General features: G+C 36.9%; 2 protein-coding genes across 3 annotated transcripts; one reads left to right on the top strand and one right to left on the bottom strand.

Annotated features, from left to right (window-relative positions):
* Positions 1 to 37,164: 37,164 nt before the first annotated feature.
* Positions 37,165 to 50,764, top strand: LOC141724269 (uncharacterized). 2 transcript variants are annotated; one of them, XM_074526340.1, is made up of 10 exons: positions 37,167 to 37,403; positions 38,020 to 38,407; positions 39,125 to 39,325; positions 41,041 to 41,268; positions 41,494 to 41,560; positions 41,649 to 41,771; positions 41,868 to 41,959; positions 42,769 to 42,951; positions 43,057 to 43,193; positions 50,265 to 50,764. In XM_074526340.1, the coding sequence occupies exons 1-10, from the start codon at positions 37,285 to 37,287 to the stop codon at positions 50,500 to 50,502; spliced, it is 1,776 nt and encodes a 591-aa protein (XP_074382441.1). In that variant the 5' UTR covers positions 37,167 to 37,284; the 3' UTR covers positions 50,503 to 50,764. The 2 variants fall into 2 exon arrangements, with proteins under 2 accessions (XP_074382442.1, XP_074382441.1); XM_074526341.1 differs by lacking the exon at positions 43,057 to 43,193 and having other exon boundaries at positions 37,165 to 37,403; positions 50,265 to 50,559.
* Positions 50,765 to 52,157: 1,393 nt separating this feature from the next.
* Positions 52,158 to 53,383, bottom strand: LOC141725023 (uric acid degradation bifunctional protein TTL-like). The gene is made up of 5 exons (XM_074527383.1): positions 53,210 to 53,383; positions 52,985 to 53,082; positions 52,777 to 52,834; positions 52,524 to 52,625; positions 52,158 to 52,328 (listed from the first exon to the last, which is right to left on the bottom strand). Exons 1-5 carry the CDS (start codon positions 53,342 to 53,344, stop codon positions 52,221 to 52,223), a joined length of 501 nt encoding a protein of 166 aa, XP_074383484.1. The 5' UTR covers positions 53,345 to 53,383; the 3' UTR covers positions 52,158 to 52,220.
* Positions 53,384 to 72,089: the final 18,706 nt, after the last annotated feature.

The raw sequence follows: 72,089 nt of genomic DNA, 5'->3' as shown, positions 1-72,089 counted from the left end.
AATGAAAATATTCATATTGTTGAATGAGAAGCTGCATTTTGTTTTCTCTAACTTGCTCAGTGCCTTCACAGATGAGCTGCATAGTATCCCAAATTTCCTTAGCAGTTTGGCTATTGATGACATTGTCAAACATATCTTGATCCAGGCCATTAAACAAAATGTTCATGGCTTTCTTGTCCTTGTGGACCTCTTCAATATCTTCAACAATCCATTCTGCCTTTGGCTTGGGAATAGACTGTCCAACAGCAACTGTAGCAGTAGCAGCTGTGGCCACCTTGTGTGGGATGTGAGGACCATTCTCAATGCAGTTGATGTAGCTTTCATCTTGAGAGAGAAGATGTAAATGCATCTTCACCTTCCAGTGATGATAGTTATCTCTTTCCAGGATTGGAATCTTTACACCAATATCCTTCTTACTTATGATGTTAGCAGAATAGATCTTTAAACTCTTTGTATGTTAAGAGCTTGCTCTGATACCAATTGTTATTCCCAGTGGACTAACAATGAGATTTACAGAAGGGGGGTTGAATGTAAATCTCAAAACTTGAAAAAGTTTTGAGCAGTTTGTAAGACTAAGTGTTTGGGTGATCAAATGTGTGTGAATTGCTTGGAGCTGATGCAGACAGATATATATTCAAACACAAATGTAATGAACACAAAGAACTTAAAAACTTTTCTGGTGGATTTGTTGTTCCACCAGAGATGTGTTATTTCAGAAAATCTGTGATTCAAAACTAAATCACAGCTGCTTCCTAGTACAAACTAGATGATTTTCTCTCTTGATATTTCTAAACAGCTCAGGGAAAATTCTAATCTAATTACTAGCTACTACTTGGTTTATATATCACCAAGTTTACAAGTGAAGACAAAGATAAAGTACAATAAGACAATAGTTCTCCACTTGTTTCTGTTCCATTTTTACCCAGTGTAATATGGAATTATCTGTTGACTTTCCATTATGAACCAGACTAAAAACGGCTACTTTTTCTGCTGTTCCTGAAATAGGCTACCACATCTCTGTCAATCCATGTGCCTCTGTCAGCTTTGTTAACTGTCACTATCAACTGCTATGAGACTGAGCATCCGTTGAAGCTTTCATCCGTTGATGGCTTTATCCGTTGATGCTCTAGCAGTGCATCCATTGAAGCTTTCATCCGTTGATGGCTTTATCCGTTGATGCTCAAGCAGTTGAAGCTTTATCCGTTGAAGCACTTATCCGTTGATGGATATTATCCGTTGAAGCATTAGAGACATCCGTTGAAGCTTAGTTTCTTATTCGTTGAAGTTCTTCAATATCCGTTGACACTTCTTCACTTATACAAAATTACAAGGCATGAAATATTTACAGTAGCCCTCCTATTTGTACATCCATTAGTAGTCAACATGACTGATTATCTCCTAACAACATCTAAGAATTACAGCTTGAAATCAGAGAGTGAGATGTGCTACAATACCAAGCTTATTGCTAAGTAAGGCTACTCCTTCAACGGATAGCCAAGATGGTCTTATCCGTTGAGGCTACAAACACTAGATTTCTACTTAAGTGTTTTGCTGAACTTATCATCAAACTAATACACATATTCCTAACAGTGTTAGTATGGGGTCACAGCATGAGGTTATTTATTAATTATTAAGTTAAGTGATATTGTGGAAAGAAAGACCGTGACGACCCGGATCCCCGACCCCGGATCTGGGGGTGTTACAGAAATGGTATCAGAGCTAAGCGTTATAAACCTCAGAGATGATGCGACGATATAATAATAAACTCACAAAGATAATAAGAACTCTTGCCAAGTTCATAGTCGGACTACTTAAAGTAGCACTAACAGTTAAAACCCTTACGGGAACCCTTATAAGTATCATGATAGTAACTTAGCCCATTTAATATGTAGGCATATGAGATAGAGGACCCAGAGATGTTCGAGCGTGAGCATGATGAGGTACTGCTAGATGTGGAGGATCAGGAGGAGCCTGAGATGGAGGAGGAGGAGTACCCCTCAGAGGAGTCAGAGATGGAGGTTAATGCGAGTTCAGATGAGGAGGACCCGGATGAGGTCCTAGTGGCTGAGGAGCATGTCGGAGCTATGGTAGAGTACACTGGTACCCCTTTACCCTCACTCCCGGTGGTCAGAGCTATTACCCCTGCACCACTATCTTGGAGACCCTATGACGACAGCTCTGAGACCCATACTCCCAAGCCTAGGCAAACCGAAGAGGCACCCCCAGCGGCTCCGGATTCACCACTTCTCGACCCTGCCGATAGGCAGTCTTTGTTAGCTCACGGCTATGTTCAGGATGTACTGAGGACTCGAGTGGCTATTGTTGAGGCCCGACTGGATGAGGTCAAGAGGGAGTTGGAGGTGGAGAGGGTTGGTCGACGTGCCCGATCTTATGAGGCTAGAGCTACCATACCCCGATTCCTGAGAAGGGAGCTGAATGGGATAGAGCTCACAGCCCGTGCAAGACTCCGATCACTCCAGGGGGACATGCATGGCAGGATCTCTAGGAGGCAGGCTGACTACATCTTCCGTCGTGCGATGGAAAGGGTGTGGGAGCTGACCCGCTCTGGTGTGTGATTCAGGACCAATGATGGGGTAGTCTAGTCGTCTAGTTAGTCGAGGCCATAGTAGGAGCCAATTTTCCGGGATAGTTGACTTGTGTATAGCATCCCTTTCTCTGACTAGACAAATAGACTCTTGTGTATCACTTTTGGGCAGATGGCTGTAGAACTGTTGTACTTTTGACCAGATCAAACTATGTATTTCTCGCATTATGTATATATTTGTTTCCTTTCAGTTCAGTTCCTTAGTGACGAGATCACTGTTTTTATTATTATTATTACTGCACTTCTTATTAGAACTGTCATTATATAATAGAATTGCGAGATACATTCTCCCCATTATAGAACTGTGCAAGGCACAATTTTGTGTATGAATGTGACCTAACATTGAATTTCCTAAAAATTTATCAGTATCATGCCGCCATGAAAGATTGGAACTAGGGCGAACCCTGGATCTGAGGACCAGGGAAGCCATAACCAGGACGGTAGGAACCAAGAACACAGTGAAGAGGAAGACGGGGATTATGTTGAACAGGATGACTCCCTGTATGAAGAGGAGGAAACATATGATGTTGAAGGATTTGAGATAGAGGCTGAAGAAGGAGAAACTGAGGTTGAGCAACCAGTACCAAACCCAGGCATGGATCCCATGGGACAGTTCATGCAACTACTAAGGCAGAACTTGGAACGTCAACCCAACCCACCCCATCAAGGAAATAACAATGTTGTGGCAAACTCTTTCAGGGCTTTCAAGTCCCTTAAGCCCCCTGAGTTCCACGGATCAGCCGACCCAGTTGAGGCAAGGGCGTGGCTAAAGGAAATGGAGAAATCCTTTGAGATTCTGAGTACTGATGAGGCACAAAAGACTGTATTTGCTACCTACCTTCTGAAAGGAGAGGCCAACTACTGGTGGGAGGCCAAGAAAAACATGGAGACAGATGCTATTATAACCTGGGAGAGATTCAGTCAGTTGTTTTTGGGAAAATATTTCCCGAGGTTTATGGAGAACCAGATGGAGCTCAAGTTCTTGGAGCTAAAGTAGTATAACTTATTTGTAGCAAAGTAAGAAGCAAAATTTACTGAGTTATCAAGGTTTGTGCCGCAGTTTGTGAGTACCGAGGAAAAGAAAGCTAGGAGGTTTTTAGCAGGGACTGAAACCGTGGATTCAGAATAGGGTGACAATCCTTGAGCTTACTAATTATGCCACTTTGGTGCAAAAGGCAACAATTGCAAAAGCCGGAAGTGAATAGATGCAGAAGGAAAGAGAGAAGAAGGGAATAAATAGGAAAAATATGAGCATGGGTGGAGGTTCCGTAGGAGGGAGCTTCCCAACTAGATTTAATCGAGGAGCAGTGTCCCTACCGGGAAAGAGCACTGGGTTTAAGCGGCCAATGAGTGTGAATGTGAGCCAGAGCGGCCAGAAGTTAAGAATGTCCTATTCCAACCAGTCTCGACCCCCATTGCCAGCATGTAACACTTGTGGAAGGATGCATTTTGGGGAGTATAAGGGAAAACCAGTAACCTGCTTTAAGTGTGGTCAAGTGGGCCACTATTCCCACAAATGCCCTTCGTCATCCCCTGCCGTCATTCCAACCACCACTTGTCATCAGTGTGGACGCCCGGGTCATTGGAAGAGGGAATGCCCAATGAACAAACCAGCAGCTTTAGGAGCAAGCAGAGCTGCTTCTAATAAGCCACCTACTGCGAGGACTTTCAACATGATAATGCAAGATGCTATAAAAGACTCAGATGTGATAGCAGGTACCCTTTCTCTAAATTCAGCCAGTGCAAATATTTTATTTGATTCTGGAGCAACTAAATCTTTTATATCAAAGGACTTTGCACATAAATTAAGACTTAAGGCTGAACCTTTGATAGAACCCTTACAAGTAGAAATAGCCAACCATGAAATTATTCCTGTTAACCAGATTCACCCCGCCTGTGAGTTAGGCATAGGGGAACAATCTTTTAGTGTTGATCTGATTCATTTTAAATTAGGGGAGTTTGATGTAATTTTGAGAATGGACTGGCTATCTAGCAATGATGCTCAGATAGACTATAAGGGGAAGAAAGTTAAGTTGAATATCCCAGGGAAGAAAGAAGTCATATTTAGAGGAAAGAGGCAGACACAGAAATTTTTGACCATGGCCCAGGCCAATAAGATGCTACGAAAAGGAAATGAGGCTTACCTAGCCTATGTGGTGGACACGCAGAAGGAGGTGCCCAACTTGCAAGATATTTCGGTAGTCAACGAATTTGAAGATGTCTTCCCATAAGACCTTCCGGGATTACCACCCGATAGAGTGATTAAATTTGCTATTGAGTTGGCCCTAGGGACGGCGCCAGTTTCAAAGGCACCTTACCGGTTAGCCCTATTAGAAATGAAGGAATTAGCTACCCAATTGCAGGAACTTTTAGATAAGGGTATGATAAGACCCAGTGTGTCTCCGTGGGGAGCACCAGTGTTATTTGTTAAGAAGAAATATGGGAGCATGAGGCTGTGCATCGACTACTGAGAGTTGAACAAGCTAACCATAAAGAACAGGTACCCGTTACCTAGAATAGACGATCTATTCGACCAGCTAAAGGATGCTGTTTATTTTTCCAAGATTGACCTAAGAACGGGATATCACCAACTAAAGATTAAACCCGAAGATATTTCCAAGACCGCATTCCGTACCAGGTATGGGCTGAGCTCTTGGTAATGTCCTTTGGATTAACCAACGCCCCAGCGGCTTTCATGGATTTAATGAACAGAGTATTCAAGAAGTACTTGGACAAGTGTGTGATAGTTTTTATCGATGATTTTTTAATCTACTCAAGGACCGAGGCAGAACATGCAGAGCATTTGAGGATAGCTCTAGGAATACTCAGAGAGGAACAGTTATTTGCCAAATTCTTGAAGTGTGAATTCTGGCGGAATGAAGTACAGTTTTTAGGACATGTAATCAATAAAGAAGGAGTATTGGTTGACCCCTCAAAGATAGAGGCAGTCTCAAATTGGGAAAGGCCAACCATACCCACAGAGGTAAGGAGTTTCATAGGATTGGCTGGCTACTATCGTAGATTTGTACAGGACTTTGCGAAGATCGCAGCCCCTTTGACACGACTTACTCGTAAGACAGAGAAGTTTGAATGGACGGAAAAATGCGAGAACAGTTTTCAAAAATTAAAGAAAAGGTTGGTAACGGCCCCGGTGTTGGCATTGCCAGACGGAAAAGGAGATTTTGTGATATATAGTGACGCGTCGCACAAAGGATTAGGGTGTGTGCTTATGCAGCACGGTAAGGTGATTGCGTATGCGTCAAGACAACTGAAGGAATACGAGATTAGATATCCTACTCATGACCTTGAGCTCGCGGCAATAGTTTTTGCCTTAAAAATTTGGAGGCACTACTTGTATGGAGAGAAGTGCGAGATTTTCACAGACCATAAGAGCCTCAAGTACATTTTTACGCAGAAAGAGCTCAACATGCGCCAGAGGAGATGGTTAGAACTAATCAAGGACTATGATTGTGAGATTCTCTATCATCCAGGGAAAGCCAATGTGGTGGCTGACGCCCTTTGCAGGAAGGAAAAGCTCAAAATGATAATGACTTCGGAAGAATTGATAAGGGATTTCGAGAGAGTGGAAATAGAAGTAAAGGTAACCAGAGCCGGAACTGAAAAGCTGTTTGAGATCTCGATGCAGCCACAGTTATTGGAAAAGATTAGATTGTGCCAAGAAAAAGTAATGAATGAAGGCAAAAAGTCAATGACTGGAGAAGAGATCTATACCGAGAGAGATGATAAGGGGATAATGAGGTATTCCTACAGGATTTGGGTTCTGAATGTTCAAGAACTTAAAGACGAGATTTTGGATGAAAGCCATAGTTCAAGGTATTCCATTCACCCAGGAAGCACCAAGATGTATAGGGATTTGAAGGAGTATTACTGGTGGCCCAACATGAAGAGGGACGTAGCAGAATGGGTAAGCAAATGTTTGACTTGCCAAAGAGTAAAGGCAGGGCACCAGAGACCCAGTGGACTTTTACGACCCCTGGAGATTCCCGAATGGAAATGAGAATAGATAGCCATGGATTTTGTTGTCGGCTTACCAAGGACGAAAGCCAATCATGATGCCATATGGGTTATTATAGACCGACTGACAAAGTCAGCTCATTTCATTCCTATCAATGAGAGATACATGGTCGATAGACTGGTGGACATTTACCTTAAGGAAATAGTGACGCGACATGGAGTCCCAGCATCCATTGTCTCAGACCGAGACCCCAGGTTCAACTCCAGATTTTGGAGGAGCTTTCAGGAATGTGCGGGGACCAAATTAAATATGAGTACCGCATACCATCCCCAAACGGATGGGCAGAGTGAAAGGACCATCCAGACACTAGAGGATATGTTGAGAGTCTGTGCAATAGACTTTAAAGGAAGTTGGGATGATCACTTGCCGTTGATCGAGTTTTCTTACAACAATAGCTTTCATGCCAGCTTCGGAATGCCGCCTTATGAGGCCCTGTACGGAAGAAGGTGTCGATCTCCCTTATACTGGGATGAAGTAGGAGAGCGGAAGATGCTCGGACCCGAAGTGGTCCAAAGGACCAAAGACATAGTGGATCTCATCAGAGGACGGCTGATAGCAGCCCAAGACAGACAGAAGAAATATGCAGACCTAGCCCGAAAGGACAAGGAGTATGAAATAGGGGACTTAATACTGCTAAAAGTATCCCCTTGGAAGGGATTAATGAGGTTCGGAAAGAAAGGGAAACTAAGCCCAAGATACATTGGACCTTTTGAGATACTAAGACGGATTGGGAAGTTGGCTTACGAGCTAGCCTTACCCCCGAACCTACAATAAGTTCATAATGTGTTCCATGTGTCAATGCTAAGGAAGTATCATCGGGATGCCAAACACATAGTGGAGTACGAGCAGGTAGATATGCAACCAGATCTGACTTACGTGGAGAAACCAGTAAAGATTATGGATAAGAAGGAGCGGGTGCTTCGGAACAAAGTGATCAAGCTAGTCAGAGTGCTTTGGCAAAATCATAATGTGGAAGAATCAACTTGGGAACGCGAGAGCGCAATGCTAGAAAAGTACCCCCATTTGTTTTCTATCTGAATCCGGGACGGAATCCTTTTAAGGAGGGGAGACTGTAATAACCCCTAAATTTTGAACTTTTTGTAACCCTTATGAATAGTGTTTTTGCTGATTATGCTGAATAAGAAAACTTTTCATGCCACACTTTGTAGGGGTTCTATTATTGTTATTCTGAGATCTTATTAGTACTCTATATGGTATATGAGTATATGTAAAGATCGTCAAAATCCAAATTCGAACACTTTGATTTTTTCCCGAAAATCCACCAGATACAGAAAGAACTGAGTATAAGGTAACAGGATAAAAAGGATTTAAATTCAAGGAGTATAAGAGAGGATCATAAAAGGATTATAATGTATTGATAAAGGTTAAGGAAACCCAAGTAATAAGATCCCGGGTATGATCCCTCAAACGATAAATGAGAACGAAAGTTAAGCGAACCGTATAATAGATCAGCGATCATTAGCCAAGTAATTAGGAACTAATCAAAGAGATTAGTGATGATGATGTCATCACACCAACAAGAAGAGGACAAGTGTGGGAAGATGACATAAGCATGATCAAAGGGAAGGAAGTGTTGGTTGATTATAAACCACACAAAATTTACCATGGTTAAAAGGTAATTAAGCAAAACAAAAGGCAAAACAACCAAGCAAAACAATTCATAACACAAAACACACAAATTGACTTCACCTTTTCAAGAAGAAGCTCTCGGCTTCATCTCCATTTCAAAGAAAGAAAAACTCAAATTCAAGTTCCAAGCCTTGTTAATTAGTGAGGTAATTATCTAAGGTTCCTTGTACATAGATATAGATATCCTATGAATCTAAGCTTCAAATTCCTTCACGATCTCTTCCTATAATTCATGTAAGAAGAGAGTGAATAGTGTTTTTCAAGAACTTGAAATTTTGATCGTGTGTTTTTGTTTAGATAAAGCTTTAGTAAGGATTTTCCAAGGTTGTTTCAAGCTCATTAGTTACTCCTACTCACAAGGAAGGTATAATCTCTTAACCTAGCATAATTATTGAATGTTAAGAATCTTGTTATGAGTAGTATAGTTCATAAGAAGCATGGTTATTGAATATTTAGAGATTGGTTGGTTTTGTAATGTTTTTGGAGTAGTAAATCTTGATTATTAGTTAATGAACTTAAGTAAGCTCTTAGTTCATGATTGAGAAGTAGTATAAATTAGAAATATTGAGTTATTGGGGCTGTTGTAATAAAGAATGGATGAGGTTTGGTTGTAGTGGTGATTGTGGGTTGAATTGTGAATTGATTGGAATGGTTTAAATTTGGTAATCGCGTAAACATAGTCGTCGTAATGCCCGATTTACTTTAGACTGTTTTTGTTCTTAACATCAGGACCCGAGAACTCACTGTTAGGTTTTGACCATTGCCATTATTATATATTTCATGTTACGAGCTTCGTTTTGATATATGGTTCGCTTGAATCTGATGTACGGTTTAGGAGAAACGACCATTTTAAGTAACGGCGTTTCGCGACCGAACCCTTACCCCTCGCCTTACTTTGAAATCTTGGTTAAGACCCTTAAATGACTAATTGGAGTATGAAACAATTATGTAAAGTGGGTTAGGCAGTTGGTAGGGTACTCGCAAAAGAATCGCCTTAAAACTCTTAATGGTTAAATTATTAAAAATGGTGGAGCCGAGGGTACTCAAGTGACTTAAGTGAATCGTTAAACATAAAAGCGAACGTTTGGGGTCTAATTGGTTAAAGTATAGATTCATAAGCGACTTTGGTTTAATTCCAACTTATATGTTGTTTATAGGTTACCAGACTCGTCCCAAGCCTTTTATCACCCCCAGTCGCTCAGGCAAGTTTTCTACCCGATATACTGTTGTTGTGATGTATATATGTATATGCATTATCTTGTGATAGATGCCTGATTGTTATTAGCAAACCCTGCGATATATTGGAGCATGCTGATATGGTATATATGCATGTATGTTTCATAATCTTGTTATCTAATTGTTGATTCAAATGCTTATAAGTTGCATAATACCTATGCTAGAGATAAGTAGTAGTTGCGTATACCCTTAGTATAGGGGACCCAAAGATGAACATTTTCTAAAACCGGGAGTCGATGTTCCCGAGTATATTATATATATTCATATATATATATAGATATAGTTTTCAAAACTATTAATCAAATAAGGTTTATTCGATAACTTTATTTTAATTAATGAATATTATTTTGAATATTCATTCGAGGATTTATGACTCCGTTTATTCTATTTAATGAATATTATTTTGAATATTCATTCGAGGACTTATGACCCCGCTTATTTACTAAATAATATTCTTTATTTTATTAAAGAATAAGATTTCAAAAATCAAACTTATTTTTGATTATACAAATAAAGATCGTACTTTCTTATAAGTATATCTTTTGTTATTTATTATTCGTTTCAAGTATAAGTTTTAAAACTTCTACTTCAATTATTTTTATAAAGATTATCCTTTATGGGAATATTATTTAGATAATAATATTCAGATATTTTCTAATATATCGGGACTGATTTATTTCATTAAATCAGCATTACTCCAAACATTCTTAAAAATGTTTTCGAGTCTTCAAAATGATTTTAAAAGTTAGGGCGGATCCCAAAACTCATTTTTATATTTAAGATCCTCCTTTCGAAGGGGATTTAAATACTCGCTCAAAACCTGAGGGATCCGGCTCTGTGGTGTATTTTTAAATTCGCAACAAGGTTGCTGTTTTGATAAAAGAGTTTTTGATTACTTACCCAACACTCGGGAAGTAAAATTCTTAGAACAAGTTAATCCATTAACAGGCACCGCCTGGGAAATATCGGTGAGTTTTCCTTTCCAACTAGATACGACTTCTTGGTGGAGCCGTATCAACAAGTTTCTACTTGGGGAAAGGGGGGACAAGCTTTACGTTTCAGAGTCATGGATTTCATCTGAAGTAGGAGTGGCGTAAGTGGTCGAGTGGCGCCGGACCAGCCTTATTATATTGGCCCAAATGGCCTGGAAGTTCCGCTAAGACGGTCCATTCCTTAGGAGTCCAGTGTTCAGTTGACAAGTAAATCGGACAGGTTCTCCTCTACATGTAGAAAATGGCGGGGTTGCACTACTGCGACTGATCATCGTAAGTGGTCTTCTTGGCCCGGCAAACTCCCGTAATGAGTTCATCATCCAGTTGGATATTTCTGCAACACTACCCGGAGCATTTCGATCGAAAGGCTACGGATGGGTGGTTGCCGAAGCATTGACAGGGTCAAACAGTTATAATGGTGTTTCCATCGAATGAAGTATCTCGTAACTTCATTTCCTTTAAAAAATATTTCAAAGATTGAATCTAGTCAAGTCTTATATTGTAGTTTCATTTATATAATGAACCTTCGAAAACTTATTATACTTTGAACAGTGGTAGTTCAAGTAGGTTTCTAAAATGGTATAAGTATAAGTGAAGTAATTGGTAACTTCATCTTCCTTTAAGCTTATATCCAGTTAGTAATTACCTTACACTTGTTAAAGGTTTCTAGTAAGTTATCCATTTAGATACTTGCATTACTGTTTACACTTATATATTATCTTGCGAGCTGTAATGCTCACTCTTGCTTCATTTCTTCATCACACAACAACAGTTAGGAAAGATGGCCAGACTCAAGCAGACCCAGCGCAAGCGCGTGGGAAGCGTCCCGCGTCTTCCCGTTGATCTCGTAGCTGCTATAGCTGCAGAGGTAGATCTATTTGTAGATCAGGCATTCTACTTTTGGGAATCAATTATGTATAATTATAACTTGTGACAGATAATGGCAATTAATTGTAAACTTATCAAGTAATCATTTTGGGTTGTAATAACTTTTAAAATGTTGATTCAAGGACTTTTACTTATTTCAATTTCATCTCTGAGACTATAATGTGTTGTGGTGTGTGTTAGTATGGGGTCACAACACGAGGTTATTTATTATTAATTAAGTTAAGTGATATTGTGGAAAGAAAGACCGTGACGACCCGGATCCCCGACCCCGGATCTAGGGGTGTTACAGAAGTTTTAAAATATTACAAAATTTAGGGTTCTTATAGTCTCCCCCCTTAAAAGGATTCCGTCTCGGAATCAGTCCAAAAATAGATGGGGGTACTTTTCTTGCATGTGCTTTCTAGCTCCCATGTCGACTCTTTAATATATCAATCTTTTTAATAAACTCTCATGCACTCGACCACTTGTCCTTGGAGCATTTGCTTCTTGCGATCTATGATCTGTATCGGTTGTTCCTCATAAATTAAGTCTGGCTGAAGTTTATCTGCTCAAATTCGATCATACTTCTGAAGTCGCTGTTTTAATTCCTTATCAAAGACACGTGGAATACGTTATGAACTTGTCAAGGGTTTGGGTTAGTGCTAACTCGTAAGCCAGGTTCTCTATTCTTCTAAAGATCTCAAATGATATAACAATCCTTAGACTCAGCTTTCCTATTCTTCCAACTCTCATCACTCCCTGCCAGGGAACCACCTTCCACAGTACTAGGTCTCCTACTTCGTATTCTCAGCATATTTCTTTTTGCCTATCTTGGGCTGCCACCGACAAGCCTATCTTGATAAGATCTCTAGTTCCTTTGATCCGTTGAATCAACTTGGTCCAAGTATTCTTCATTTGCCAACCCTTTTTTTTAACACAAGGAAGAACAACTCCTTCTCCCGTATAATGCTTCATAAAGATATATTCTCATGTTTGCATGAAATTCGTTATCGTCCCTAACTTTAATAACTAAAGCTAGTCATTCCAACTTCCTCTAAAATCCATAGCACGAACTATTAGCGCGTCCTTTATTGTTTGAATGGTTCTTTCACCCTTTGGTTCCTCTACAGTACTGTTACTCGCGCTTAATGCTTTGTTTCTTAGTTTTTACCTATTCATATATACACTCTCTATCGATTGATCTATATACCAAAATCTGATCATATTTCAATGCACTTGTCTTTTATCATACACTTAGCGTCAGATTTAACACCTCTTCTTATAGACACGTAAAACACCTCATGGTCTCATCACCGTTTTGAAGGAAGCACCATATTGCATGTACTGATCGATGCGATTTAGAATATTAAACGTTCGATGACCTTTGAATTAGTTTCTACTGTTGGTCGACCTACGTCAAACGATTCCAACATACTATGCTTAATATGACGCGTCTTTATCATTGACGTATTTCGTGTCCTCTCTAGCATCTTGGACGTATTCACATGCATTGGGAGTTGCCATCAGTCGCTTCTAAGGGTTTAGATGACCTTCTCCGTCCTCCATTGTGCTTCTGCCTCACTTTCTTCAACTTTCCACTACGTCCCATCGCCAGGGTATCAGTGTCTCTTTCTTATGCTTGCATAATAAGTTCACTACACAAAACTTCTTGTTGGCGATAGTTTTCCTCACTCTACCTGTCGATCTGTGTTCCTTAAGCAGTGCACACTCGATCTTATCCACACAATAACTAGAAATTAATCCAATTATGGAATCAACCTTGGGTTCTTATTTGGTACAAACACTATTGGGGTTCCTTGTCGCTAATCATTTCTTTCGTCTTCATAACAAATTTTCAAGTGAAGATCTCGCGTTTATGATACGATAATAAGCAGGCTTATTTAACCTATAAATTATAACCCCAAATAGTACCAATATCATCTAGACATTCTTATTAAGATTTCATCCTCGAATAATTCTGAAAATACGAAAGGATTGACGGAAGGAATACCAAATGGTTTTATTCTCTCACGTCCTTAGAATTTCACATTGTGTTATTAAAGGGGATATTCCCTGAAAGCAATAATGATTGGATACAAATTTTACTGGGATATCCTTTATAAGGATTCCCATATCAAACAAACACTTTTCCTTTTGAACAATAAAAGGAAAATAAGATTTTGACTGATCTTATTGAATGAAGTCAACCAATAAAGCTTCAAAATGATGATAGCCTGAAAACGAGTTATGCTTTCTGATAAATGAAACAGTTCAATGATCAATTAATTTCTAGTTTCAAACGAATTCGTTATATGAATGAAAGAATGAAATACTAAAGTCACAAAATCCCAAAACAGGAAATAAATTTATTCTAGCTTTGAGTGGGCGACCTAATTAGGTCTTAATTGAATTAGACTCTAAAAGATTTCATCTTGCGTTCTTGCATGAAAAATGCTTATGAATTTGCTTACACAATTAAATTGAAGGGTGAACTAGTGGAACAATACCTAGTCCACCTCAAGAAACATTAACAACTAGCTAAACAAAATGGCTAGCTCAATAAATTTGGGATATACAATAACTGAGTAGAACGATTAGCTAGACTTTTCCTTACATCATTTAAAATTTTAACTAGTCAGAACAATTGGCTAGTTTTTCAAGAAATTATATGCAACTAGCCAATTCAGTCTGTGAGTCAAAAATCTCAACACCATAACCATTGAAGAAGTTATGGCTACCAGGATAATCGAGTTGAGAATACAGAGTCATTGAGTTCTGGAGCGAGAGTAACTATAGACTCTGAATAGAGTATTTTTGGCATCGGAATAATCGATAGCCATTCATCAAATATTTCATACCAAAAAAAGCGTTCCACCCAAAGGTGTCTCTGTAAACAACAAAACATTTAATAGAATTGAACTTTGAATACCAAGATCAATTTGATAGTTTCATTATGATTACAACGTTCGATGTACAACCCCCTTTTGGAATAGGGGAAAAGAATTCACGAGAAATCTCTGAACACTTGATCAGCTATGAGCATAACAACTTGTTACTTATTTATGAACTCGATGGAAGAGTCCAAGTATGAAAGAAAGTAATCGATATCCAGCAAGATTTATTCATTAATTTGATAGAAAATAATTCATCAAACATTACTCGGATAATCGAAAAAATATGAATAAGCTTAAGCCAGACAAGATAATCATAAGATTTGAGAATGAAGCATATTGATCGAATAAAAGACCTTTAGATAAGTTCCAGTTTAGAGAAAAATATCAACGGTTCGTTATCCTACGAATCCAAAGTAGGAATCAACGATGTTACTTGATATAGCTTATCAAGGTGACATGATGATGGATAGTTTGAAGGGAATCGCGTGACAGCAAGTGGACAACACGATTGGTCAGTGATTATCCTTAACCGTCATCATTACCCACCCGGAAATGATCTCACCTCCCCATTTAGTAATTCCATATACCAATATTCGCGTCTCTAAGCATTTTTTTTTAAAATCGCTTAATAACTTGCTTTTTCGCAAATACATTCTTCATTCCTCTTTAGTTACTCGTAAAATATTGTGCCCACGCGCCTGATTTGATACGTTAGCAAAGGACGACATCATGTCGAGAATATACACGTAGCTTCTAGTGAGATCCCACTCTTGGAATCCTGCGTCAGACTCCCTGGTCTTTTCCTCCAATAGTCCGGAGCTAGCTGCGTTGATTGCAGGAGCATGAAATTTTCAGAAGTTATACTGTCGATTCTCACTTTCCGCGCTGAACCATAATGGATTAACGGATGAAATGATTTTGTATTATCGCATAGCCTACTCGTATTAGGATACGCTAAAATCTTCCTCATAGGACATAGATTCCTCAATGGTATAGCGTATACCCTTCTTGGTACAATCGTTGCTCGTCGCGTATTGGGCCCTTATTGTCGGAACAATACTTTCAACCAATTCAGGTAACTTAATAACCTTAATAGTAAAAAGAATTAAGCATCTTGATTCTCGCCTGATATGTCTCCTCAAGGGAAATCTATAAAGAGCTATGAGTAGCAAGACTCGGGTTATCCAATCAACCTATGGTATTGGAGGTATCGTCTTCATTCCGCTTTCTTCAGAGACCTAGCTCCATTTCTATATCAATATTACTAAAAAAATCCTGTACAATTTTCTCCTTTCCTCATCCTGTCGATCTCAAATGATTCCAACAGTCTCCGTGTAACACTTCACATAAATACTTCAATATAACTCGTGGTAGTCCATCAAAAAACTCTATCGGCTCAACCGATAGACCCTCTTTTACACATAACTCTTAGCACTCTTGTCTCTGAGTACTACAACTCATTCTCTTCCTTTAATGCTGGCTTTTCAATCGACTGCTAATAACTCAACCAATACTTCTACTCTTAAGGCTAATGTTCCCTTGGGGTACTACCGTCGCGATTACTCCGTAGTAATCTGACTACGAACTCGATGAGAGTTCTTATTAATTCAATTTTATGCTTACGTCTACCCGATTTTACTCCTATCGTTTCCAAGATTTATAACCTAAAGCTCTGATACCACTTTTGTAACACCCCAAATCCGGGGTTAGGAATCTGGGTCATCACATATCCATCCAATCCTTTGTCACATGTGTTAATCCATATGATCCAACAAAACCACATCATAGACCCCAATCCTTCACACATACAAGTTATAATCATAGAAACAATACATAACCAATAACATCAGTTATTACACATCAAATACACTTTCCAGGATCTCACATTATTACACATAACCTCTACATGAAGTTATGAATATTTCTAACTCGAACAACATCCTATCTGCATACTCTGGTCCACCTGAGCAAAGCTGCAAAGAGTTTGTGGGAAATCTACGTATTATCCAAGCAATTGCCTTCTCTCCAGCATACTGGCTATCTGTTGTAATATAATATATAAAAGCAAGAGTGAGCACCATGGCTCAGCAAGGTACATATATATTTATATGTATACATATATATATATAACAATAAATGTACTTTATATTTTTCAAAGATTTCTGAAAACATATATGCTTGTCATACTTGTAATATTCTCAAAATCAACTGTAACATTATATCCACTTTATACTTGTATCCATCTCTTTTTCAAACTTCAAGATTTTACTCGAACCAGAATTATAAACTGGATTTGATATTCACATCATGTATCTCATGATTTAAAACTTAGCCTTATCGGCCTTCTGTTGTAGATTGCACAACAATTTTCCAAAATGGAAGAGAGGGACTATACTGGAATAAACCACGTACCGGTGATCGGCCGAGTACAAAATTTTCTCTACTAGTAGAAAGAATACAAACCTAGCCGCCTTTGGGCTTATCAAGACATTACACGATGGTTGCCCATTTCTGTACAAGTCCGAAAGTCAATGGTCACAGAGACCATATAACTGTACACTGCGCCACTTCACGCCTGGTCACTACCCGATACCTCTCCATGCCGGGCAGGCCACATTCCAGTCCCAAAATAATTATATCATTTACACAAAATCCTTTATCGAAGGAATAGATCATTCTGAGTTGACCTTTAAATAAGATGATTTATTTATCACTTTCAATTCAATTGATCCTTGGGAGTTGTTGGAGTTTTGAATTTAAAATCATTTTCAAACCCTTAACTATAGTAAAGTTTTACATATACTGTTCACTTATTTTTCATTGAGCGAGGAAGCAAAACCCTAATGCTTCTAGACTAAGTTCCCTAAGGTTTTGATAAGTTTCAGATGATTGATCTCTTCTAAGAAATTTTGAATAATTTAGAAAGTATCCTTTGGAACTATGTCTATTTTTAAATAATTTTTAGAGGTACGTAATATTAAATATTTACGGTCTCATAATATTTTTAAGAAGGGTTCAATGAATTGATAAAACCTTAAGTACAAAATGTTTCTCAATAAGGTTCAATGAATCGATAAAAATCTTAATTAAATACTTAAGACAGGATTTGACATCTTATAATTATCCTTCGAATGGTTACATACATTTTAGAAAGAGTGAATTGATTTAAAAACTTTTCAATATCTCTTTAAGTATTTTACGGATATTTTAGTAACTCTTTAGGTATTACTTATAAATAAATAATCAAATAGGATATCCCTTGGGTGAATATTCGATTATCTCTTATCGTTATAAATCAAATCTCAATCGTTCGCTTAATATGTATGTTACGCGAAAGTACTTTGTTTATTGAAATAGAATCTTTCGCGTCCGGCTCGTTCCAGAATTAAATCGATTTAAAATATCTCTGACTCCCATTATCTTGTATTATATTAAAATTACGCTTCGATTTCTCATACTCGTATAAAACAGAGTTTGTTTTCGTAAACAATCGCATAGTTTGAATGTATTGATATCACAGACAAGCATATGTTTTCAAACTGTAAATCATGGCATCAATATCACAACAGTATATATAGCATGGATAATTTGTGATAGGGTTTCTTAAACTTGCCTGGTGTCCAAGTTCTACCTTGATGTATCCCTCTCAGTCCTGGAACCTCTACCAAGACATAATATAACCTCGGTTAGTCGGGTTAACCAATGATCGACTTATTCTAAGTAGACTCACTCTACCCGATCTTCACTCTCTCGGGTTCATTTAACTTACGACATCTCACACCTCGTTACTGTCCATTTAAAATCTCGTTCGACACACCTATGTGTTCTTCTTACAATCCTTAACAACTCTCATGTTTTGATCATCTCCAAATTATATTATTAACTTGGCCAAAACGGGCGGTCAAAGTAGTACTTCCATAGTTGACTTTTCATTGAATTACTATTACGCGACTTGCACGCTAGCATTTTTAATAAATCAAAAAATTAAGATTTAAATGCGAAACCACCTCAAGGACTTCTTGAGTGTTTTTGATAATTATCACAAAATTTTTGATTTGAAAATATGAATTTAAATAGGTGAAATAATTCCAAAGTTCGGTCAACTATGGAGTTCTACGATTCACGCTAGTTTTACTAAAACGCTCATAACACACAAACCGTTAAATCAATCGACACGCCGTCTTCGCGTGCACGATCTAGATAACTTCTACTTTTTAATCAAAAACAAACTATGTCCTTTTTATAAAACAAATTTCCCAGATTTAATCAAAACAGGGCAGTAGCTAGGCAGTGGTTACGCGTCGTGTAGCATTACCGCGCGACTTTGGTTCCAACATTTTTATAAAATTGGAAAATTAATATTTTAATGAAATTATTTCTGGGTCTTATTCCTTACTGTAATATCCAGTTACCGTGATTTTTCCATAGTCAAATTATAATTTGTAGGGTTCCAAAATCATCACACAACTCCACAATCCGTAACTGTGTTCTCACATAAATGCTTTTTACTAAATTGACCATAACTCCTAAACCGTAAATCGCCTCGTGACGTTCTTTATATGTAACGAAACTACAAAACAAAATCTAGATTTTAATGTATAGTGGTTCACACTTTACAGATTATTTCATTGCCGAATTCTCTGCACAAACCAGAACATGTGCAACAAATCCACTACTTAACAACCACAACAAGATCTTGCCATTTCCACTACTTGTAACCAACATCAACACATATAATCTTCAAGATTCACTCATCTACTCATTCTTTACATCATCTAGTGTAACATCCAAGAACCACATCTCATAATATTTAAAACTTAACAAGATTTAAACATATAAACCTTAAGCATTCACAATCTCTTAAATCTTGAAACCATATAACAATAATCCTTAAAATCCAACCATAAAATCTTTAAGGGTGAAGAGTTATACCTTCTTGGATCCTTAGAACACCTAGGAGGAGCGTATTACCCTTGTTGAAGATTGATCTATCTTTAACAAGCCTTAGACTAACAAGAGAAATCAAGAAAATGAGTTAGTAAAATTCGGAGTTACTATTTAGAATCTCCTTCAAACATTTTTATAAAACTGAAAAAAAAATATTTGAGTCTGAAATTTGGTATTAAGCTTACCTATGATATGGAGCAGATACGGTTAAAATTTCATGATATTTGAGTGGGTAGATCTTAAGTTATGAATTTTTATTTCATGGGGGTTCTTGGAAATTCGGAAATGGAGAAGGATGGAGAGAATGGCTTTCTTTTGCTTGGCTCTTGAAAGTGTGTTAGGTTATAAGTATATATATTTGGATATATGTATAAGAGCTGCACTTGGACAAAGAAATAATAGAAGTATGGCTTGTGATTGTGTGTTAAATGAGAGAAATATGAAGGTATGGTGCATGTACTCCTTGTCTCCCCCTTTACTATTCCCAACATTATTCTAGTTTGATTGACTAAATACTAGTTACACTTCTAACTACTAGTGGGGTGTAGGATTATGCATGGCCAACTTGCATGGATTCCAATTACTTCCTCATTTAATTATCGTTCATGCACTTGTCATTTTATTCCGATAGTTTTCCCGTAGAACGTTTCGCTTCGCAAGGATTTCGTTTATCATCTATAATCCTTTAATCACTTCCATTCCTTTCTCTTGAACTTAATAACATCTTGATGAGATATTTATTTAACATAGTATTCCCGGTTCTACACCATTCTTTACGGATTCTAAAACACGTAGTATGAGTGGGAATCTTCGATTTTTGACGGCTTTTGACGGCTTTTGCATTCACTTATTTCGCTCGTTAAACCAGAATACGTTCTCGGATTCTCAAGATTCCACTATTCATTTATGGTGAACTCAAAATTTTTGCATAATCATCCAATTATTATTCACTGAAGTTTTAAAATATTACAAAATTTAGGGTTCTTACACTGATGATGTGTCAAATCCTGACGACACATCAAATACTGATGACACCCGAACAGCTAGATCTTGATCTTCTTCTGATCATTGAGAATCAATACGTAACAATCTCCCCCAATTTATGCTTAATGTAATGAAGCACAAATTCCATTCTCAATGATGCCAAAACCAACTACAAAATGCACAAGGATTAAAGCTTACTTCAGTATCTTCAGATAATTGACAGTTGTTTCCAGAAAGTTTTTCAGTCTTTCTTCCTCCTTGTCCTTTAGGACTTTAACTAGCTTTTTCTTCAACTCTTTCTTCTCTTCAGTGTCTTCTCCAAGCTGATAGATGGCTGATCTTAATTTAGAAATTGAGCTTTTTTTTATCTCAAGGTCACCAATCAACATTAAGCTTAAACTGACATCTTCATGATTAGGACTGAAAGATAACTGAGCATTGTTGAGAAAAACTTTTAGAACTGCAGCTCCCTTTTCCATCTTCATTTCTTGACTAGTATAAGTTATGTACACAGGAACATAATCACCATTGTATTTATCATCTTTTATCATGACTCTTATTCTGATGACTTCAAGTATCATAGAAGACCAATTCCTGGTGACACTGCTCTCAACTCTAAGAAGATTGTGAATGTATTTCAATTCTGTCGCAGTCTTTATTAAGAGTTGCTGCAATGTAAAGCTCTTTACTTTACCATCCCTCAAAAAGTATAGAATCTCTTCTTTGACATCATTATCATTTATCTTTCTATAAACAATCTTCACAGCTTCAACTTTCTCAAGATGTGAAGGAGAAACTATTTCACCAAGATTCTCAGTCAGAGTATTTGTATCCAGCAGATCAGATCTTAGAATCTCCATATCAGAATGACCAACTCCTCCTCTGGTTCGAGATTTGAGAAGTTTCAGTTTTTTATTACATTCCACCCAAGAAGGTCTCTTGATGGACTTATCAATATCTTCATGTTCTAAAATAGAATCTCTTAACCCTGCTGACACAAATTTAACATGCTTGAATCTTGAAACCTTTAGGATAATCAAATGTATAAATGTCTTTCCATCTTTTATCCTTATTGTTGAGAGAAGCATAACTTGTAGAAAAATCATGAATCTTCCCTTTTGCTTTATGCCATAGCACTCTCTTTGATTTTAAAACTCTCTGCACATAATCTTTTCATGCTTGATCAGCTTTCCTTTTGTCAACCTTTTCTTTTTCATCAACATCTGAAATATGAGGAGTGACTATTATAGTAAGGGCTGACTCATTTAATGCTTCGATCAATTTTCTTTCATCAGAGTCAAAATCAGTTATCAGGTTCTTAGCATAAGGATCTGCTTTTACCTAAGGATTTGTGTCTACTTCAGGAGTTACATTCTGATTTGCTGTATCAGCTTGATCAATGTCAGTGGCTGATTTTTTCTTCCTTTGAATAATCAACTCTTCTGAACTTCTTCAGCTTCTTCATGTCCTTGCACAAGAACATAACCTTCTCTAGATAGAACATTCGGAAATGCAGAATTAAATGCAGTCACTTGACTTTGTTTAGAGATCCTTCCTCTTTCACCTCTTCCTCTACCTCTTGTAGATCTTCCACCTCTTTTTCCTCTTCCTTTAGAAATGTTAGCTTCAGCTTTTGAGCCATTAACTCCTTTTGTTGCATAACTGCTTCTTCAGCTGTTAGATCAGGAAATTCTTCAGTTATAGACTCAAGAGCACTCCTAGCATTCGTTTGCTCAAACCTCTTGTCTTTGTAGTACAAGATAATCTCTTTACCTGTTTCCTTATGTCTATAAGGAAAGAATAACCCTTTAGCATCTGCTTAATTAGAGATTGTAATATCGTCATCCGCAGAAGCATCAGTAGTAGTCTTGTGCTTAGCTTTATGAGCACCAGTAGACTTCCTTTATCCTGAAGAACCAGTCTTCTTGGAATATTGAGGTTGTTGAGCAGTAGAAGCAATTTGAACTTCTGTAACTGGATTCTTATCACCATCATCATCAATATCTTTATCCTTTATCTGAATAGAATATGGTGTACATTTTGTAGCAACTATCTTCTCCCCCTTTTTGGTATCAGTATTTGAAAGAAGAGAAAACAGAGCGTCCGGTTTGTCAGCTATAGTAGAGACTTTATCTTCTAAGGAGGAAAGTCTAGAGGTCATGCTGTGTTGAGATTTAACAACATCTGTAATAGTATTTTTCATACTCTTGATTTCAGCTGAGGTAGGTGTGTGAAACATAAATCCATCAATCTTATCCTTAACAGCAGCATGAGACTTCTTCATTTCATCAAGGTCAGAGTGAATTCCTTTAACAGAAATAGTAGAGGCCTTAAGATGCAACTTCAGATAAGGAGTTTGAATTTCATCATAGGCACGATGGATATGTTGCAGGCCAACAGCAGATGAGATAGAAATATTTGCAAGTCTCAATTTATAATCCCATTATATCTGTTAAAAATGCTCAGCATCAATATTGTAATAATATTGATTTTTATTGAAGTGTGAAGAAGAACCAACATGGGCTTCTTAAATGCATCAATTGCAGTCTTAAGCTGAGCTGTGTCAGAATCATTCTTATCACTGTCATCATCAGAATCAGACAGACCTTTCAAAAGAATTTGCAGAATTAGACAGAATTGCCTTGCATTTACAGAAATCCTTTGCAATAGGTGTCTGTGGATGATGAGATCCTGAAACAGAAACATGGTAACACCTAAATCTCTCTGTTCTTTTCAAGTGATCTCATCATTTTTCACACAATATATTAGTTTTAAGAGTAACTTGGTTCTCACAGAAGAAACTTTATAAGTAAGAAAAAAACTTATAAAATTCTTGTCTCAAGCTACCTCTCCTTTTGCCAGTACAAGAGACTGCCACTCAACATTTTAATTTTCTCACATGATATTTTCATACAGTCTCACAGAAAGGCTCAATCACACATTTAGCAAATAAATAAGAGATGGCTGAGAAGAGTAGTATGCTTGCCATATAAATAGAGGTAACCTCAGAGAAAAGACTATTTATAATCACACAAACATGAGAATATATGAGAAATATAACAATACCTGAAGGTGAGTCCTCAAGTGGAAGTAATGATAGTAGCGGAACAAACAGCACATCAGGATGCTTTTGCAAACTAGCAATCAGTAGAGGATCATCAATAGTAACTAGTTCAGTTGACGGATGAATCTCAGTAGAAGCTGTTATAACATCAGGATTTGACCTGTCAAGAGGCGGTGATAGACCAACATCAGTATTTTGAACTGATGGTTCTTGTGGAGTACGAGAAATGTGAGCTACTTCAGCAATGCTTGGTGAAGGTTCTTATGTGCTCTTCTCAAAAATAGGATCATTGATGATTGCATCCACCTTTGACAGTACCTCCTGATGAACTTGCTTTTCCTATAGTAGTTGAACAGAGTCAGCAAGAATATCACTCTGAGCAATATTAACAATAATTTATGCAGCCTCGTTGTCTGCATCTTCCCTTTGAGAAGATGGTTCTTGTGTGAATGGATGTGTTGCAATTGCTAAATCCCTTTCAAACTTAGGTTCTTGTGTACTAACATCCTTGCCAAGAGGCTGAGTCTTTTTCTTCTTTCTGAGCTCAGCAGTTGCTTCAATCACTGGAAGCTTGTCGAGCAGAGCACTAGCATCGGTATCAGGATGTTAAATAGTGGATTTCTTGGTTTTCAAAAAATACTCTATTTGCATTTGATCATCGGAGTTGGAATCATCTCGTAAGATCAGACTTCTTTTCCTGACTGGAAAACAGTCTTCTTTCTTCCCACTCTCACTCAGTGGGGCTTGTTTAGCTTTCTGTCCAGATGTGACAGATATCTTAACCAGCCTTTTTTTTGTTACAACTGATGTCTTTTGAGAGACATCAGAGGAGGCTAATTTAGAGGCTGGGTGTGTTTGCTGTTTGGAAGAAAAAATGTTTGGGTTAGAAACAAGATGGGTGGTTTCTTGATTCTTAGCATCAGAAACTGTGACAGAGGTGCCAGCATCAGGATTTGCAGGCACTTGTGTAGGATTAGGTTTATTTCTCAACATAAATTGCCTGACTTCCCTAGTCAGATAGGGAGATCCTAAAAATTTATTATTTTCATCCCTTTTAATATGATTAGTGATTGCTTTTTCAGAAATTTGAAAAACAGGAAGTAATTCATCATCATCAAAAATAGCATTAGGGCATAGAAAATTGAAAATCAATTGTAGAAATCTAGTATACCCTATCACTCCTGATGCATCTGCTATCCTAGCAATTATGAATTGTAGTATAGTATTACCATAATCAAAATTACCAGAGTAAAGAAGAGAGTACCCAATTTTCAGAGACGTGGATATAAGACCATCAAAATTTGTTGTTTTGTTCAAGAAACACCTACTAATGCAATCAAGAAAAATTTCCATTCTCTTTTCAGTTTAGTCATTGCCAGTTTTCCAATGGTTGTGATTTCTCTTTGATAGCCTAAAGTCCTTAGCATATCAAACAGTTGCTCAATGGTATGAGTATCAGGAGCACCATCAAGTGCAGGCAATCTCAAGGCTTGAAGCAGAACATCAACATCAACCTCATACATGTGGCCCTTATACTCAAAAAAACCAGTATTTGTTGCATTAACCAAAGTTGTATTCCACACCTGCATTACAGCCTTGTATGACACTTTGATAGGATTTGTAAGAGCATACCCAATTACACATTGGAGTAGAAAATCCTGAATATCATGAAAAGATGATGGTAGCTGCTGATGTGTAAGCAGAGCCAAGTAATTGTTTATGCCAAATATATTTCCATGAATGATTGTGGTTTGAATGTGCTAACCTGTCATCGGTGTTTAAGACCTCTTTTCTGTCAGGATTTGACAGAATCAGGATATGTCGATTCAAATTCAACAGTTGTTTGTCAAGGCATCACAAATTATTAGCAAACCACAATTTTAATCAAAACAATCATCAAAGTATACATTTTAAGTGGATGATGTAAAGATTAATAGGCTTTTATCAAGAACATTCACATGCATACATAGCAAAATAAGCATAGACTAAAACTTGCAATCAAAAGAAATTTCATTAATATATCAGATGAGTACATTTCATGAAATTTGTGGATTACATGCAAAAGAAATTACAAGATAGTCTTAGTCTAAGAAGAACATCAACATTCTTATTTGTAGAACTAAGGCTGTTGATGCTGATTAGTTCCTCCTGTTATTGACAAATAGCACAGCAAGATGGATGATCCATTATTGCTGATGAAGAGCTTCTCGCCGTGCTTCTTCCAAGCGATCGAGATGGAGATGATAATTCATCTCAAAGAACAGAAGATCTGTTTGAATCTCCTATGGAACCAAGTTCCACACTTCATCCGGAATGGCAGTGATGTGCCATTCCTGCTCCCAGTCATCACAACTGAACTCTACGTTGAAGTTCTCAAAGTTCATGAACATGTTGACAATAACCATTTTTGTGATAGGAGAAAATAGTGAGAAATGAGAGAGAGAAGATGGTTTTTGTTTGATAATAGGAGATGATATAACTGAACTGAAATGGTGGTTTAAATAATCAAAGGAATATCAAAGGACTAGGGGACTGATCAATTATTAAGTGTAGAGTTAACTTAATGATTTAACCAAAAGATGTCTTGTTAAGGCGCGTCTCCCTAGACTGATTCGTAATGATGACAATGATATATTTATTCATACATGCATAATTAACAAATAAATTCACTCAATGCATCATGCATATAATTAAATACATCAAATATTCCTGGATTAATATCTACATCAACAGTTAAGACATATCAGGATTTGATCAATATACATCAGGATTTGATCATATATAAATTGAAAAGAATTTATTTGTCCCAACTAACCATACCAAGTTCATTGACAAGCTTTATAAATGTTGCATCAAGGAATGGCTTTGTGAAGATATCAGCCAGCTGTTGATCAGTATGAATGAAATGAAGCTCAACTGTTCCTTCCATAACATGCTCTCTTATAAAATGATATCTGATGCTGATATGTTTAGTAAGAGAATGTTGCACCGGATTTCCTGTCATAGCAATAGCACTTTAATTATCACAATGAATAGGAATTTTTGAAAAAGATAATCCATAGTCCATGAGCTGATTTCTCATCCATAACAATTGAGCACTGTAACTCCCAGCTGCAATATATTCAACCTCAGAAGTCGAAGTAGAAATAGATTTCTAATTCTTGCTGAACCATGAGACTAATCTACCTCCCAAAAACTGACAGCTCCCTGATGTACTCTTCCTGTCTATCTTGCATCCAGCAAAATCAGCATTTGAATAATCACATAATGCAAAATAAGCTTCCCTTGCATACCAGAGACCAGGTGAAACAGTACCCTTGAGGTATCTGAAAATTCTCTTTACTGTAATTAGGTGTGGCTCCCTTGGATTTGCCTGAAATCTTGCACACAAACAAGTGGCAAACATAATGTATGGCCTACTAGCAGTTATGTATAAAAGAGAACTAATCATACCTATGTAGCTTGTGACATCAACTGTTATACCTTCACGAGGATCAAGTTTTGTAGCATTTTCCATAAGAGTACTTGCAGTTGCACTTTCTTGCACATTAAACCTCTTCAGTAGATTCCTTACATAGTTGGACTGATTAATGTAGATGTCATTATCAATTTATTTAATTTGCAAACCCAAGAAATAGCTCATCTCTCCCATCATGCTCATTTGATATCTTGATTGCATCAACTTTGAAAACTTATCACACAGTATTTGATTAGTTGATCCAAAAATGATATCATCCACATAAATTTGAACTAAAAGCAAATCTTTACCTTTATTCAGATAAAATAAGGTTTGATTTTTTGTACCTCTTTTGAATCCATTTTCAACTAGAAACTGAGCAAGGGTTTCATACCATACTCTAGGTGCTTGCTTCAGTCCATAGAGTGCTTTATCAAGTCTGTAAACATAGTCAGGATGTTTAGGAACCACAAATCCTGGTGGTTGTTCAACATAGACTTCCTCTTCAAGTTCTCCATTGAGAAATGCAGTCTTGACATCCATCTGGAAGACTTTAAACTTCTTGTGAGCAGCATATGCCAAGAAGATTCTGATTGCTTCCAGCCTAGCAACAGGAGCAAATGTTTCATCATAATCAATACCTTCCTATTGGGAATAACCTTTATCCACCAATATTGCCTTGTTTCTGATGATTGTTCCATCAGAATCAGTCTTATTTCTGAAGACCCACTTTGTGCCTACAATTGACCTGTTCTTAGGTCTAGGCACCAACTTCCACACTTTATTTCTTTCGAACTCATTCAATTCTTCTTGCATAGCCATGACCCAATCTGCATCCTTGAGTGCATATTCTACTTTCTTTGGTTCTTCTTTTGAAAGTAGGTTGTGATATAAGCATTCACTCTGAGTTGCACTCCTTGTCTTTACACCATCATCAGGATTTCCAGTGATCAGATCAGGAGTATGATCTTTAGTCCATTTTCTGGCACTGGGAAGTGTCCTTCTGGAGCTAGATGCTCCCCCTGAATTGTATGCCTCATCAAATACATTTGAGGCTCCCCCTGAATCTGTTGTGTTATCTCATGATAAAATATTGGGACTTGACTCATGTTCATCTGATGTTGAATTAACATTGGATTCTGAGAGATTAGATTGAGAAGAACCTTGAGATGATTCTTCAGTGTTAGTACCATCAGTTGACCCTTGTTTTTGCTCCCCCTCAACATGTGCAGGTTCATTAGTACACTGATTATCTTCAGCATCTGAAGGAGTATAAGGATTTGGATCATCAGGATTTGACAGTTCATTAGAGTTTGATCCAGATTCCAATAATGCATTTTTATTTGCAAAGATTAGATTTTCATGAGTGTCTTCTTTAAAACCAGGAATCTTCCTATTATCAAAAGATACATTTATGGAGACAACTACAGTATTTGTTCTCAGATTGAAAACTTTGTATGCTCTTGATGGTGAGTATCCAACAAAGATTCCTTCATCAGCTTTTGATTCAAACTTTCCCAGATGTTCAGAATGAGTTCTCAAAACAAAGCACTTACATCCAAATACATGAAGATGTTTGAGACTGGGCTTCTTTTCTTTCAGCATCTGATAAGGGGTAAAACCATGTCTGTTTATCAGAGTGACATTATGAGTATAACATGCTGTGTTTACTGCTTCAGCCTAGAAGTAAGTAGGTAGTTTTGCTTCTTCTAGCAGAGTTCTGCTAGCTTCAATCAAAGTTCTGTTCTTCCTCTCAACAACACCATTTTGTTGAGGTGTACCAGGAGCTGAGAATTGTTGTTGTATGCCTTTGTACTTGCAGAATTCCTCCATTTTTGAATTCTTGAACTCAGTGCCATTATCACTTCTAATAATTTTCACTTTATGAGTGGATCCCTTTTCAATTTGCCTAATATGATCCAAAAGAATTTCTGGAGTTTCATCCTTCTTGTGTAGAAAATAAACCCAAGTATATCTAGTGAAATCATCAACAATTATGAGTGTGTACCTTTTCTTGTTGATGGACATTATGTTCACCGGTCCAAAGAGGTCCAAGTGTAGCATGTGATATGGCTCGGAAATAGAGAATTTTGTTTTGCTTTTGAAAGATACTCTTTTTTGTTTGGACTTTTGGCTAGCATCACAAAGGCCATCAGATGAGTATAGCATATTTGGTAATCCTCTTACCAGCTCCTTCTTGACAAGTTCATTGATTGAATTGAAGTTGAGATGTGAGAGCTTCTTGTGCCAGTTCTAGCTCTCATCTACTGATGCCTTAGAGATAAGGCAAGTAGCTTCCTTTTCAATACTTTCATGTAGCCTTGCTTCATATATGTTACCATGTCTGTATCCTATCAAGATAATTTCTTTGACTTGTTATGAACAACTTCACAGTGTGAGTCATAAAATACCACATGATAACCTCTGTCAGTGATTTGACTGATGCTGAAAAGATTATGCTTCAGTCCTTCCACCAGAGCTACATTCTCTATTGCTACCTTTTCAATTATCAAGTTGCCATATCCCAGAGTGTGTCCTACATTTCCATCTCCATAAGATACATCTGGGCCAGCCTTCCTCTCAAATTATGACAGCAGGGATTTATTTCCATTCATATGTCCTGAACATCCACTATCCAAGACAAGTGTATTTTTCTTGTTACCCTGTAATTAGAAGAATAATTAATTAGAAGGATTTTTAAGGACCCATACTTGTTGGGCCCTCTTTTTGGACAACTTAAGCCTTTGTGTGTCAGGAGTACTTCTGACAGTTTTTCCTTTGTCAGGATTTGTCTTGTCAGAAGCAGATTTAGTAGAACCAAAAGAATTAAGCACACAAACAACTTTATTAAATTTAGGCAAAGGTTCATAATAGTTGTGATACAGCTTATGATAGGAACTACAAGTATAAATCGAATGCCAACTACTACCACAATGAAAACAAGGATTTTGTGGTTTATAAAATACTGATCTACCCCTAACATCAGACTCAAGAATAGCAGTTTTCATTTTCTTACTCCTCCTGTAATCAATAGCAAGATGATTAGTATTTCCACAGTTAAAACAAGTTTTTCTAGGAGCATTGGGAACAACCTTATAATTAGAATTGTTAGAAATACCTTGCTTACCATTCCTGTTTCTTTTAGGACTTTTTACTTGAGGTTTGTCAATAACTTCAGATAATTTCTTTTTTAATTGTCTTGTAGACAAAAGTCCTATATTCTTTTCTTTCTTAACAATTTTAATGGTTTCCTTGCTTTCCTTTCTTTGAGATTTATTACTTACTAATTTTTCTTGTGATCCTGATGTTAAACCCTTTTCAAAGATAGATTTAGGTTCATCAGCTACTGAAGAGATAAACTTAACAGGAGTCTTAAGGGAAATTTTATTTTCTGTGTCAACAACTTTAATTCCATCTTTATAGCCAAGGCATTCTTTCCAGTTTTTCTTTGAGATCATCTCATGAACCTTTTTGCCTGAATCAGTCCAGGCTTTAAGGGGTTTTCTCTCATTTTCTAAATCTTTTTCTAACATACTGTATCTAGCCTCAAGGATCTTTAATGTATGTGTAGCTCTCTCACATTCTTCTTCAAATCAATCTGATTTATTAAGTCAGACTCTAACTGTACATTCCTAGACTTTAAGATCTCAATTTCAGTTATAAGTCTATCATTTTCTAGAGTCTTATTCTTAAAATTACCATACAGAGATTTAAGAATAGATTTCAATTCAGATATATCTTCAATATCAAAAGAGAAGAAAGGAGTTAATACTTTAGACTCGGAGGAAGTAGGATCATCAAATCTGGCCATCAGTGCATAACATGTGTCTTCATTTTCAGAATCAGAGGAGTCCATCCAATTCTTGCTTGATATAATCAGGGCTTTGTTCTTCCCTTGTCATGCTTTGTCTTCATGCACTCTGTAGCAAAGTGACCAGGTTCATCACAGTTGTAGCACTTAATTTTTGTCCAGTCTACCTTTCCAACTTTAGAGTCTTTTCCATCTCTTCTTCCAGTTGACTTCCTTTCACCTCCAGTGAACTTCTTCCTGAAGCTTCTATTCTTCTTGGACTTCCTGAATTGCATCCTCTTGAAGCCCTTAACCAGTAATGCAGCCATCTGCATGACATCATAATCTGTCATGTTCTTATCAGTTTCAGAATCAGTATCATCATCAGAGTTTGATGACAGTATCTGATTCTGACAGATTGTAATTCTTCCTTACAACTTCAACATAACTTTCTTTTAAAGCTTTATCATTCACTTTCAAAGCAACTGATTTTACTTTGATGCCTTTCCACTCTTTCCTTTGCTGGACTTCCATGTCATGAGTTCTTAGCATGCCATAGACTTCATCCAGAGTAATTATTTCCAAATCATACTGATGTCGTATGATTGAAGTTTGAGTCTCCCATTCTTCATTCAAGGCTCTCAGAAACTTGGTGTTTGAATCATCTCGATCATACACCTTTCCCACCAAAGACTGATTGTTGAGCAGGGTCAGAAATCAGTCATAAATGTCAGTGAGACTTTCATCACGCTTGGCCTCAAAGTGTTCATATTCTTGAATCAGAACAACCATTCAATTTTTTTGATGGCCATGGTTCCTTGACATTGAGTTTCAAGAGCATCCCAGATTTCTTTGGCAGTCTTGTAGGCTATAACCCTGTTTGACATCACAGAATTAAGACTGTTATGCAAAATGTTTCTTACCTTTGCATCTTTCAGCACAACTACTTTCTCTTATGGTGTCCACTCACTCTTCTCCTTCAACTGATAATGTTCAGCAACAGTAGGAGTTGCAGGCACCAGTTTTGTTGGCATGTAGGGTCCATCATTAATTACGTCGAGATAATCTGGATCTGTAGCTTCCAGGTGCATGAACATCTTCACCTTCCATGTAGGATATTCAGTCTTTTTCAGAATGGGAATTTTAATACTTTCATACTTGTTCAGAGACATGTTTAGAACGCTTCTGATTGTAAGTTTATCAGTTCGCTCTGATACCAATTATTGCCCAGTAAAGATATAATTGTTCAAGGGGGGTTGGATACAATTGTATAAATGTTTTGAACAAGTAATAAAATATAACAACTTTTTATATTTCTGATAAAAACTGTTACAAAACTCTCTCAAGAAATACTGATGTTCTTGAGAGCTGCTAGGTCGTATGATGCTCGAGATCGATACACTATGTGATGACCTAAACTGTGTTTATATACTACACAACTACAACTAAACAATCTAAGATATGCATTATCAAAAGCTAACCGAAACTGATACATATCTTCAACTGAATGGATAAAGTCCTATAACTCAGACGTAAAAGATATCTACTCCACAATACAAGGAACAGAACAAATCTTCTAAGCTGACTGTCTCCAGATACTGATGACATCCAAATGCTGATGATGTGTCAAATCCTGACGACACATCAAATACTGATGACACCCGAATAGCCAGATCCCGAGCTTCTTCTGATAATTGAGAATCAATACATAACAAACCTCAATCATCAAACCACCTATAACCTCTAAGCCAAAGTTTCTATACAAATAAACTGCAAACACCTTCCTAAAAACACCAATCACCTCAAACCAAATATCTCTCAAGAAAACCACAAGCTTACCTTTAAACAAGCCTTCACTCAAAATTTACTACAAAATTGTTGGGAGGAAACCTAAGAAGGCTAAGGATGCTGAAAAAGTACAAGTTACTGAAAGGACCATCTGGAACTGTTTAAAGCAAAGTGACTTTCTACCTTTAAATTGGTGCATCTCAGATGAAGATTATTTTCTAGCTTAAGAAATAGTTAAAGTCTGGGTTGTATCTCTAAGGGAAGTCAGAATTTACTACGAAGATGGGTCCTTCACATTCCTTGGTTGTACTTTAATGGACTCTCTCTCTCCCACAGAAATCAAGAGAGTGATAAGCTTGCTAAAAGATAAGGATACTGCTACAAGAGCATGGAAATCAATTTTAAAGCTGAAAAATTCTCAAGATTTAAGATTGATTTACTAGACAGTGGTTATCCAAAGGAAGACAGACTCAAACTTATAAAAGCTCTAAGTGGGACACCTATTATAGAAGAACTTGAAATTCTTGATCACTTAAAGGATCTCATTAGAAAAGAAGCTAAAGCAAAAATAGTCTTTACCTGATGATTGTAACTATTTAAACTCTGTAAATCTCCTAATGTATAAAAGTTGTAATTATGTCAATTTTTATGTATTAATCTTAGTTTCCATCATAACTTGGGGTTAGTCTTGTTAACATACATGATTTTGTGTTAAGCAATCTTATCATAAATTGAGGGAGATTGTTGTGCATGACATGCCTGTAAAATAGCAAGTCTAAGTCAAACTGACAGCCCTAAGTAAGTTGTATTGTTATCTTAGTTTGCATTTTGTATTGTAACATTTAAAGTCTGTAAAAATGTCAAAGAGCAGACTAGAGTCTTTTTCTGTAAACAGTGTCAAGTCTAAGAATTCTATCTGGAAGAAGATCAAGAAGATCATGCCTCAGAAGAATTATGAAGAAGCTTGGAATTGAATAAATCTGTTTTGAGAAAAATATTCTAAGTCAAGATCTCTACAAGTCACAGATTTAGTGTTATAGAGAAGTCATTCGACAATTCCAGAATGACTTATAGAGAACTTAGGAAAGCTACAAGAGAACTCAGAGATATCGACAAGCCAAATTGAAGACATGAAGATTGGAGATATCGACAAGTCATTTCTTCACTAGAGAACTCAGAGTTATCGACAATTCAAAATTCACTAGAGAACTCTGAGTTATCGACAAGTCAAATTTCACTAGAGAACTCAGAGATATCGACAAGTCAAAATTCACTAGAGAACTCTGTGTTATCGACAAGTCAAATATCATTAGAGAACTTTGAGTTATCGACAAGTCAATAAGTCACTAGAGAACTCAGAGATATCGATAAGCCAAAGTGAATATATGAAGATGAGAGATCTCGACAAGCTAAATTCTCTTATAGAGAACTCAGAGACCTATACAAATCAAATCAACTATAGAGTAATGAAAGATCTCGATAAGCCAATATACTTATCGAGATGTCAAGTTCTCTATATGCCTAACTGCAGATCTCGAGATATAATCTCCAAGTACAAATTGCAGACCAGTTCAATATCCAAGATTAACAATCAACAAATAATCCAACCAGTTGGATTGACAAGTCTACAAAAATTAGCTTGAAGAGTGTGCAAGATCAAGAGTGAAGATTAACTGACAAAAAAAGATCAAAGTTAACACAATATGCAAAGATACGCTAAGCCAGAAATGGAAGTTATACTTTTCCTAAAATGGAATGATTAGTGACAGTTTACTAAAGTGAACAACATCTCTTGTTATACACTATGTAAACCAGTAGTTAACTATCATATAAAGTTAACACCGGTCCTTTGTTAGAAGTAACAATTTAGATAAGAAAAATCTTATATTCTCTCAAGGAAGAAACTAAGCTCTTTAACAACAAAGAGCCTAGAAATTTTATAGCAAAACATTCTTAATTTTAATATAAAATTAAGTGAATTTTGAAAGATTTGTGTTCACTGTTATTGCTTGTTTAATTTCAGTAATAACACATCTCACTGCAAGATTTAATTTACTTTGTTCACAATAATAAAAGATTCAAGAAAAGCATAAAAACACCAAAAATACATTCACCCCCTCTGTGTTTATTCATTACCTAACAGGGTTTTGCCTGGCCGAACTGGTAGAGGTTGTACACTTGTATGGCGTACCTCTTCTTTGGCGTCTTACTATCTCTATCCAACACACTGCCCCCGGAATTGTCTTCACTTTGCCCCTTATCTTGTCTCTTCGTTCAGGCTCCCCGACTTCCGTCTCTTCCTGATTGTCCTTCGGCCCCAGTCTATCTTTTAGATCTCGGACGAAATGATTGAGTTCTCCTTCTTTGATCATCCGTTCAATAATCTTCCTGAGGTGGTAGCATTCATCGGTATTATGCCCCCTGTCTATGTGGTGATCACAGTATTTGTCCAGATTTTTCTTGTGATTTGGCACCTTCATCTTAGCTGGACAAACAAACCCAGACTTTTCTTTGATCGTATGGAGAATCTTGGAGATCGGTGCATTCAAAGGGGTGAATACAACCGAATCTCTATCTCGACATCGTTCGGCCCCGCGATCGGTTTCTTTTTTCCTTCTTTCCTATTGTCCCTTCGGTCACCCCCGGATCTTGAGCTTTCATATCTTTATGTTCGCTTCGAATGGTCATCCCTTAGGGAATCCTTGTAATCCCCAATACTTTTCATCTTTCTCCGAATATTCCCTCTCCTTACATAGATATCATTGAGGAATTTGGGAGAAAAATCGTAAAGAGAGGAGATAAGCTTTTTACCTTAATAGGGGTCCAGCTCTGCCGTAAGGAAGCCCATCGCCTTGACCTTGTCCATATTGGTGACCATTCCAGCTTCCTCCTTGAACCGCTCCAGGTAATCCCCAAGTTTTTCGTTTGCCCTCTGTCTACAATGGACCAGGGCTTTGGTATCCTTCTCCTTTCGGCATAGGTGGGAGTAGTACTTCAAGAATTTCCTCTTCAACTGCTCATACGACCCGATGGACCTGGGTTTGAGGGACTTATACCACATCGAAGCTGACCCCTTCAGGTAAGTTTTGAATATCTTGCAGAGCATGATATCGTTATGGCTCATACCTATCACCATTAATTCATACTTTTCACAGTGGTCCTCTGGGTCGCCCTTCCCGTTGAACTCACCAATCTTCGGAAATTGCCTTTCCTCTCCCGGAAGAGGTCGATACTGCTCAATTTCTTCGGTTACGATTGGTTCTCGGTCGACCATCCTGTCTCTGAACATAGCCTTTTCCAGACGGGTTAGCCTGATTCGGGAACCGCTAAGTTCTTTATTCGGATCAAGGGATAAACGTTGCTTCGTTTGCTTTCTCCTGGGGTGCGAATCAGAGTCAGACTTATCTTCTTCTTCGTACCCCCTTCGTTCTTTCCTTGGATTGGTGGTTATCACTGGCTCATCGGTCTGCAATGCTTCGCGATGTGCCTTCTCATGCAGCTCAATCTCTTCCTTCTGGAGTTGCAAGGCCTTCGCATCGGCCTCCCTTCGTTTCGCCCCGGCCTCAGCCTCTTTTTCGGCCTGATCATTCTCTTTTGCCTTGCCCTTCTCCGCGGCTAATTTATCCACTCGGATCTTGAGAAGCAAAGCTTTCTTCTCGGGAGTTAACTTGATGACTCCGTCGGCGTCAATCAAGGAGGACGTCTGTCCCCCGTCTTGAGAAGTAAAACCAGGCGGTGGTGATTTTTCATGGATTGTGTTTATCATTTTCTTAGTTTCCCGTTACGATTCTAGTATTTCCCGCATACGGCGTACAATGTTACACCCGGATTCCTTCGATATGCAAGAACAATCTTCGTTTTGCCAAGAACGCCCTTTGGCCGTGACCTGAAAAGGAAGAGAATGTGAGGGATTGTCCCCTCGATTCATCTCCGGCGTGAGAACCAATAATCTGGATGTAAGGTGGGTTTAGTAATATAAGAAAGTAGAGAGAGTTTAGAGAGAGTATGTGTAAAAAGTTGTATGTTTCTTACTTTTTCTGAGGTATTTATACCCAAATATGGAATAAATGATTCGTCCGTTATGCTGGTAATGCGGAAGACCGTTGAGGCGATAAAAGGGGATACGTTTTGATTTTCCGTTACTTTCCAACGGTAGAGTAGAGTATCGGGGTTCAGCCTTTAGTAGCTGGATGGGCCTTCAGCCCAAAGGGTAAGAAGCTTAACAAGCATTCGTTCGTTGGGCCTAATTGGACTTATAGCTAATAACTACGATCGGAATTTGATGATGTTGATTGTCATCATTCATACTTTTGAAGAGTAGCGGCTGATATCATAAGTTCATTTCTAATATTTGATTTCCAGGATTAGTTTTAAATATTAATTTTTTGAGAATCATGTACCTGAGGATGAACTCAGGTGCTATACGAGATTATAACATTTTTTCATATAAATATAGGAGGGTAAATTTGTAATTTCAAAATGAGTTACTTGTATTTATAAAAATGCCATTAAATTTGTATGGGGAAGTTTATAATCTCACGGAGTATCTCATGCCCATTTTTCTCTATTTTTCTATATAATTCATCTTTAATTTGGATTTTTGATTTTATATTTCAGTTCATTATTGGATAATGATATTTTACACTATTCGATATTCAGTTACTGAATTACAATTCAGTTCAGTTATATTCTCAGCTCTAAAAAAACTATACTGATAAATAACAATAAATTAATCGGATTTCTGAAGTAAAAGTGTAAAACACCGAACAATTTTTAAAAAATAATAAAAAAGTAATCAAGAAATTTTAAAACTCCGAACTCATAAATAAATATGATTGAAGAAAAAAGTAAAGTGTATTAAAAATTGACGATGGTCGATTTGTGTGCAGATATGTAAATTGTATATAAAGAAAGTGCGCGCCGATCGGAGGCTGTTTGCTATATCTATCGAGAGAGAAAGGGAGGAAGAAAGAAATGAGAAACAACAATAACAATATGAGTGTTCCAGTGAGCGAAATATACTGGTCACTTGTTGCTAAAGCCGATAAAAAGTTCTCTAAAATTAGGGATTTGCCTTATTATGAACGCAACAGGTCCATTTCCTACCCCCCCCCCCCCACCTTAACATACATACATATATATATATATATATATCCCTACTGATTGTGTTGTATATATTCATTCAAGTTGTTTCGCTGATCTGTAGTTATCAACTGAGTTTTTATTTTGTTAATTAGAATGTATCTGCTTAATTTTGTTTTTAATTACTTACTGTAAGTGATTAGTGGCCTAATTGATATGATATATTGACTTACAATGTGCATAGAGTGAATTTTATTAAGTGAATTACTGATTTAGAACCTATATCTGTTTGTTCGGATTATATTCTTAAGTTTGTAGTGATTTTTCGCATATATTTAGTGGATTCCGGAGGTTTGTAGGCCAAGGTAGTTTTTAAGGCGAACTCGTTCCCGCTGCACAATTCGGAAATTTTAATAGTTAGTCCAGTTTATTTAGGGGGAATTAGTTTTAATTACTTTGAATTTTGTACGTTCTTTATTAATAAAAGGGAGAGAAAGGATTAGGTATTTAACACGAGTGAATTCACTTTGTTTTACTTTATGTACATGGAATGTGGATAAGATTATAAATGAGGTGACGGTTATATCTGTTATTAAGCTTTGAACTCATGGTCATGGGATGTTTCAGGTATGATACATATTTTTCTAAGGTGTTTAAGGCATACACACAGTTGTGGAAGTTTCAGCAAGAGAATCGGCCGAAGCTGGTGGAAGCAGGGCTTAAGAGATGGGAGGTTGGGGATATTGCATCAAGGATTGGGCAGTTATACTTTGGACAGTATATGAGGACAAGTGATCGTAGTTATTTGTCGGAGTCCTATATGTTCTATGAAGCAGTTTTGACTAGGGAATACTTTAGGGATGGATTTTCTCAGGATCTGAATCTTGCTATCAAACAATTGAGATTCCTTGCTAGGTTTTTGACAGTGTGTTTGGTGATGAGCAGACGAGAAATGGTTTTCCAGTTGGTTAATCAGCTGAAAATGTTACTTGATGAGTGCAAAAGGACCTTCCAGGTCATTTCAATGCAAACTCTTTTGCCAAAGAATATTTTGTGTTATCTTTTCTGGCTATATGTAGTCCTGATGTAACTGTGTCCCTTATTGCCAAGATGTTGTTTCCACCATAATCAGATTGCTTCATGGTCTCTAGATGGCGATTAGATTAAATAAATTTAATTATTAGATAAGTTTGTCAGTAGATTAAAGATGTGGAGGCACCTTGCATGGTTATGAGTGTCGTTTTATTTGAAATTGCTCCTTTTTTTTAAGTGCCAAAGGATGACTACATGCCTGTTGCGGTATTACAATGAGTCTGTCCTGTCCATAAGACCATCGTTTTTCTTATCACCTTGGACAGGTGACTTAAAGATCACCTTGGAGTAAAGTATTAAAATTGGAAATACTTTTTTGCACAACTTAATACTTATTTGGAGCGACCCATTGTTTTTCTTTCCTCTTTTTAAGTGCAGCATGGAGGTTATATAATTTATAGTATATTAGAAGTAAAGCACTCAATGATTTGACATAAACATGTGCATGAGACTATAAATCTGAATGAACAGATCGTCTGTGGTCTAATGCTTTACACATGAAAAGTTCCATTCACATATAGGTTGTAACTCCAGTTTAACTTTATGTATTTAAGTTATATCTGAGATATGACAAGACATTATTTGATAAGAATTTCATTTTGTCGATTATGGAATAACCTTTAGGTGATATCATTTCCAGGAAACTGACTTTAGAGAATGGAAGCTGGTTGTTCAGGAGATAGGTAGATTTTTGAAAGCTGACACCGGTTTTATGAATTCCAGACCTTTGAGATACAGTCTCGTACTAGATCTTCACCCCGATTATATACCACATGTTGCTGATGCCAAGAGAAAGCTCAAACTAAGAGAAGCGATTCTATGCAGCTACCATCCTAATGAGGTTGATACGTCCTATCATCTTGTTCTTTTTAGTTTTAAAAACATGTACTTCATCTATCTGCTTAAAAGAGTACTTTTTTAATATAAAGTGATTTTTCAAAATTCAGAAGAGTTTTTATGGTTGGTAGTACATTTCATGAAAAGTAAAGAAGCAGGACAATCCTATCCCATATTTAGATGTTGTATACAGCAGAATCATTCAATAGTATTAAGATACCCATAGATCTAATTGCCCTTACAGCATTTCATGGAAAATCTCAAAATATTTCCCCAACTTCCCTCATGTAAGTTTTGTATTGGCAAAGAGAATGTAAATGTTAAGTAAAATATTAATTTTGTTTTTATTAAGATACCTAGATCTAATTGCCCTTACATAAATTCGTTGAAAATCTCAAAATATTTCCCTATCTTCCCTCATGTAAGTTTTGTATTGGCAAAGAAAATGTAAATGTTAATTAAATATTAATTTCGTTTTTGACCTTGTATATTATCGTATGTGGTTTATATTTTGATCATACAGAAATGTATTTGAAAAGACGTTTTGTTTTCAAGTATGCACTTTTGAGTTCTAATTGGTAAAACAGATTTGTTATACTTTTTGCCAATGTTAACAGTGTGGTTAAAATGTAGATATATTGTAATATTAAGGGATTGTTAAATATTATAATTTTTAACCAAAGTTATTTAGTAATTTTTATAAGCTACTAATTGGAAGGCATGTGTGCGAGTTCGAATACTATGAGATGTCATGTTTAAAAGCGTATCATATCTCTCAGTTTTCAAAAATTATAAATTAAATTGAGTGGGCTGGATACATGTGATTGTAATGATAGAGACAATGCTATAATGGTGATATAGACCATGAAGTCAATACATTTCAAGATTATCCCAGTTACATGTTAATATTAAGGACACTGACAAATGTCATCAGGAGTTATGGATTGGATTTTTCGACTAATGACTAGGCAGTGTATATATTGACTTGTTCATGCTCAACCAAAAACTGTGCCTATAACGAAGTCTTAGGGTGTGTTTGGTATTGCTGTTGCAGACAGCAACAACAGCTTTTCGCTGAAAAGCAGTTAAAAACTGTTTGGTAAAATTTAAAAGCCGCTTTTGGCCTAAAAGCTGCTGTTAGAGAAAGTAAGTCCCCCATGCTTTTGCGGGAAGCGTTGCGGGAAGCAGATGCTAATTTCACCATCAAATCTTATCAAAAGCATCATTATTTTTAATTTTTTGCATCAACACATATACGTATCAAAAAAATTACCAAACAGTCATCTGATTTTTACAACAGCACTTTTTTCGGCAACACTTTTTCTAACAGCACAACAATTTTTAACAGTAATCCTAATGTTTTTAGTTATCAAATAGATTAACAAGAAATACTAAATTTATGTAGTTTCCCCCATCCAAAATTGACTTGAGAAACCATAAGGTTACAATACTTGTATCGAGTGAGATTAATTAAAATTCGCATCGGCCTTGAAGTTTAATAAATAAGAAGCCACTTGGTTCTAAAACCCATAATGGGTCTCTGTTTTAGAATTAATGGTTTAAAACAAAGGGTGTCTGTTTATTATTCTCATCCGCTTTATGGGAAATTTTCCTAGAACTTGATATTTATATAGCAGGATGGCAATTGGCACATGTATTAATGGATTTCAAATTGCTTTTTACTTTTATATCTGTTTATTCACTTAGTTTCTTGATCAGATCAAATTTTCGGAGCTCACGCTTGATACTTTCAGAATGCTTCAATGTCTGGAGTGGGAATCCAGTGGCTCGTTTTACCAGTCAACTGGAGCTGCATCTGGCATTGTTCAAAAGGGAGCCTCTGGCCCTAGTCGCATAAACTACACACAGGATATAGCTGATCCTACTTTGCCTATTAACCCACGCAAAGCCATGCTTTATCGTCCATCTGCTACACATTTTATAGCAGTGAGTATATTTTGTTGAACCGGAAGTTTTCAGAAGAAAGGCTTGTTGAATTGGGGTGTAGTCATAATCTATGATTTATATCCCAGTTCCATTATTTCTTGAATTGCAGCTTATTTAGGTTGTAGAAATTAAATTTGCCTTGGTTTCATGGGCCCTGAGACCACCATCATAGGAATTCCAGCAGATATAATGTTATTAACAACTTGTCTCTGCTTTTCATTACAGGTGCTGGCAACGTTATGTGAGGAGCTGCCTCCTGATGGAGTTCTTCTAGTTTATATATCTGCTTTAGGTGCTGCAGCTTTTCCTCATGTCTTTGTAAAAGTTCCTACTACTTGCATATATATTAAGGTAACTCGGATTGATTTAAATTGCTTTAGGAAGTATTGGACATACAGATAATGCTGAAAAAAGTATCTTGAACTTGGAGTGTAGTTCGATGCAGCCTGAAGCTACTAGTACTCCTACTGGCAGCTTGCACATTGGTGCTCGAGGTGATGTAGGTACACATTTATATCTCATAACTTAATAATATAATCAATTATGTTGTAGTTGAGTTTGAGCATGGAGGAGGTCATATATATGTATTTTCTCACCAGGTTTGAATTGTATATATCCTTGTGACTTCATTCCATTTACAAGAAGGCCGCTATTTTTGATAATTGATAGCAGTATGAGCGAATTATTCAAGGCAAGCCTTCTCTACTGATTTTTTTCCGAGTAAATATTAGAAATATATACAGTAGAACTCCTGAATAAACGAATACCCGATAAATAACCCCAATAGATTAATATTTATTCTCATTCTAAACATGATAGAGACAATGTAGTTTTAACCTCTATAAATGAATAATTTCAGCAAATGAATAAAATTCAGGGGTCCCGAGGGTTGTCAATATCATATATTAGGTTTAACTATATATAGATGTAATTTCAACGTCACTCAATTTTTTCTGGTCATGCACTTATTTATATATTCGTTATAATTTCTTAATGTACGGAGTATATGCAATGAGGTGAATAGTAAGTTATTTTGGGGTTAGGGAGTACAATTCTTGAAATAATTGATAAGCTATATATCATGATATGCAAATGTCTATCCCCAAAGTTTAAATATTATTAAACTGAGAGATGAAATTGATTTCTGTGATCTATGTTATTTGGTCATCGAGTTCACCAAGATTTGAGCCTAAACTTATAGAAAAATTAAATAGATGTTATGAAGAAAATTATAACACTATGGACAAACTTTTAATATGAAGTAGTTGTGATCCGTGACAGGTTCTGATTTAATAATGGTGTAGGACTGGATAAGAAAAGGTATGGATTAAGAGCAAACATGTAATGATCATATAATGAAACTAATAACTAACTAGAATTAATATAAATTTAACTAATACACTAAGTTTAATTAATAAATTTGTTACTCCTTTATCCTCATCACTGGTACGCGAAAATTTTGCTAAAATTGAATTTTCAATCGCTATAAATATGCAACAGGCTATAACTGGAGCAGAAAAAGGAGAGTGTATTGCGATGCTTCTGTCTCCAACCTCTTCGTCTCCTACACCTGGATTAGATTCTATTTCTCAGCCAAGTGGGAGCATATTTACCAGTTTCCTCACAGCTCCTTTGCAGGCTTTCCTTCTGTTGATTGGATTTTCAGGCCCTGATGTTGAAATGGTATATAAAATTTTAACCGCTTCCTTCTCTCTTGTATTTAGTTGTTATATATGCACACGTGTGCACACACACATTCTTAGACACTAAACAGGGAAAATTTTATAGGATTTGTACAACAAAGCTGACAAGCTGTTGTCCTCCTTATTGGATCATTGGGGGTCATTGTTGATAAGTTCAGATGGTCTTGATCTTGTTTGGGTGCAAGTATTGAGTGATCCATTCCTAAGACGCCTGCTATTACGGTATCTTATTTATTATTATTATTATTTGTTACCTTTATCCTATATAAGGTTCATTATGTAGAATCATTTATACCCACTTCATAGTAAATTGGAATCTGTAGCAAGCAAGCTAACTCAGCAATAGAAACGAAGTAACAATCTAAGGTGCAGACAAGTAAAAAACAGAGAAATGGAAATAACTTGAAATAATTGATAAAACAAAACCTAGTTACAGGACAGAAAGACAAATTGAGATAATAAGAAAATACATTATTCATTCCACACCCCTTTCTCTCTCTTCTCTGGCCTTAAGTAATAAAAGTACTCCCCTACTCAACTGGGCCTAATGGGCTGTTACTTTAATTGGGCCTTCATAACCATATAAGTCCACTGGATAAATATTAAGTTAAAGATAACGGAGGTAACTATTATTAGTTACTCTGTTACATTGCCTCCTCCATAAAATGATCCTTGACCTCAAGGATCAAAATCCGGATACTGTTGCTGAATTTGCAAAGCATTTTCCCAAGTTGCATCCTCCGGAATTGAATTTGACCATTGAACTAGCCGCTGGATAACGGCAACATTCCCTTGTTTCACCGTTTTCCTGTCCAGGACCTTCACTGGATAGGCAAGCATTTGACCTTCCTGGCCTACCTGTGGCAGCTCACTAGTGACAGTTATATTATTTCCCACCTTCCTTTTAAGTAAGCTCACATGGAACACTGGATGTATCATGCTGCCAGCAGGTAATTGAAGTTTGTAAGCCACCTGACCTATGCGATAGAATCTAGTACGGACCAAAGTATCTGTGTGCCATCTTCAAGTGCGTTCTTGTAGCAACTGACAATTGTTTATAAGGCTGGAGCCTTAAGAAAACCAAGTCCCCCACCTGAAACTCCACCTCCCTTCGCTTAGTATCAGCGTACTGTTTATATTTATGTTGGGCTTTGTAAATAGCTTCCTGCAAAACCTTATTCATGGCTTCTCGCTGGACTTGAAATTCTGCTACGACATCCACAGGTGACCTGTGGTCAGATGGTATGCAAATTTGTCGAGGACAAACCCCATAGAGAGCTTCGTAAGGGCTGCGATGTATGGCTGAGTGATATGTGGTATTGTACCACCACTGTGCTAATGGCAGCCATTTGTACCAGTTCTTGGGCCTCGAACCTACCATTGCCCTCAAGTAATGCTCTAAACAGCGATTTAAACGCTCCGTTTGACCGTCAGTCTGCGGGTGGTATGCAGAACTCATACGTAAATTGGCGCCCATGCTGTTAAACAATTCTTTCCAGAACACACTTGTAAAAATCTTGTCACGATCAGAAACTATGGATTTGGGCATTCCGTGCAGCTTGAAAATGTTATCCAAAAACAACTGGGCTACCTGAGCAGCTGTAAAAGGATGGGCAAGTGCTAAAAAATGGCCTACCTTGGTGAATCGATCGATCACAACCATAATGCAATCTTTGTTATGGGATTTGGGTAGGCCTTCCACAAAGTCAATTGAAATGTCCTCCAAATTTGTGTTGGAACAGGTAATGGTTGAAGTAAGCCCCCTGGAAATTGATGTCCCGTTTTAACACGTTGACAAGTGTCACACTCCTGGACGTACAAAGTTACGTCATGTTTCATAGCTGGCCAGAAGAAGAATTGTTTGACCCTCCTCAGTGTTGCTTCCTGACCTGAATGCCCACCCATTACGCCATCATGTAACTCTTGCAGCACTTTAAGGCGCATACTCCCCGTGTTACCCACATATATATTGCCTTGATATTTTAACAGCCCTTTTGCATACTGCCACTCATCCCCTTTTTCTTCACCTGTAGACAACTTATTGATAACCCCTTGAGCAAAGAGATCATTGTCATAACTAGCCATCACCTCATGTAGCCAATTAAGTTGAACCGTAGACACATAATTAAGTTGAGCTTCATTGTTTAGGCCAGGTAACCTGGACAGGGCATCCGCTACTTTGTTTTCCTGCCCTTTTTTATACACAATCTCATAGTCCATTCCAAGTAATTTGGCTAACCATTTTTGTTGTAACATGGTTGATAATCGCTGCTCTAGTAGATATTTAAGGCTCTGATGGTCCGTCTTGACAATGAAGTGGTGACCCTGCAAATAGTGATGCCATTTCGTGGTAGCCATTACCAAAGCGAGTAGCTCTTTTTCATACGTCGAGTATGATTGGTGCTTAGGAGATAGAGCCTTGCTGAGAAAGGCAATTGGACGTCCTTGTTGCATAAGAACAACCCCTAAACCCACATCACTAGCATCAGTCTCGACTGTGAAGGGTAGTGTATAGTCAGGTAACGTCAAAACTGGTGTGGTGGTCATGGCCAACTTCAGGTTTTTAAATGCTAAATCTGCCTCAGAATCCCAACAGTAAGCCCCCTTCTTTAATAACCTGGTGAGTGGTTGACTGAGTAACCCATAATTCTTCACGAATTTACAGTAATACCCTGTTAAACCGAGAAAACCGCGAAGTTGCTTGACATTTTTAGGGATCGGCCACTCTTGCATAGCTTTAATCTTCGAAGGGTCCGTAGACACACCAGCACTAGATATGATATGGCCCAAATATTCAAGTTTTTGTTGCCCAAAGGTACACTTGCTCCGTTTAGCGTAGAGCTGATGCTCTCACATTCGTTCCAGGACCTTTTGTAAATGCAGCACATGGTCTTCCAAACTGCGACTATACACAAGTATGTCATCGAAAAAAACCAGCACAGTCTTTCTCAATTCTTCTTGAAATACTGAGTTCATTAAGCCCTGAAAGGTAGCAGGTGCGTTAGTCAGCCCGAAGGGCATGACCTTGAATTCGTACAAGCCCTGATGCTTACGAAATGTCTTGAATATGTCTTTATCAGCCACCCTGATTTGGTGGTAACCAGAACGCAAATCCAACTTCGTAAACCAGCAGGCTCCATTTAACTCATCAAGTAACTCATCAATGATGGGTATTGGGTATTTATTCTTTATTGTAGCATCATTTAAGTGCCTGTAATCCACGCACATACGCCACGTTCCGTCTTTCTTTTTCACCAAAATCACAGGAGATGCGAACGGGCTGGTGCTTTCTTGAATTATACCTGATTGTAACATTTCTTTGACTTGTTTTTCAATTTCCGTTTTCTGTACACAAGGAACCTTATAGCTTCGTTGGTTGATGGGTTGTGTACCTTCAAGCAGGGGAATGTGATGATCCTGGTTTCTCAAGGGAGGCAAACCCTTGGGTTCGGTGAATACGTCCTTGTAACTATCAATTACTTGCTGTAATTCAGGAGCCGCGAAAGAATTATTAGCTTCAGCTTGTGTGTCGGACATACCATTCATAAGGCAAATGTAACCTTGAGGGGTAGAGGTTTTACTCTTAAACAACTTTTGGAGTTTTTTACCACTTATTGACTGGATGCCTCCAGTAGGTAAATTCCCTTGAAGTTCAATCCTTCGCCCCTCCTTCTCAATAATGATTCGATACTTCTTAAAGTCAAACGTAACAGGGTTAACCTGTTTTAACCAGTCTACACCAAGGATGATGTCAGAACCTCCTAAGGGGTACAATTGTAGGTCAGTAGCAAATGTATGCCCTTGAATGGAATAGGGCAAGGCCTTACAAGCCGTATTAATCAGTTTAGTATTACCATCAGCAACTGTAACTGACAAGGGTGGAATAATCTCAGCTGTAAGCCTTAATTGCTTGACTAGTGACTGGTCTATGAAGCTGTGCGTCGACCCGCTATCAATCAAAATATTTACCAGCTTGTTTTTCACCTTTCCGTACATACGTATAGTGCTCAAAGATTGGTTTCCCACCAGAGCATTAAGGGATATCTCACCAGGTACACACTCCTCATTCAACAATTCCTCCATCTCATTGAGTACTTTGTCCACTTCGTGTGAATCTGCCTGAAATACATCCTCCGTTTCACCAATCATCATGTAGAGCTTTGTTTTACAGTCTTTCCCTGGGTGATACAGCTCGTCACAATGAAAACACGGGCCCTTGGCCCTCCTGTCAAGCAGTTCCTTAGGACTAAGTGTAGATCTGGCCTTTTTGGTCTCTCCTAGGAGTGGCGTTTTGACCGAAATTGGGATCGTAGGCATACCCTGCTTATAATCTGTAGTACCAGCCAAAATAGTTTTAGCAAACCCAGTCTTGGTAGTGTGGCTTCCAGGTGATTTACTTGTCTTACTTTCCTCCTGTTTGGCTAACAACACTGCATCATACAAGCTCTGAGGCTTAAACATTTTAACTGACCCCTTGATGTGGTCCTTCAACCCAGTAATGAAGCTAGATACGAAGTATTCTTCGTTAAACCCCTTATTCTTTGACAAGACAAGAGCCCGTAACTCCTCAAATTAATCCTCATAATCAGCAACCGTTCCTACTTGCTTCAGTTTATTAAATTGGTCTTGCACGTACATAGTCTCCACATCCTCAAACCTAGATATCACATCTGTCTGAAAACTTCGCCAATTATTTAGTATGCGGCCCACTTGGTAGTATCGAAACCAAACACTCGCATTCCCTTCGAAATACAGCCCAGCCAATTTAATTTTTCTCTGATCTTCCATAGGAATGAACTCGAAATACTGCTCTGCCTTTAACACCCAACTCTTAGGATCAGTTCTGCTGAATTTTGGGAACTCAATTTTTGGAACAGGGTTGAAATTTTGGGTTTGTGTGTTAGGGCTCGGAGGTGGATTATGACTGGGGTGGGTATAAGGTGGTGTGTGGTTAGAGTAAGTGTATTGATTCTGGGGAGGAATGTTTAGTTGATAGTTATATCCACTCCCATTGTTGCCAACAGAATTAGTAGTGTGGGAATACGCAAATTGGGGGTAAACAGTGGTAGCCGTAGAATTTTGAAACTGGGGAGAGTAATATTGTTGGTTACTCTGCTGAGAAGTGGGGAATGGAAGGGTGTAAGTAGTAAAGTGATGAGGCACAGAAGGTGGTTGTGTGTGTGTGGCATTAAACATAGCAGAAGTAGGCATACTAGTAGTGTGAGTCATAGATTTAGAGTATGAGTTCGTTTGGATACCTGGTTGTTTCTCCGGTGGGGTTTCATGGTGAATTGTAGAACTACCTTCTTCGCCTCCAGATACATCTTCATCAATTTGAATCACTACGGAACCCTCATCTTTCTTTGACTTTTGTAACCCCATCAACAACTGCTTCAATTCCGCAATACTTCCCTCAATTCCTTCAAATTTATTATTAAACTCATCCCTTGTTTTTGTCAAACCAATATTAATCTCCTCGAGTTTCGCATCATGTACTCCCAACCTTTCATCAATCGTTTTCAATCTTGTACCCTCCGCCATTTCTAGGGTTTTGACGGCGGCTATAAGGTCTGAGGGTCGACTGCTCTGATACCACTTGTAGCAAGCAAGCTAACTCAGCAATAGAAACGAAGTAACAATCTAAGGTGTAGACAAGTAAAAAACAGAGAAATGGAAATAACTTGAATTAATTGATAAAACAAAACCTAGTTACAGGACAGAAAGACAAACTGAGATAATAAGAAAATACATAATTCATTATTCATTCCACACCCCTTTCTCTCTCTTCTCTGGCCTTAAGTAATAAAAGTACTTCCCTACTCAACTGGGCCTAATGGGCTGTTACTTTAATTGGGCCTTCATAACCATACAAGTCCACTGAAATACTGATAAATATTAAGTTAAAGATAACTGAGGTAACTATTATTAGTTACTCTGTTACAGAATCTTAATGTGGAAAGATATTAAAAGAATATACGCCCCATGAGGGAGACGCAAGTTAAAAAGCATTGTCCACTCTTTTAACATCTAGTACTTGGGCATTAAGAGGAGTAATTATGCGATAACAATAGTAAGCAGTTCACCGCTAAGCTCCAGTTCTAGTTAGGGACATAACCAGGAGAATATTCTGTACGTGAAATCTATAGAACCTATTCTGAAGACAGCAGGAATTAAAGGTTTTAGGGGACCAAACTGTAAACATCGTACCTTATGAAGTGTATATATATATATATATATATGCATGCATGTATGTATGTATGTATGTATGTATGTATGTATGCATGTCTGTATATGTATGTATGCATGTATGTATGTATGTATGTATGCGTGTATGTATGCGTGTATGTATGTATGTATGTATGTATGCATGCATGCATGTATGTATGTATGTATGTATGTATGCATGCATGCATGTATGTATGTATGTATGTAAAGTGAAGGTTGATGAGGTTTGGAGTGTAGTGGGACCTCATTCTATAGAAATTAGAAAGTGTAAAGAAAAATGCTGGTTTGGGTTGGAGGGAATGAAGCTAAGAGGAATTGAAACAAATTTTTTTAACTGGTTTGTTGGTTATTATTTGTAATTTTCACGCCATCCATTTCTTTCCTACCAATTCCAGGAAGAGTTCAAACCGAGATAATTTTTTAAGAGAGTATACATTTTGTAATTAAGAAAGTGAACAGTCAACACCATGTAAAGTGAAGGTTGATGAGGTTTGGAGTGTAGTGGGACCTCATTCTATAGAAATTAGAAAGTGTAAAGAAAAATGCTGGTTTGGGTTGGAGGGAATGAAGCTAAGAGGAATTGAAACAAATTTTTTTAACTGGTTTGTTGGTTATTATTTGTAATTTTCACGCCATCCATTTCTTTCCTACCAATTCCAGGAAGAGTTCAAACCGAGATAATTTTTTAAGAGAGTATACATTTTGTAATTAAGAAAGTGAACAGTCAACACCTCAGACAGGATAGTGAAGAACATGAAGTAGATTCTTGTAGATTTATATTCCCAAATTGGGGTGTGGTTCTTTCATAATTGAGGTGCTAACTTAACTAATAGTAAGGTGAGGGAATCTGCATATTCTGGACTCCTCTTTTTGAAGTGCTAATTAAGATTAATAATAAGAGGGAGCATGCATCTGAGCTTGTATGTATTCAATTAAAGATTATAAATATGCAATGCAACTTTTATACAAGTTTGTTAAATGTTAGCTAACTATTCTTCAGTTCTTATGTAGATGATGGATGATAAATCAGAATTTGATAAATTTGTGATTAATCTTATAATCTTGCAGGTTTATATTTTGCCAGACAGTCTTGACATTGCACGGTCCTACTTTTAACAAGAAGGAATATCTTCCTCAATGTCTGCCTTGCCTCCCGAAGGCTGTTTCCCCAGCGGCTGCAGCATCTCAAACAGCACTGCTCGAAATAGCGAGTATCTTTGGCGCCTCCAATAGATTTATCTTCTCCGAAGCGATCTCGAATTATGGAGATGCACAAATAATGACTGATAAGCTAATATCAACTTAAGGATGATGCTACGAAAATCTCAGAACATGTAAATTGTATGAGAATCTATCTTCCATGTCCCTGTTTTTTAGCTCTCAAGTTACTTTTGCATGTGACGTCACTCCTGGTTTTGTTTTGTAACATGTCTTGTAATTACTAGTGGCCTTCTAAGAATCATATGCTTTATGTTTGGTACAAACTTAGAACACTTGATCTGTCCAAGTTTATAGCTTGTTGCCCGGTGATATTAGATAAAGTAACTTTGCAGCCGCTCATCTTCTCATGTTTATCTTGCCATTTCTTCATTCCATGAAGCATTAGATTTTTTTCAACTGCATAATGAGTAACAGCTTAGGTCTAAATAGCAAAATGTCCCAAATCTTCTTTGGAAAGTGGTGCTGCATATATTTAAATTAGATCAAAATGTGGGAAGATTAGTTCTCCCTCTATCTTTACAGGTAGGAGTATAATTATTTATAATAGCATGTTCAATGCATTGTGAGAGCATATGCACTCTACTTCCGTTTTAGTTGATTGAGGGGCGCACTTGCGTTTTGGTTGATTGAGGGGCTTTATTAATGGGCTGATGGAGAGAGAGTGATGCAGCCATTCTTTTTCAAAGCGACGGAGCAGCAATTCATTAATAGAAACTTTAATAATCAAATGGAGTATTATTTATGGGATTATTAAATAATTTAGATGAAGTTAAATATATAATATTTAATCTATATTAATAAGTAAGATAGCTAATATTATATAAGTATTTATTTAGTGAATAGTAATTAATGAATTGATGTATTTACATGGGTGTATAAAAATATTAGAAAAAAGTTGATTTTGTATGAATAGTAACCATCGCCATTGGTTCAATTGATAAATCGATAAATTGATAAATTGAGACTCTTGATGGGTGCATATGCTCTTACAAGCGATGCCATATTTTTTATTACTTCATTGTATAAATTTGAACACGTTACTAGAATGACACAAGTGTAAAATGGTAAAATTTCATATCTGAAACACTAAAACAAGTATAAATGTTATCATTAATTGAAACATCGGTAAAACTTCTACAAAGTACTTTTGAAAGTAATTTAAATGTAGCACTAATTAGAGTGCTAAATTTTCCGCAATATGTTTATTTTTTAAATACTGAAGAACATAATGCTAGATGTAGAGTATTCCAATTATTAATTAATCTAAAAGAATTTCCTTAAAATATAACATGTAGAAATGGAGGGAAATAAAGTGTAATGTAATGGAAATGAAGTAATGAGAAATTGAGAATAAATAAAAATTGTGCATAAAAATGTTAGTAGTTGAGAATTAGCAAAATATAGATATAATTGAAGTCAGTTTAATGGTACATCTTTGTTTATGGATCAGTTTCTTGTATTGGAAAATACTAGAGGTACATAATGAATGGAATGAGTTACTAACATAGTTATAAATGCCACATGTCACATGTTTGTTAGCTAAATATAAATGGACCCCATGTAGTTATATTAATAGAACCAATTAAATTTTTTCATTATATCACATCACCTATGCCATGTCATTTTTTGTACTCTAGCCTTACTTGCATTAATTTCCTACTAGTTTTACCCGGTCACATCTTTTAAGCACGCATAAATTACATAAATTTCATGCTAACAGTCATGCATGTTGATGGCTTTCTTTACACTGTCGCGTACAGCATGATATATGAGTGCGATATTAAATCTCTGATTTGGAAATATCTATAGCAGTTGATGGGAATAGAGCTTCTGAAGTCGAAGTTGAGTTATTTTCATTTGCTCCTGGGCAGCAATCTCAAACTCCACAATAGGCCTGTTAGGGTAACGTCGCTGCACCAAAAGCAAACATCCAAGTTAGACACAAGTTGAGAAATTGAAATACTGTCATTGTAAAAGTATCCTTCCTAAACAAAAAATGTAGACAAAAGAAGAAAAACCAAAGACATGTTTTCTCAGTGTACTCGTGGACACACACCAGAAAAACCTTATAAAACAAAGCAAAAAAGAATCTAATTAACGTGCTACCTTGAGCTCAGCAAGTATTTCTGGTGTACTCCTTCCAGTTGCGCATATCATGAAAATAAATCCAAACTTCTCCTTGTAACGATTGTTCCATTCATGTAGTTCCTGTATGAACAGATTTTTACACAGAGTTCAAATTATCAACCAAATTCAAACATTTACGAGCAACGGAAGACAGAATACTAATTCTAGCATTAGATTTTGTAGTGTATTAAAATTCGATGCACCAAATTTGTACGTCAGACTGAGGACATACCTGTGAGATGGTGTCTGTAGTGGTCGCCAAGGCAATTGACTGCTCCCCCTTGCTCCACCTACAAAAGCAACCAAATAAATAAAAACTTACATAGAATCCTTGTCATTTTGTTACCAGCGAAGCTTGCTAGCCTACGCCCTGCAGTACCAGGGGAACTTACTCACAAAATCCTGTTTAAAATGAAATAAATAGAAGGGGAAATCTTAACTGAGCGCAGGTAGGGTGAGATTTCTGATAAGTAGAAGATGGGGATTCGCCAATTCGGAGATTAGAGGCGAAAGCTTCCAGCCAACCACTTACCTCTACCTGCAGTAATTTATAACTTGAGTTGACACCTTCAAGCAAGTAAAGTCCAATATGCATGTTTTTAAAATTATGATCATTCAGTATAACTATAGGCACCATAGCCCAACATTCATGTGTACAAATAGACCTTATTGAACCAAATGGCTCGAGCAGCTTCAACAGCTTCTTCACAACTGAGCAGTGGCAGTGCTGCCATTTCTTTTGCAAATTTACGACTTCCACAGCATGCTAAAAACTCTTCCTCCCCAAACGAAATCTCCATTTTGTCTTTTCGCCCTCCCTAGTATAAGTAAAAGCAATGTCGCATCCATATAACAAATTTGAGAAATATATAACACGTTCATTTACGGAATAATTATGCAAGGATAGGGTGCCATCGTTTATCCACAATCTTTTTCGAAAATACTGATTCCTCGACAGGGCGGCGGTTGAGATTATTGCATTTTCCGCCAATGGTTGGCCTTTCAGATGCCTGAGAGGACTGGAACATGCATGTGAGTTAGACAAGCGTAGGATGTTGATGTCTTTTTTTTTTAAAACTGAAAAGGATTTGTTTTCTTGTTCTCGAAAATCTTTGGGATTCATTTTCTTTTGAACTTACTTTAGTCATAATACTACAAGTTATTTTAATCCCAATTGCCAAGATAGGTAGCATGTCCATTTGTGTTGTTTTGCCGATAATTACATTCTTAAAGTTGAATTACCCAGGAGAATCGTATTGTTGTCAACCTTTATTTATAACGTCTATCGGCAATCCGGATAATGCAGTAGTGCCATGCTCCCTCCTAACTTTTTCAAATCTTCCACGGTTTTAGTACTTCCTTTTGAGACATATATCAGTTGACATTTTGACAAAAATTTTAAAAGCTTTTGGTCGCTTAGAACACTATTATTCTCTTTTTTTTTTAAATCTTAATATTAATAATATTCTTATATTTACAAAAAAATTGTCAAAGATAGTATACATTGATCACGTAAATTTGTCTTTCGTATTTAGAATAAATTGTGAGAAATATTGGGGGTGACACAAAGTGAACCGAATCTGAGATCTCTCGCCAGACTGAGTTGTGATACGCTCTAAAATATGAGGTTGGTAGAGTAAGGTCCTTTTCATTAATTTATATTAAAATTCCAATAATTTCAAAATGGAATAGATCATTTTGTGAGTTCATCTCTCTAAATTGTAAATCTATACATACATATATAAAATTTTAACATGATATCAGATCAGAGTGGTAAGTATTACCCTCTCTAATTGCGCCTTATTTTTTATGAGAGGTAAGCAAATATGTGCATACTTTTGCGACCAAGATTCATTGATTGTTAATAGAGATCAGAGCTCAATAAACATATGCAAAATATGCAAAATTCGTCATTTTTACATATTTCTGAATGACCTTTATTAATTACTGTATGAAAATTTCAAAGTGCAGCTGATTATCGAACTTGGAAGCTTTTAATGGAGATTCAACACTCTTCTAAGATTAAGTTAGGGTTTGTGAATGGGACGGTGTTACTTACAACTGATGAAACCAATGTTGTTCAATAGGAAACGTATACAATCTAGTAATCACTATAGGAAAATGATCAATATACATCATCTCATAGACATCGCTGTCATTAAGGACCGATGTTAAAAATATGTTTAACATCGTTTTGACATCGCTTTCACTAAGGACCGATGTTAAAAATATGTTTAACATCGTTTTGTTCCAAAACGATGTTAAAAACTGTTTTTTTACATCAGTTAAAATCAAAACTGATGTATAAACTACTTTTTAAAAAAAACACGCGAAAAACAAACCCGCTTAACAAAAACATTTCCCCCTTTGCTAAAAACATTTTCCCCCTTAGAAACATTTCGCTGCTTCTTTTTTCTTTATCACCCGACTCTCTCCTTCATCTCTTTCTCTCTCCCAATTCTCTCTCACTCACTCACTCTCAGCCTTCGACATTGAAACCCTAACATATACTATCTTAATTAGAGCCGTATATTTCAAACCCCTAATTTGAACCTTAAATTTTAAGTAATCGAACCCTAACTTTCAACTGAAATGGCCGATTAGCTATAAGTTTTGGTCGTTTTGTGCAAAGGAGGTTGAACATTGGTCGATTTGTGCAAAGGAGGTTGAACCCTAGCTCAAATATCAATAAGTGTTATTCTAATTCCTTTTCAAAATTCAATTTTTGGTTTTTAATTCTCTATTTTTTTACAGACTGGTTCTTTCTTCACCGTGGGTTGTCTACAAAGTAAGTTTATTTCAATATTCTTGTATATTTTGTTCATAATTTGTTTATAATCAAATTATATGCTTTGTATGTTACAAGTTTTATTGCTGTGTACTTGCTGATATATATTTTTTTATTTTTCTTGCTGTGTACTTGCTTTTTTTGATGATTTGTTTGTTTGGAAGTGTACGATACTTGATTTATATTTGCGGGTTGTTTTTGTGAGGTTTATTCTTGTGTTATGAGTTTTTATGGAATACATGGAAAAAGTTAAGTACAAGCTAATGCCTTTTGTTTATTAGCTTTCCTGCTAGTAAGACCTTAGAACTTAGCATGATCAATTCGTGGAATACAAGTAGTTGCCTTTTGCATGGGAGATGTATACCAGATTATACAATTATGTATGCATTGTTGTTATTGATAAAAAACATGTATAGGTGTTTTTTAATCTCCGTCTTCACTTAAATTATGCAGTTTCTCGATGGGATGATAACAAGAGTATTAAATAAATGTCACAAACACAGAATTTGCTTTTCTGGCATAAACAAATGAATTGTAGCTTCATAAATATTGCAGGGTTGTATACCATATCACTGTGATAAGAATATGCTTGTATACTTTCGTTGTTTTATGTTTGGATAATTATAGTCAGCATGGCCGAGATCTGGATAATCAAAACTCTGTTTTCAGCATTAATCGGTGAATGTCGTACTGGAACCGTAATTGTATTTGTTTCGTTGTTTTAGTTTCTGCATGTCGGTGAATCTATAATATGTTGTAGTGTATTTATATGTAAATGTGTGTCAGTATAATTGGATGAACAATATTTCTTATACAAGGCTTGAGAATAAATCACTTTCTAAAAAGAAATCAGAACCATAATTGTTTTATCAGTAGGGCTTTTATCATCACCAATTATAAATTTATTTACTAAATTGTAGAAGTGTAATCTATCTATTTTGGCTAACCTTATTTTATGAATTCTTGTTGGTCTTCAGATGCGGAATATTTATGAATTCATGTTGGTCATTTCTGATCATAACCTCATTATTATGATTTTGTTTTCAGGCACATATAAGAAATATTTGGAAATATTTGCTCAGCAAAAGCCTAGAAATCACAAATCAAGTTCCCAAGGTAAATTTCTCATTCAATTTTGGTTCTCTACCCGCAAACTTTGAAATGTTTGAAGTGCTATTCCATGTTACATTTTGTTCATGTCGATCGCGTAGGCTTGTTATGAGTGACAAAATGTGCCTAAGAAAGACACATAATAACAAGCATTTATATAAATATTGATATTTACTTAATAATAACAATTAGCTTAAGATTGATAACTTTGAAGTGCTCTCCCCTGTTAGGTTTTATTTGTGTCAATTAGGCTTGCTGTGAGAGACAAAATGTGCCTAAAAAATGCACATAATTACTAGCATTCATATAAGGTCGATAATTAGTAGATAATAACAATTTAAAAAGATAAGTATACACATATTTAAAAGTACACTAATTTAACGTGCAATTTCAATTCATATGGATCTATGTATATTATTACTAAGGGCTCATTTGTTAAATCTGAATAATATTTTCAGAACGGTTAAAATTCTGAATGAGTGAAAAATCTGAATAAGGATGAATAATGTCATTTGTTAAATAAAATGTAAAATCATCTGAATGATAAAATTTTAAAGTTTTTTAATATTCAATTCATTATTATAGCTCCACATAATTTATATATTAAACTACTTACATATTTAGTTTATTTCGGTTGCATCTTATTTTTGCAAAAATATAATTTTTCTATAACTCGATGCAACTAGATGTAAATTAGACAACTTTCTCAACTCCGTGCCACCAAATGCAACCAAAAAATTCGATACAACTAATTGCATCTTTGGTTGATTTCGTTGGCATTTTATGTTTGAAAAAAAGAAGATTGTAAAATAGCAAAATACTTAAAATATTAGTATTTTTTACAATTTTTGAAAATTTTAATCATTTTCAATTTTTTTATATTTATTTTTTATGATTTCAACTAATGTTATTGTTCATATTTTATATTTATTTATAAAAACCCGTGAACTTTCCCTTTGCGGATATACATTTTATAATAATTTTTATGCAAAATAGATATTATTAACAATTACATGTGAATTATATTATTTTGATATTTTCTATGAAAGCATATTATTTTAATATTAATAATATTGTTGTTGACAAAAAATTTTGTTTTTAACAATATTATATGATAAAAGAAAAATCAATTACATGGCTTTTAATAAATTTTATAAAGAAATGATAGCTTAGTGCTACACAAGCCGTGATCAGTTTTTTCTGAATGACACATGCTGCATTTTCTATAGTGACTGGTCCAGGAACTTTTGGTATCATTCAGATAAAAAAAGTAATTGCCAAACAGTCTTAATGATGAAAAAGTGAGTCGTTCAACACATCCTGTTCCATTCCCTTGTTAACAAATGAGCCCTAAGTTATTAACTTGTAAATTCCTGAAGTAAATTAAATTAGGGATAATCAGTGAAATTGTATGTGTGCGCTTCTAAATTTGAATGCTATTTGATATTGGAAATTTTAATCAGGTAGGTTGTAGCCGTTTGAAAATATGGATAAGTCATGGATTTCAGCGGATATGAACACATTAGAATATGAAGTTGGGGTCGAAAAGTTCTTAATGTATGCCAGACAAAATTGTAAAGATCCCAAGCAAAAACCTTGTCCATGTGCACGCTGCGTTAATTTTAAAAAAAATTGGTGAAAATAATTTGGGGTCATTTATACGAGAAAGGATTTAGTCTGGGGGTACGTTGATTGGATTTGGCACGGGGAGAATAATGCTACTAGGTCATCTGTTCATAGTACATCTCCCTCTTCTTCCGGTTTCACTTCTTCGGAAGAGCATATTCCCGATGCTGCATCAGAAATGCCTAATACTTTTGAAGCAGCGTATAATAATAAATCAGGTGATGATTACGACAAAGAAACCTACGAGTTTAAGAGGTTTGTTGAGGATGCTGAACAACCTCTATATAAGGGTAGTGATTGCACCAAATTAGATTCAATGTTAAAACTACATAACTGAAAAGTGAGATTTGGTATTAGTGATAATGCCTTTACCGAATTACTCTCTTATGCTGGGTCCCTACTTTCTACAGATCATGTCTTGCCGGTCAATGCTTATGAAGTAAAGAAAACCCTTTCTAGTTTAGGTCTCGAGTACAAAAAAATCCACGTTTGTCCGGATGAGTGCATTCTATATAGGGGTATAAATGTAGATGCTTCCAAGTGCCCCAAGTGTCATGTATCTCGTTGGAAGACGGGGAAGGATGGTAAACCTAGGAATAACATATCTGCCAAAGTAATGTGGTACTTCCCGATCATTCCCAGATTTAGGAGAATGTTTAAGTCTCCTTCCACCGCTAAAATACTCACTTGGCATGCTGAGCAAAGAGTTGAAGATGGGATGATGCGCCATCCAGCCGACTCTTCTTCATGGAGAAATATTGATTACAAGTGGCCATACTTTAGTAGTGAGGTCCGAAACATCCGCTTAGCTTTGGTGGCCGACGGTATAAACCCGCATAATAATGGCTTAACCAATAGGTATTCTTGCTGGCCACTGGTACTAACTACGTATAATCTTCCTCCATGGTTATGCATAAAGAGGAAGTTTATGATGCTAACAATTTTGGTCTCTGGTCCGCATGAATTGGGAAATAACATTGACGTATTTCTACAACCATTGATTGATGATTTGAAAAAACTTTGGGAAGAGGGTGAACCAAATGTGTACGATGCGTACACTAAATCACATTTCACTTTGAAGGCAATATTGATGAGGCCATAAATGACTTTCTGGCATACGGAAATTTGTCAGGTTGTGTCAATAAGGGTTACATGTGTTGTCCAGTATGTAATGACGATACCGTAGCAAAATATCTACCTCATAGCCGGAAAATGTCCTTTCAAGGGCATCGTCGATATTTGCCTCGGCATCACCCTTATAGGAGGAATAAGGTAGCTTTTAATGGTGAACAAGACTTTGGACAGCCACATCATCCCCTTAGTGGAGAAGAGGTATTAATGCGATATGAGAAAATTAATTATATATTTGGAAATAAGGTAAAGAAGTCGAAGAAGTTGGACTACCCTTGGAAGAAAAAATCAATATTTTTTGAGTTAGAATATTAGAAATAAAATCATGTTCGTCACTGTCTCGATGTGATGCATGTTGAAAAGAACGTGTGTGATAATTTGATTGAGACTTTGCTAAATATGAAACATAATTCCAAAGATAGTGAAGCATCCCATAATGATATGGTTGCAATGGGTGTGAGAAAAGACTTGGCTCCACAAAAAGTAGGAGAAAAAAGAACTTACCTACCCCCTGTGGCTTATACTCTTTCAAAGGCAGAAAAGAAGATAATGTTATCATCACTCGCGTATATAAAACTTCCATATAGATATTGTTAGGAATATGTGTATTAGTTTGATGATAAGTTAAGCAAAACACTTAAGTAGAAATCTAGTATTTGTAGCCTCAACGGATAAGACCATCTTGGCTATCCGTTGAAGGAGTAGCCTTACTTAGCAATAAGTTTGGTATTGTAGCACATTTCACTCTCTGGTTTCAAGCTGTAATTATTAGATGTTGTTAGGAAATAATCAGTCATGTTGACTACTAATGGATGTACAAATAGGAGGGCTAATTGTAAATATTTCAGCCTTGTAATTTTGTATAAGTGAAGAAGTGTCAACGGATATTGAAGACCTTCAACGGATAAGAAACAAAGCTTCAACGGATGTCTCTAATGCTTCAACGGATAATATCCATCAACGGATAAGTGCTTCAACGGATAAAGCTTTAACTGCTAGAGCATCAACGGATAAAGCCATCAGCGGATGAAAACTTCAACGGATGTTCAGTCTCATAGCAGTTGATAGTGACAGGTAACAAAGCTGACAGAGGCACATGGATTGACAGAGATGTGGTAGCCTATTTCAGGAACAGCAGAAAAAGCAGCCGTTTTTAGTCTGGTTCAAAATGGAAAGTCAACAGGTAATTCCATATTACACTGGATAAAAATGGAATAGAAATAAGTGGAGAACTATTTTCTTATTGTACTTTATCTTTGTCTTCACTTGTAAACTTGGTGATATATAAACCAAGTAGTAGCTAGTAATTAGATATGAATTTTCCCTGAGCTGTTTAGAAATATCAAGAGAGAAAATCATCTAGTTTGTACTAGGAAGCAGCTGTGATTTAATTTTGAATCACAGATTTTCTGAAATAATACATCTCTGGTGGAACAACAAATCCACCAGAAAAGTTTTTAAGTTCTTTGTGTTCATTATATTTGTGTTTGAATGTATATCTGTCTGCATCAGCTCCAAGCAATTCACACACATTTGATCACTCAAACACTTAGCCTTACAAACTGCTCAAAACTTGAAAAAGTTTTGAGATTTACATTCAACCCCCCTTCTGTAAATCTCATTGTTAGTCCACTGGGAATAACAATTGGTATCAGAGCAAGCTCTTAACATATAAAGAGTTTAAAGATCTATTCTGCTAACATCATGAGTGCACAGAAGAACTCTCCTGTTACCATCATGAATAGGAAGGATATTGGTGTAAAGATTCCAGTCCTGAAAAAGGATAATTATCATCACTGGAAAGTGAAGATGCATTTACATCTTCTTTCTCAAGATGAAAGCTACATCAACTGTATTGAAAATGGTCCTCACATCCCTCACAAGGTAGCCACAGCTGCTACTGCAACAGTTGCTGTTGGACAGTCTATTCTCAAGCCAAGAGCAGAATGGACTATTGAAGACATGGAAGAAATCCGCAAGGATAAGAGAGCCATGAACATTTTGTTTAATGGCTTAGATCAAGATATGTTTGACAATGTCATCAATTGCCAAACTGTAAAGGAAGTTTGGGACACTGTACAAATCATCTGTGAAGGTACTGAGCAGGTCAGAGAGAACAAAATGCAGCTTCTTATTCAACAGTATGAATATTTTCACTTTGAAGAAGGTGAATCATTAAATGATACCTTCAACAGGTTTCAGAAACTGTTGAATGGATTGAAGCTGTATGGTAGAGTGTACCAAGTCAAGGATTCCAACTTAAAATTTCTTAGGTCTCTGCCAAAGGAATGGAAGCCCATGACTGTCTCTTTGAGAAACTCTCAAGATTATAAGAACTTCACACTTGAAAGATTATATGGAATTTTGAAGACTTATGAACTTGAAATGGAACAGGATGAGCTGTTGGAAAAGGGAAAGAGAAAAGGAGGAACAGTTGCTCTTGTAGCTGACTGTGAGAAGATGGAAGCCAGGAATGAGGAGAAGACAATGCCAAGTCTCAAAGTTGGCACAAGAAAATCAGAATCAAGCAAGGGTAAAGAGCAAGTTGCTGAGGATGAAGACAATTCCAGTCAGGATGAATATGATGATATTGAAGAACATTTGGCCTTTCTGTCCAGGAGGTTTGCAAAGATGAAGTTCAGGAAAAACACAAAGTTCACTAAGCCAAACAAAAACATGGTGGACAAATCAAAGTTCAAATGTTACAACTGTGGCATTAGTGGACACTTTGCAAGTGAGTGTAGGAAGCCAAATTCTGAGAAAAAGAAATTTGAGCAAGTTGATTACAAAAGGAAGTATTTTGATTTGCTCAAACAAAAGGAAAGAGCATTTCTCACTCAAGATGATTGGGCAACAGATGGGGCAAACGAAGATGATGATGTGGAATATGTCAACCTAGCCCTGATGGCTAATTCTGATGAAAATGAAACTAGTTCATCAAGCAACCAGGTAATTACTACCGATCTCTCTCAGCTCTCTAAACATGAATGCAATGAAGCCATAAATGATATGACCAATGAATTATATCATTTGCGTGTTTCCCTTAAATCTCTAGTAAAAGAAAATACTAGGATCAAGGAGAATAATGTGTTTTTAAGTGATAGGAATGTTGTGTTAGAGGATCAGGTAATTGAGCTTGAAAAGATAAAACTTAAATGCCTGACTGTTGAGAGTGAACTAGCAGAAGCTGTTAAGAAAGTGGAAATTCTTTCTAAACAGTTAGAAAGTGAGCAAGAGGTAATCAAGGCCTGGAAAACATCTAGGGATGTCAGTGTTCAGATTGCAAAGGTCCAGGGAATTGAATCATTATGTGAGGATGCCTGGAAGAAAAACAAAAAGAAGTTAGAATTAATTGATGGATTGTCAACGGATGTGGAATCAACGGATGATGAAAGTTATCCGTTGAAGGAAGAAAAGGAGCATCCGTTGAAGGCTCATCAATTAAAACAGGCAATTTCTTTTAAAAATAAAAATCTAAATAAAAAGAATGATTCAACTCTCAAGAACTTTGTCAAAGAAGGAGCTAGTACATCCAGAGATGTTAGTAAGGTGAATATAGGACATATGACTTTAGATCAGCTAAAAGATCGACTTAAGTTGGTTGAGGATAAGAAGGAAACTAAAAGAAAATCTAAAAGAAATGGGAAGGTAGGGATTAATAAACACAACAATTACACACCTGATAGGTATGCTCCTAGAAAAAGCTGTGTGCATTGTAAAAGTGTTAATCACCTATCTGATAATTGCAAATCTGTTAAAAATGCTTCCATGCCTTCAAATCCCTCCATACCTAACATGTCTATGTCATCTCTGCATGCTATGCCTGTTATGTCTCACCAGAATCCCCATGCACATTTTAAAAACATGCCATACATTAGCAATCCTTATTTTACTGCATTTAGTATGCCTCAAATGCCATACAGTATGCCTATGTGGAATAACATGCTTGCACAACATATGCCTTATCAAATTCAATCAAATGTGTTAAATGATTCTGTGACTAACCCTACACTTCAACCAACCACATCTGAGACCAAGGTTGACCCAAAGTTACCTAAGTCAAAAGATGCAGGAGGAATGAAGTCTAGGAAAAAGACTAACAAGGGTGGACCCAAGGAAACTTGGGTACCAAAATCAAATGATTCACTATAGGATATGGCTTGATTTCAAGAGAAAATGTCATCATTGATGAAGTTGCATTGGTTGATGGTCTCAAACACAATTTATTGAGCATCAGTCAACTATGTGACAGAGGGAATACTGTTTCCTTCAATTCTGAAGCCTGTATTGTCACAAGTAAAAAGGACAATAAAGTGGTTCTAACTGGAGTTAGAAAAGGGAATGTGTACTTAGCTGATTTCAACTCTACAGATGCAGAATCCATTACTTGTCTTCTCAGCAAAGCAAGTCCAGTTGAAAGTTGGCTATGGCACAAGAAGCTGTCCCATTTGAATTTCAAGACAATGAATGATCTAGTCAAAAAGGACTTAGTTAGAGGAATGCCTCTAGTGGAATTCAAAAGGGATGGACTGTGTAATGCTTGTCAGGAAGGAAAGCAAAAGAAAGTATCATTCAGTAAGAAGCTTGAATCTGCAATTGATGAACCACTGCAACTTCTACATATGGATCTTTTTGGATCAGTTAATGTATTGTCAATTTCAAGGAAAAGATATTGCCTAGTGATTGTAGATGATTTCTCAAAGTTTTCATGGGTTTATTTTCTTGGATCAAAGGATGAAGCTAGTGAAATCATCATCAATCATATCAAGCAAGTCAACAATCATCCTGATTTCAAAGTAAGGAATATTAGGAGTGACAATGGAACTGAGTTCAAGAATTCAACCATGAAGATGTTCTGTGAAGAAAATGGGATCATGCATGAGTTCTCAGCTCCAAGAACTCCACAACAAAATGGTGTGGTGGAAAGGAAGAACAGATCACTAATTGAAGCTGCAAGGACAATGCTTGAGGAGTCAAAACTCCCAACTTATTTTTGGGCTGAGGCTGTTAACTGTGCATGTTACACTCAGAATATTTCTCTAATCAATCAAGCAAAATGCATGACTCCCTATCAATTATTCAAGAGAAGAAAACCAACTTTAAACTTTCTACATGTCTTTGGTTGCAAATGCTACATCTTAAGGAATCAATCTGATCACAAAGGAAAGTTTGATGCAAAGGCTGATGAAGGAATATTTGTTGGTTATTCTGCTGGAAAATCATATAGGGTCTACAATCTAAGAACCAACATTGTCATGGAATCTGTACATGTTGTGTTTGATGATAAAAAGATTGATGGACTAACATATGAGGGACATCATGAAGGACTCAAATTTGACAATATTGAGATATATTGTGATGATAGTGAAGATGAGAATGATGAAGAAGGCATCTCAAGAAGAAACCAGAGTCTGCCTTTGGATAATGCACAGAATGCTGCATCCGTTGAAAGTCATAATTCAGCTTCCGTTGAAAGAAGCAATGCAGCATCCGTTGAAAGACAAAGTGCATCATCCGTTGAAGTTCATAACGAAGCATCCGTTGATCACAGTCTGTCAACGGATAATCAATTCACCTCATCAGTTGATAGAACTCCCAATTCCTTTCAAAGGATCAGCAACTCAGGGGGAGTTTCAACAAATCAACATTCTATCTCACATCATGACAATACTGAGGCAACCTCATCAAGGGCTAATCTACCACCTCAAAGGAAATGGACCAAGAATCACCCTTTTGAACTGATCATTGGTGATGCTACATCAAAAGTACAAACTAGAAGGGCTACTCAAGATGAATGTCTGTATAGTAGCTTTCTATCACAGGAGGAACCTAAGCGAGTGGAAGAAGCTCTTTTGGATCCAGATTGGATTTTAGCAATGCAAGAGGAGCTAAACCAATTTGAGAGGAACAAAGTATGGAAGTTGGTACCCAAGTCAAAGAACAAGAGCTCTATTGACACAAAATGGGTATTCAGAAACAAGATGGATGAAAATGGCATTGTCATAAGGAATAAAGCCAGATTGGTTGCTAAAGGCTACTCTCAACAAGAGGGAATAGATTTTGATGAAACATTTGCTCCAGTTGCCAGACTTGAAGCCATCAGAATCTTTCTAGCCTATGCAGCTAATGCCAATTTCAAAGTCTATCAGATGGATGTCAAGAGTGCATTTCTAAATGGAGAATTGGAAGAAGAAGTTTATGTAAGCCAACCTCCAGGTTTTGAAGATCCAAATTTTCCAGACCATGTGTATTATTTGTTGAAAGCACTCTATGGACTAAAGCAAGCACCTAGAGCCTGGTATGAGACTTTATCAAAGTTCCTTCTAGATAATCACTTCACAAGAGGTACTGTTGACAAAAATCTCTTCTTTCTTTTCTATTATATTAGTATTTTCTAATATTAGAAATGTTAATGGCTCTAAGATACTTGTACAAATTTATGTAGATGATATTATATTTGGATCTACAGATGATAAACTTTGTAAAAAGTTTGCTAAATTAATGCAAAGTAAATATGAAATGAGCATGATGGGAGAGCTAACTTACTTTCTTGGTTTACAAGTTAAACAAGTTAGTGGTGGAATTTTCATTAGTCAAACTAAATATATTTATGATCTTTTAAAGAAGTTTGACTTAATGGATTGTTCACCTGCAAAAACTCCCATGGCCACTGCCACCAAGCTTGAATTAAACAAGGCTGAAAAGTCTATGGATATTACAAGTTATAGAGGCATGGTTGGCTCACTTTTATATTTAACTGCCAGTAGACCTGATATTATGTTTTCTACATGTCTTTGTGCTAGATTTCAAGCTGACCCTAAAGAATCTCACTTAGTGGCTATTAAAAGAATTTTCAGATATCTCAAGGGGACTCCAAATCTAGGAATTTGGTACCCTAGAGAGTCTGGTTTTGATCTAATTGGCTACTCAGATGCAGATTATGCAGGTTGCAAAATAGACAGGAAAAGCACAACAGGCACCTGTCAATTTCTAGGGAACAAGCTTGTATCATGGTTCAACAAGAAGCAGAATTCTGTTTCCACATCAACAGCTGAAGCTGAGTACATTGCAGCTGGTAGTTGCTGTGCACAAATACTATGGATGAGGAACCAGTTATTTGTCTATGGTATAACTGTTGACAAAATTCCAATATTTTGTGACAACACAAGTGCCATTGCCATTACTGAAAATCCAGTGCAGCACTCAAGAACCAAGCACATTGATATCAAGTACCACTTCATTAGGGAACATGTGATGAAAGGTACAGTGGAACTTCATTTTGTTCCAAGTGAAAAGCAGATTGCAAACATATTTACCAAGCCACTTGATGAATCAACATTCACAAGATTAGTAAGTGAGTTAGGTATGCTTAACTATTCATAATCTATGTCATCTATGTAATCTGTCTTGTAGCCTGAAATGAATTTGCTGCAAGAACAAAGTTGGCTTTAATCAAGACTTATTCTATCAACGGATATTCCCTATCCGTTGAAAGCCAAGATTGTTCTATCAACGGATATTCATTATCCGTTGAAAGACAAATACATTTCTGGTAATTTTATCCTTCAACGGATAAAATGGTGTTGTTCATCAACGGATAACTATTTACCTTATCCGTTGATGTGTCACGTCAGTGAGTCACAGCCGTTGATTCTTTTACTCAACCGTTAATACAGATATACAATGTTGTATGTATTTGTATTTACAGTAATTTTCAGAATTTCTACAGTTTTATTTATTCCTGAACGGCTGTCACTTACTTAAAAGTATCATTTAATTATTTTATTTATGTTTTAATTCAAGAAAGTATAAAAGCCCAATTGAATTCTTATTTTCACTTTACGCTTTCTTGCAATTATCATTCTCTTTCTCTCTCAATTCTCAAGTTTTTCTCTGCAACCTCTACTCACAACAATGGCACCAGTAGTCAAAATTATGTCTCAAACAGGATTTGTTTATGAAAAGAATAATTTCATAGTCTTGGTTGAAAAGAATGAAGCCCATTCTGATTATCACAAGATGATGGACTTCATCAAGAACTGTAAACTGAGCTATGCAATGCTAGAAGCCCCAACCATCTACTGTGAAGTGATTGAGGAAATTTGGACAACTGCAGAGTTCAACTCCACAGATATGACTATTGCCTTCTCTCTCAAAGGTAAGGACTATTGCATTAATTGTGATGATATACAATCTTGCTTTAAGTTGTCTGAGAATAATGCCATGACACCACATACTGATAAAGATGTCTCTGCAATGCTAGATTCCATAGGCTATGCTTTTGATTCTGCTAGTTTAGGTAGTATTAGAAGGAAAGGCCTTAGGAAAGAATGGAGTTTTCTTGGAGATGCCTTTATTAAGGTTTTCTCTGGGAAAATTAGCAATTTTGATGCTATCACTTCATCTCTTGTTAATATGCTCTATATGCTAGTTTCTGATAGGTACTTTAATTTTAGCAACTGTGTTATGCTAGAATTAGGTTCCAGATTAGGTAACAAAGCTAATAGACCACATAACATCTACTATTCTAGATTCTTTATGTTATTGGCTAACCATGTTGCTGAAGGTTTGGTTATATCCAATGAGAATAATAAACTCAAATGTTGGGCACAAGAGAAAAGGGTCCTTGCAGACCTTTTGAGAATGAACCTCAACAACCAGGTGCCATTGGTATACTTGCCAATCATGAATGCACCACAGGTAAGTGAGGTAAATACTTCTATAACTCCTACTATTTCCAACCCCAATGTTTCTTTGCCTTCTAGTGTGGCTATGGAACCTGTGTCTTTGTCCAAACAGGCTCCTACCAAAGCCACCAAATCTAAAGTTTCCAAAGTCAAGTCAAAGAAACCTACCTCTGTTGTTTCTCAAAAGATAACAGTTGTAACAACTACCATAAACCCTGAAGGGAGTGAACAGGGTGTGAGTGGTGAGGGGAGGGGTGAACATCAAAAAGTCCCCCAGGATAAGGTGGTAGAGGTGAGTGGTACCCAAACCAGCCAAGCCACAGTCTCTCAAAAGACTGTGGTGGTTCAAAAGGAGTCCAACACATCCCTAGTTGCATCCTCCCAAAAGGTTATAACTATTGAAAATAGTCCCCAACCAGGGACACAGAACAAAAGAGGGAGGGACACTGAAGCCACACATTCACCATTTAAAGCCTTTTCAAGGAAGAAGAAGGCCAAGACCCTAGTTTCCACACAAGGGACACACACAGCACAGATACATCCACCTGTATCTGTGCCTTCTCAAATTCAGCTTGATGTGATTCCAGCAAATGTGGAATCACAGCCCCATTCTCTCAATATAGAAATACACCATTCATCAAACTCTCCAACACCCTCTCTGGATGTGGATATGATATTCACATCAATTCCTGATTCTCCCTCATTAAAACTCAGGGAGGAGCCCCACTCAAAACCTGGTGATCATCATCTTTTAGATGATTTGTTGGATCATCAACCAATTCTTTCAGATGTAGTTGCAGAATCTGTGTCACCACACTTAAAATCAATCCACACAGATTCAACAATTATGTCATTTTCTATATCTACATCTTTTCCTTCTTCAACGGATATCTCTCATCCGTTGACAAGTGGTTGTTCTTCAACGGATAAGCTTAACAGCAGTTATCCGTTGATACCATCAGTTTCCACTTCAACGGATACTCCCTATCCGTTGATGGCCTCTACACACTTAACAGAAACAATTCCAACTGTAGAGGACATGGCAACTGTACAATCACTTTTAGGCTTGAGGGAAGGGAGTGATTTTTTGAGTGAGAGGCTGGGTTGCTCCCAGGCAAAAGGAGAGGTTGAGAGTCACCAAATGCATGCTATTTCTTCCAGCATGGTAAAAGTAGGTGAGAGGAGTGCCACCTTAGAAGGTGAAGGTGAGGGTGTGAGGGTGTGTGTGAGCCAGGGGGAGCCCCTGATGCAAGAACAGAGAGAAATTGAGAGAAAGGCAGGTACAGAAGCTATAAGGGTGGATCCAGCCATTGCTAGTGAGTTAATGAAAGTGGATGATGCAGATAAGGAAAGACAATTTCAGCAACATTACAAAGCTGTCATTGATAACATTTCCTTGGATGCTGACACTTTTACTCACCCTGTTTCAGCCTTTCAATTTTTGGCTGTTCAGGGCAATGTGGAGGCAGAACAGACACTACACATTGTACACACTTCAGAATCTCTTCTCAGAGATAAAGCTGCTGTCAACAGGCTGCCTTCTCAAGCTGGTGAGCCATCTGAAGAATTTGGAGTAAATTCTAATGATGATGACTCTAATTCTTTGAATGAGAGCATGAACTTAGGGGGAGTAGAAGGCCCAAGTTCTGCTCCTGCTCTTCCTGAATGGGCACTGGCCAAATCACCAACACCAGGAGAATTTGGTGTCATTTTGGTCAGACAAGTCATGACAATTCAGAAGGCCTTTCAGGAGACTCAAGATGCTAGTACCAAGGCAATTCTTCAAGCTCATCTGGAATCTCTGCATCTCTTGCAGTTGCAGCATTACCAGCAAAATCTAAGTGTGGATGAGCTCAAGAAGGACATTGCTGATCTGAAATCCTGCAATGCTGAGAAATTGGATTCAGTTATATCCTATGGTACTATGCAAGATTTGTTGGGGAGACTGAGGAAAGCATCTGATGCTGACAAGAGGCTGGCCAGATTGGAAGATAGGGTTCAAATCATTGAAGACTCTATGGTCACCATTCTTCAGAATCAACAAACTCAAACAAATCTACTCATGCAGTTGACAAAAGCACAAGGCCTGACCCCTACCCTTGATGATAACAAAAAGGGGGAGAATAAAGGGGAAGGGGAAGGAGAGCCATCTACAACAGTTCAGATTTCTCAAGTGCTAGTTCCTGTCATCACAACTTCTCCACCAATTCAAGTCAAAGGAAAGCTAGATGGAATTGATCTAATCCAGATAGCAACAGCTGAATTGCAAGTCAAAGAGCAAAGGAAGAAGATTGATGAAAAGATGCAACTAATATTTGGTTCTACAACTTCTCAATCACAATCTGTGAAGTATAGCACAAAAGTGGAATCAATTATTATGGAACTCAAGCCAGTAGGGAGGCATACGGATGGAGAAACTTCTTCCAAAGATCTGCAACCTATGGTTCTCAAGCCCAACAACAGCTTCAACAAGGACTCTACAAAGAACCCTCTAAGCCTTGCTCAAATGAAAGGAGTGGATTTTCCTCTTCCAAAGCCTGATGAAGACAAGCTTTTGGGTAGAAGTATCATAAAGCTCAAAGAGAACATGGATGAGGCTGTAAGGAGGAACATGGCTGGTATCTTTAGAGAGGGAAAGAGCATCTATGTGATGCAAGGACATCCCAAATTCTCAATAGCCAAGAGGGAAGAAACCAAGAGGTTGAAGGAAGAAGCCAAACAGCTAAAGGCTAACAAAAGAGCACAAGCAAAGCTTGAAAAACAGCTAAAGTTAAGTCAGGCTGAAGAACAGAAAGAAATTGAAGACAAAGGTGAAGATAGAGCTATGGGGGACATGGTTGGTACTGAGATGGAGGAAAGAAGTAAGGAAGAATGGCAGAAAGGGAATAGAAAGAAGGTCAATGCAAAGAGAAAGATGGTAGATGAGACTGAAGAAAACCAATCAATATCCAAACCACTACCCTCTATTCCTGAACCCATGGTGCCTGACCCCTTCATAAACATTCATGGTGAACCAATCATTCCTAAGGAGGAACCAATTGATTGGGACACCATCAAATTGCCCACTTTCCTAACCTCTTTTACACCATCAAAGAAGCAGAAAAGAAGAATCAAATCAACACCTCTTAAAGCCTCAATCAAATTCACACAGAAGCCTAAGCCTAAACCTCAAACCTCTAAAGATGATTATGTTCACATCTGTGACATAAAAGAATTTTCAGACATTGAACTCTATCTGGATGAGCTGGAGGATGTAAGGGGAATAGCTGCCTACAGACAGCTACCAGAAAGACTAGTGTTCAAATACAAAGGAGCTGGGGAAAGAACATGGCCTCTTCACAGAATTCTGAATGAAGGCTACTCTACCTTGATTAGAGTCTACTCAGCCATACAAAAGGATTCTGGCTTTACCAGGACTGCCAGGACTGAGATTCTCAACAAGATTGCCAACATAAGGAAAACTTGGAGGGAGCCCAATGCCTTGCCTAGAACTTTACTCATTCAAGAGAGAGGTATTACAATTCACAAATCACCTCATTGGTTGATGGAGTTCAGAGACAACAAAGGAGTCAGAAGATTTTTCAGAATTGAAGATCAGCTAAAGATTGCCAGTAATGAAACTCTCAAGGATATGCAGTCTAAGTTAGATATCAATGAAGAAGATGAAGCTGAATTCTACAGACAACTTCAACTTCAAATAGAGGAGAATGACAGGAGGCTAGGAAAGAAAACCAGGGATCAAAGGAAAAGAAAGTAATTTGCTCAGGCTAAAGAAGCACCCTTGGAAACAATATATTTCTTCAATTTCATCTTAGCATATACACTTTTGTAGCACTTTTGAATTTCTGCTTTGTTACAGTTTATATATTTGTTAAGTGTTTTGTTATCATCAAGCTAAACCCAAATTTATGCCTACAGTTCTAGTAGACATAAATAGGGGGAGATTGTTAGGAATATGTATATTAGTTTGATGATAAGTTAAGCAAAACACTTAAGTAGAAATCTAGTGTTTGTAGCCTCAACGGATAAGACCATCTTGGCTATCCGTTGAAGGAGTAGCCTTATTTAGCAATAAGTTTGGTATTGTAGCACATTTCACTCTCTGGTTTCAAGCTGTAATTCTTAGATGTTGTTAGGAAATAATCAGTCATGTTGACTACTAATGGATGTACAAATAGGAGGGCTAATTGTAAATATTTCATG

The sequence above is a fragment of the Apium graveolens genome, chromosome 5 (assembly GCF_009905375.1).
Source record: "Apium graveolens cultivar Ventura chromosome 5, ASM990537v1, whole genome shotgun sequence".
Taxonomy (NCBI): Eukaryota; Viridiplantae; Streptophyta; class Magnoliopsida; order Apiales; family Apiaceae; genus Apium; species Apium graveolens.
This window is presented reverse-complemented; position numbering and strand designations above follow the sequence as displayed.

Excerpts from the sequence above, each read along its gene's own strand:
- LOC141725023 (XM_074527383.1), bottom strand. The coding sequence starts at position 53,344 with ATGGAGATTTCGTTTGGGGAGGAAGAGTTTTTAGCATGCTGTGGAAGT. Across the intron at positions 53,083-53,209 it reads GAGCCATTTGGTTCAATAAG|GTAGAGGTAAGTGGTTGGCT; the intron begins GTCTATTTGTAC and ends AAATTACTGCAG. Across the intron at positions 52,329-52,523 it reads AAATACTTGCTGAGCTCAAG|CGACGTTACCCTAACAGGCC; the intron begins GTAGCACGTTAA and ends CTTTTGGTGCAG.
- LOC141724269 (XM_074526340.1), top strand. The coding sequence starts at position 37,285 with ATGAGAAACAACAATAACAATATGAGTGTTCCAGTGAGCGAAATATAC. Across the intron at positions 38,408-39,124 it reads AGTGCAAAAGGACCTTCCAG|GAAACTGACTTTAGAGAATG; the intron begins GTCATTTCAATG and ends TATCATTTCCAG. Across the intron at positions 41,772-41,867 it reads TGGTGCTCGAGGTGATGTAG|GTTTGAATTGTATATATCCT; the intron begins GTACACATTTAT and ends TTTTCTCACCAG.